Source organism: Lampetra planeri, chromosome 45 (assembly GCF_965212315.1).
Source record: "Lampetra planeri chromosome 45, kcLamPlan1.2.h2, whole genome shotgun sequence".
Classification (NCBI taxonomy): domain Eukaryota; kingdom Metazoa; phylum Chordata; class Hyperoartia; order Petromyzontiformes; family Petromyzontidae; genus Lampetra; species Lampetra planeri.
This window is the reverse complement of record NC_136151.1, coordinates 7230721-7302809: the sequence shown is the minus strand read 5'-3', so window position 1 is coordinate 7302809 and position 72089 is coordinate 7230721. Positions and strand designations below refer to the sequence as shown.

General features: G+C 45.3%; 3 protein-coding genes across 3 annotated transcripts in view; all 3 read left to right on the top strand.

Moving 5' to 3' along the window:
• The first annotated feature begins 13638 nt into the window (after positions 1-13638).
• Positions 13639-28758, top strand: LOC144733221 (E3 ubiquitin/ISG15 ligase TRIM25-like). Its single transcript, XM_078615016.1, has 6 exons — positions 13639-14196; positions 14643-14738; positions 20193-20426; positions 21290-21312; positions 21637-21740; positions 28055-28758. Exons 1-6 carry the CDS (start codon positions 13639-13641, stop codon positions 28600-28602), a joined length of 1563 nt encoding a protein of 520 aa, XP_078471142.1. The 3' UTR covers positions 28603-28758.
• Positions 28759-39631: 10873 nt separating this feature from the next.
• Positions 39632-52744, top strand: LOC144733206 (E3 ubiquitin-protein ligase TRIM11-like). Its single transcript, XM_078614999.1, has 6 exons — positions 39632-40364; positions 40951-41046; positions 44075-44308; positions 46081-46103; positions 46473-46576; positions 52034-52744. The coding sequence occupies exons 1-6, from the start codon at positions 39789-39791 to the stop codon at positions 52579-52581; spliced, it is 1581 nt and encodes a 526-aa protein (XP_078471125.1). The 5' UTR covers positions 39632-39788; the 3' UTR covers positions 52582-52744.
• A 14951-nt stretch (positions 52745-67695) lies between these two features.
• Positions 67696-72089, top strand: part of LOC144733209 (E3 ubiquitin-protein ligase TRIM11-like) — a 24545-nt gene continuing 20151 nt past the window's right edge. Inside the window, exons 1-2 of the mRNA XM_078615003.1 lie at positions 67696-68601; positions 69064-69159. Coding sequence (XP_078471129.1) covers positions 68044-68601; positions 69064-69159 — 654 coding nt within the window. The 5' untranslated portion in view covers positions 67696-68043. The remainder of the gene's footprint in view (positions 68602-69063; positions 69160-72089) is intronic.

Below are 72089 nucleotides of genomic sequence, written 5' to 3'. Positions count from 1 at the left end.
ACACATACGAGTGTACATCACTACACTATCACACACACACAGTGTACATCACTACACCATAACACACACAGTGTACATCATTACACTATCACACACACGAGTGTACATCACTACACTATCACACACACACGAGTGTACATCACTACACTATCACACACACACGAGTGTACATCACTACACTATCACACACACACGAGTGTACATCACACGAGTGTACACCACTACACTATCACACACACACACGAGTGTACACCACTACACTATCACACACACACACACACGAGTGTACATCACTACACTATCACACACACACGAGTGTACATCACACGAGTGTTCATCACTACACTATCACACACACACACGAGTGTACATCACTACACTATCACACACACACACACGAGTGTACATCACTACACTATCACACACACACGAGTGTACATCACTACACTATCACACACACACGAGTGTACATCACTACACTATCACACACACACACGAGTGTACATCACTACACTATCACACACACACGAGTGTACATCACTACACTATCACACACACACAAGAGTGTACATCACTACACTATCACACACACACACGAGTGTACATCACTACACTATCACACACACACACACGAGTGTACATCACTACACTATCACACACACACACACGAGTGTACACCACTACACTATCACACACACACACACACGAGTGTACATCACTACACTATCACACACACACACACGAGTGTACATCACTACACTATCACACACACACACACACACGAGTGTACACCACTACACTATCACACACACACACACACGAGTGTACATCACTACACTATCACACACACACACGAGTGTACATCACTACACTATCACACACACACAGTACATCACTACACTATCGCACACACACACACACGAGTGTACATCACTACACTATCACACCCACCTCGTGTGCCGTGCCGGCCTTCACAGGTGCTCACCAACACCACTTGCCCCTACAGTCTGTGAAAGGTGACACACGGGAGATGTTTGTGTTTGTTGTACACACACAGAGACGCTGCGGCGGTGTTGATATCCACGCTGCCGCTGCTGCTGTGATCCACTGCCTCCCACGGGCACTTCCGCACAGTGGGGCTGAACGATGAATCGATTCCAAATCGAAGTCGCAATTTGAAACAATGCGATTAGCAAATCGCAAAGGCTGCGATTTTTTTGCGATTTGAAAAGTCCTATTACTTTCTTATTGGAGTTGTTTATTTGTTTGTTATTAATATTACTTTATTTATTTAACTTAACAATTGCTCTATGTTTGATCGTTCTATTTCAATAAATTTGTTTAAATAAATACATGTTGGAAGCAATTCATATCTGTTAAGTTCTCATCCTTGCATTAGAATAGATAGAGCAGTTCACATTTTGATGGTATCATCACATGTTGTACATCTATTACACAGTGAATATTGAACTGAAGCTCGACTTTTAAAAATGTAGATGGCGGGGCAGACAAACGCACCGCTGTACTGTACTTCTGTGCTCTCGCCAGCTGCGCCGCCTGCCTTCGCCAACACGCGGTGACCGGCGTGGTGAAGTATGGTCAAATGTCCCCCGCGACCCCCACGGCGTAAGGAGGCCCTCATCCAGCAGTGGATTGACAAAGTGCCTGTCACATGTCATCACACCGATAGCTACGCATTACAACGTTGTATAACAATGCTCATTATGAATTGCTCTATTGCAGTGCACGTGCGTGTTAGTGCACGAGTGCTGTTGTTATAGTGGTGCTGTTGTTACACGGCTACTGTGATTATCGTTACTGCAGACGGACGCTCACCGACTGTCGACACAAACTCGGCCCACAACATCCTCCAGATTTCCTCGGACCTCAGGACGGTGACGCGGACCGCTGTCTCCCAGGGTCGCCCCGATCACCCGCACCGCTTTGATGCCAGGCTACAAGCCCTGTGCTCCGAGAGCTTCTCGTCGGGTCAGCACTACTGGGAGGTGGACGTGGAGGGTGCGGCGGGGCGCTGTGTAGTTGGAGTCACGTACGGGACGATCGCACGGAAAGGGCTTGGTGACGAGTGCGGGCTGGGACAGAACGACTCATCCTGGGTTTTATATAAAAATAACAACAGCTGCTCAGTGTGGCATGGTGGTGTGAAGACCTCAGTGCCGGTGAGGGATCCTCCCCGGAGAGTCGGGTGTCACCTGCACTGGGAGGCGGGGCTGCTGTCGTTCTACCGCGCCGACTCCATGGAGCTGCTGCACTCCGTCCACCACTCGTTTAGTCAACCGCTCTACCCCGCACTGTATGTGGGTGGTGTTGGTAACTCAGTGAGGATTCTGGATCTGAGTCGTGCGTGCTGAGAGCACGGAGTGTGAGCAGCGCAGAGAAACGGGCACAACGCACAGACTCGCGCACACAAAGACACAGATCCCCCGTGTAGCCTTCACAGGCTGTTGGGGCAAGTGCTGTTAGCGAGCACCTATGGGGCCGTCCATAAATGACGTCACGCACCTGGGGGGAGGGGTTAGACATTTGTGACGATGGGTGGGGGGTGGGGGTTGAGAAATGTGACGTCACGTCAAAATGCGCAACTTAATTAAATATAGACAACACGTTCTACTTAATTAAATAGACTTATTTTTATAAATGTTTTATCCTACAACATCAGAGTGCAGTGCCGCATTAAATACACACTACAATGACAATAGTTTAAAGCGATTTGAAGCATGTTTTTGGGGGGGGGGGGGGGCAGAGCTTTGTGACGTCATATTTGAGGGGGGGTCTGACTTGTAACGCCGTGTGACGAAGGGTGGGGGGTCAAAAATCGCGTGACGTCATTTATGGACGGCCCCTATGAAGGCCGGCACAGCACACTAGGGGGTGGGTGGCTAACACCACGCCCGGCCGCCTTTGTCTCCCCAGTGGTGATGTTTACACACCGTACCAGGAACTCATTTTTCAGGCTGAGTCGACCTAGGGGAGGCCCATGACCGGTTCACCAACACCAGTGATGATTATCGGAATCAGTCCAGGCTCTCCCCTAGGTCGACTGAGCCTCAAATGAGTACCTGCTGCGATGTGTAAACATCGCCACTGGGGAGACAAAGGCGGGTCGGGCGTGGTGCTGGTCACCGACCCCCTCATGTGCCACAGTGCCGGACTTCATAGGTGCTACTAGCAAACAGCACTTGCCTCTACAGTCTGTTAAGGCTACACGGGGATAATTTTCTTTGGGTTAGTTTTTTGGTCTGTACGCCTTTGTCTGTGTGTCTTTGTTACTGTGTCTTTGTGTCTTTGTTATTGTATCTTTGTGTATTTGTGTGTCTTTGTTACTGTGTCCGTGTGTGTCTGTTTGTGTGTATTTTTGTTTTGGTGCTGGCCACCCACCCCCTCGTGTGCGAGAGTGACAGCCTTCACACGCTCTGCTACTTGCTACGAACAGCCCTTTCCCCAACAGTCTGTTAAGACTACACAGACACACACAGATAGACACACTCACACACATACAAACACACAGACACACAAACAGATAGACACACGTACATACACACAGATACATACACACAGATACATACATACAGACACTCTCACACACAGACACACACTCACACAGACACATACAAACACAGATAGATACACACAGATATACAAAGACAAAGATCCCCCGTATAGCCTAACAGACTGTTGGGGCAAGTGCTGTTAGCGAGCACCTATAAAGGCCGGAACGGTACACGAGGGGGTGGGTGGCCAACACAAAGCCCGACCGCCTTTGTCTCCCCAGTGGCGATGTTTACACACCGCACCGGGTACTCATTTGAGGCTGAGTCGACCTAGGGGAGGCCCATGACCGGTTTACAAACAACATTGATAGCGATTATATAAATCGGTCTTGGGTCTCCCCTAGGTCGACTCAGCCTCAAATTACTACCTGGTGCAATGAGTAAACATTACCCTTGGAAATCCAAAGGCGGGTCACTCCCAGGCTGGCCTTCATAGGTGAAACTCACTAACAGCACTTAACTCACATTATTTTAAAGCTATACGGAGGATTTTTGTCTTCGGGTAAGTGGGTTGGTGTGTATGCCTTTGTGTGTCTTTGTTATTGTGTTTGTCTTTGTTACTGTGTCTGTGCGTGTCTTTGTCTTTGCGTGTGTCTTTGTTATTGTGTTTATGTCTTTGTTACTGTGTCTGTGCGTGTCTTTGTGTGTCTTTGTTATTGTTGTGTCTTTGTTACTGTCTGTGCATGTCTTTGTCTTTGTGTGTTTTTGTTATTGTGGTTGTCTTTGTTACTGTGTCTGTGCGTGTCTTTGTGTTTGTGTATTTCTGGGCGTGGTGCTGCCTACCCACTCCCTCGTGTGTCACAGTGCCGGCCTTCATAGTTGCTACTCGCTCCTAACAGCACTTGCCCCAACAGTCTGTTAAGGCTACACGGGGGATCTTTGTCTTTAGCGTATAGAGAGCCATGTGCGTAGTGTGGGGTGGAGCGGTGGTGCAGTGATTAGCGCACTGGTGGGGGAGGGCGGGGGGAGCCAAGCTTCTCTCTGACGTCACCGTCCCTCGCACCGCGTGGCGCTCAACGCCCAGAGGGCGGAGCTCCACCGCGGGCGTGCTGGGAACACGCGTCACGTGACGCTGCGGGGTGACGCGCGCCGTCCCCCTCGCGATCACTCGCTCGTTGGGCGATTAATGGGATGGCATCACTAGGGGGGGACTACTCGTGGTGTGTGCTGAGCGTCGCTGGGATAAAAAAAAATTTTATAACCCCCCCCACCCAAACTAGTTTTATTTTACAGGGCATAGAGAGAGAGAAGCCATTTAACACATAGTAGTAGTAGGAGGGCTTTCGCCACCAATATTATTCGTAAAGTTTTGATTAATATTTTAATTATTTGCTGCTAGATTTTTGGACCTGAAGCCACAACCTTCGATTCATGGGATAACGCTTCTGCTGACAACAATGGGAACTGTGTTTTGACTTTGAAGTGGGTTAAAGATATTAAGCGCCTGATATATATATCTAGAGTGAGGATCTACCTTACAATACGACACGACTAACATTGTCTCAACACGCATTAATAACACAAAACACTGTGTGTTATTACAGGGATAGAGACAACACAAACTCCAAATTTCCAGCAACTGTCAGGGTCGGAATCCAACCAATGACCTCCTGCATACCAGGCGAGGGAGTTAACATATCCTAGCCACAACGGCGTCCCTCCTTAACGTGAGACACCAATCCGGTGTGAACCCAACCTCGAGTCTCAGGGTGTCTAGCAACACGTAGATTATTTGTAACGCATTGATTATATCGTACCAGTTGTGTACTTGTGTGAACGCTAATCGCATTGTGTTCTGGGCTGTGGGTGAGATTTATATTTGCTTCATTGCTGGCATGATTTTGGCTTGTTTTGCTTTTTTCATTTTTGTGACCCAGGTCACTCTTGTCAATGAGACTCATCCTGATCTCCTGAGTTCTCACCTCGTTAAATTTAACTCGACTCGATCATCAGCAGAAGTATCATCAGCAGCAGAATTAATAACAGGAGCAACAGCATCAACGGCAGTAGCTCCATCATAATCATCATCAGCATCAGGAGTAGAACAAGTAACATCAATAATAATGGAATCATTATCAGCAGTAACAGAATCATCATCAGCAGCAGAACCAGCATCATTATCATCACTTTTGCAACCGAGACTCATCCTGGTCTCTTGAGTTCTCACCTGGTTAAACAAATCGACTTTAACACGTAGGCTTTCGCGACCAATATTATCAATGATAAAGGTTTATTGGGTTAGATCGTGTACTACATAGACTTGATTGTGTTCTGGGTTACCTGTGAATTGTAATCACATTGTATTGTGGGTCAAGGGTCAATGTGTTCTCGGTGAATAAAAAATAAAATCTGAAAATCTATTGTTAAGATTGTCATCCAGGCTGTGAATGTGAATCTCTCATAGCTGAGACTGACTTGTGTAAACATGTATTTTTTTGGGATGGTTACTGTTGTTTTGTTTGTATAGATGTCATTAACGGATATTAAACCCTGGCACAGTTAGTAAATCTACAGCTTACGCCTTCACAGGTAAGTGCTGTCTGTAGCCTTGGGCCACATTCCATGGCACATCTCGTGTTATTTTTTGCTGCACTCTGTCAGTTTGCTTGTTCCTCGTCATCATGGGCTATGATGATTAATGGATCCTGACTGATGGATGATGATGAAGAGCAAGATGATGATGATAATGACTACACTTGGTAATGATGACCACCACCCACTCACCTGCACCCAACACTCTCCTCGCCGACACCTGCCACTCCCTAACCTACTACCCCCCAGCCGTCTACAGAGACCCTCCCACCTGCCCACACTCACACCTGCTCGGCCATACACCTGCCCATCCTGCCACCCTCCCAGCTGCCCACCTCATGCATTTTCAAGCGCCCATTCCCGGCTGATCTCCCTCCCACCTGATCACCTGCAAACCCGCTCACTCACCCACCCGCACAAAGGCAAAGATCGCCCGAATAGTCTGAACATACTGTTGGGCAAGTCCTGTTAGCGAGCATCTATGAAGGTCGGCATTGCACACGAGTGGGTGGATGGCCAGCACAAAGCCCGGCCGCCTTTGTCTCCCGAGTGGTGATATTTATACTCCACACCAGGTACTCATTTGAGGCTGAATCGACCTAAGGGAGGCTCATGACCAGTTCAGACAATGGTCATTGGTGTTGGTGGCTATGAGTGGGAATTGAACTTTGATCGGCAGGTTCGTAGCACAGCACACAACCACTGCACCACCAATCTCCACCTACACACACACACATGCTCAACCACTCACACGATCACCCTCCTACCCTCCCACCTGATCCCCCACTCATTTACACTTGAAGTTGGGAGATAATTTGTCAAACAATTAACAATATAAAGTTTAATATTTTTAAAGACAATTTTAACTATCATGCTCAAATAAATCATGAACAAATAAATGGCAATCTTGATTTGAAATAAATGGCAATGATAGAGACGACATACTTTTTAAAAACTAACCTTCAATAGGAATGTGTTACAAGATACAGTTTGGTGCAGAAACGCACAGCCTCACCATAGCCAATGACATCAGTCCAAAGGACAAACCATCACCGTTTGCCTGGCCACTCTGGGTTTTGTAAAAATCGCGACCCGCAAACCCCAACACCGCGGTGTGAATGCAACGATCCTGTCTACGCAGGTGAGAGTCGATTCGTGTCTTGGTTCGTCGCCGCCGTGTGCGCTCCAGGGACAGCGTCTCTCAGCCACAGCGAGCGGCTCTCGGTGAGAAGCCACTGAGAGTCGTGGCGAGCGCAGCTCCCACTGAGACCTGGCTCCCGTCTGGAAGTGGTCAAAGCCGACCGTGTAACGTGTCTCACGGTGCGTCTAGACAGCTGCGTGCGATACGAAGCTCGTGTCTGTGACCTTGATTATCTGAAAACACATTTCCACGGAGTGTCTCGTGAGGTTTGTAACCTCGTGCTAAGTAATGTTGGCTTCCTTGTTCATCTCCGATGTTGTGCAGCCCCCAGGATGTTGATGGTTAAAATATTATGATGGGAAAGTCCCTCGATTGAACTTATCATTCGCATGGGTGTCCAAAGTATCAAGTGACGCATGCCTTTAAACTTCGACAAAACGATTTACTACGTGTGAATTTGCACGTATGTTTGTGTGCATTTCGGTTTCTTCGTGTGTCTATGAGAGTGTAACTTACACCACTGAGTAGCTATGCCAGTGTGTTTATATTTACTACCCAGACCCAAGCGATGAGGTTGTCTATAACATGACACATCACACCATCTACTGTGTACAGCTCAGATATAGTACACGTGTGTGTGTAATGTTGTTACATATCCTCACCATGTACTGAGTTATATACAGTGCATAGTGTGCTGTATAGTGTGATGTGTAATGTTGCTACATACCCTCACCATGGACTACAGCTGAGTTGTAGACAGTGCATAGTGTGCTGTATGGTGTGATGTGCAATGTTGTTACATACCCTCACCATGTACTATAGCTGAGTTATAGACAGTGCATAGTGTGCTGTATAGTGTGATGAGTAATGCTGTTACATACCCTCACCATGTACTCTAGCTGAGTTATAGACAGTGCATAGTGTGCTGTATAGTGTGATGTGCAATGTTGTTACATACCCTCACCATGTACTATAGCTGAGTTATAGACAGTGCATAGTGTGCTGTATAGTGTGATGTGTAATGTTGTTACATACCCTCACCATGTACTATAGCTGAGTTACATACAGTGCATAGTGTGCTGTATAGTGTGATGAGTAATGCTGTTACATACCCTCACCATGTACTATAGCGGAGTTACATACAGTGCACAGTGTGCTGTATAGTGTTATGTGTAATGTTGTTACATACCCTCACCATGTACTATAGCTGAGTTATAGACAGTGCATAGTGTGCTGTATAGTGTGATGAGTAATGCTGTTACATACCCTCACCATGTACTATAGCTGAGTTATAGACAGTGCATAGTATGCTGTATAGTGTGATGTGTAATGTTGTTACATACCCTCACCATGTACTATAGCTGAGTTACATACAGTGCATAGTGTTCTGTATAGTGTGATGTGTAATGTTGTTACATACCCTCACCATGTACTATAGCTGAGTTATAGACAGTGCATAGTGTGCTGCATAGTGTGATGTGTAATGTTGTTACATACCCTCACCATGTACTATAGCTGAGTTATAGACAGTGCATAGTGTGCTGTATAGTGTGATGTGTAATGCTGTCACATACCCTCACCATGTACTATAGCTGAGTTACAGACAGTGCATAGTGTGATGTGTAATGCTGTTTCATACCCAAACCTGTCAACCCATACGGGTGTACCCGTATTCCTGTACAGGGAAATTGAGTAAAAACATTGTGTTTGTCTATTTGTTTGTGTTTCTCCCTTGTGATGGGGACTTTGTAGCATGAACGCTGAGGTTTATAAGGGACACGGGGTGACCGATCACGTCTGGATTGGTCCGTAACAAAGTAGGGCGCTGACAAGGGGTTGACAGCTCTGCATACCCACACCACGTGCTAGATCTGAGCTGTAAACAGTCAACGGCGAGGTTATTCTTTTTGGTTTTTTCGGTAAAGTCACGTAGAATGGAAATAATAAAATAATAAAAAATAAAACATAATAAAATAATTCTCACGACGTTTCGGCCACAACGCACGCAGCCGTCCTCAGGTGGAGAACAGGTCTGTCGAGGAGACAGACCTGACCAAGAAGATGAATCCCTGCAGTCACGAAAGCTTTAAGGCGAGGTTATTGTGAGAAAATTATGAGAAGTAAACTCCTCGGTTCTATCGGTAAAAGTCACGTAGATATTTTTACCGAAACAATCAAAGAGTATGGATGCCTGCAGTCACGAAAGCTTCAAATCAAGAATTACGTCGTCAAAGTAAAAAAGTCACATCGGCGATTAAAACACGCGTAGTGAATTGAAAGAGACATTGATGAGGCGTCAAACATTAATGTTGTACAACAACAACAACAGCAGCAGCTGTTGTTGTTGTTGTTCTTTCGGTAAAGTTACGTGACTTTACCGAAAGAACCAATAAATTAAATGGACTTGCTCCTTCCTACATTCATGATCTCCTTCAGCCACGAATATTCCATCAAGATCGTCAAGATCCTCAGCTTGTGCATTCCTCACCGTCCCACCGTCTCCAGGCTACACACGTGGAGGTTCGTTGGCAATTATGGCACCTACACTCTGGAACTCGTTGCCCTTCGAGTCAAGAGGACTTCCGATGCACTGCTCAACTTCACATCTCCACTAAAGCCGTCTCTGTTTAAAATGGCTTTCTCCCTTTAGTGATGTTCAAATATCCTTCTCACTTCTTTCATTGGGTGATGTTTACTATTTTCTGACTTACCACGCATAGCACCCCGGGAGCGATTGTTTAACGGCGCTTTGTAAATGTTAATTATTATATTACCATTACTGAATGATTATGTAATCAGTAGAAATGTATTATTTTATTATAAAAATACTATTGTTGCATTATTATCGTCAAAGTATTATAGCACAACCATTTATTTTTTATTTAATTATTGTTTAGGTGTCAGTATTTCAGTTATTTAATTATAATTAAATTAATAATACATAAAAAAATAGCTGAATCGTCATTTTATTATTATCTATTTCAAATTAAGTAATAATTTAATTATTATTATAACATTATACTAATGAAAGTATTATTACTTGACGGTCACGCCAGTTGGTTCAGGGCACGGGGTCGGCAACCTGCAGCTCCGTAGCGGCGTGCGGCTCTTTGAGGGACGGCTGCTTCGTGAGACGTTTTTATTTATCACGCACCACCACCACCGTCTCTCGTACTCACACCACATTCTTATTTATGAAGGACCACCACCACCACGGTCTCTCGTACTCACACCACGTTCTTATTTATCAAGGACCACCACCTTCTCTCGTACACACACCACGTTGTATTGCGGCTCTTGAAATAATGAGTTGTTTGGTTTCTCTTTTACTTACCGAATTGTAAAAAATAAGAAAAAATGTCTCTCCTTGTTTTGGTTTCTGAACCCCCTGGTTTAGGGGAATCTTTTTTTGTTAAACCTTGAATACAAACTGACAGCTGTGTGGTTTGCTGGGCAAAACGCACAGCCTCACCCTAGCCGGAATGTTTTTATTAGTATTATTACACGCTTTTATTTAACTCACTGTTGTTGTTGTCGTATCCTCAAATCTTTTAACTAAATTTTAACCCACATCCCAATGTGGTATCGACTGCAAACTTGGTATACTTACGTCATACTGATGACAATACTATACTCTATAAGAAATTAAACAAGTATTTTTAAACAATCTTTTTTACATGTTATGTTTCGGCCTGGGTTTAATTGTCCATGCTCAACTGACGTTGGCTGTAAATCACCACGGTCCCTTACGTTGTGGCAAGCTTCGGGGCCACTTCCTGGAGTCGTCGAGTTCTGCCATTACGAGTATGGTACAATTTCGATTTAAAGCTTTCGTGTCTGCAGGGATTCATCTTCTTGGTTCTTTCGGTATAGTCACGTAGAAGGGAAGTAATAAAATAATAAAAATGAAACATAATAAAAAAATGAAACATACTAAAATAATAAAATTAAAACATAATAAAATAATAAAAATAAAACATAATAAAATAATAAAAATAAAATAATAAAAATAAAACATAATAAAATAATAAAAATAAAACATAAAATAATAAAAATAAAACATTATAACATTTCGATTTAAAGCTTTCGTGACTGCAGGGATTCATCTTCTTGGTTCTTTCGGTAAAGTCACGTAGAAGGGAAGTAATAAAATAATAAAAATGAAACATAATAAAATACAGTTCTCACGACGTTTCGGCCACAACGCAAGCAGCCGAGGCAACAGTGTCTGACGCTGTCGCCTCGGCTGCTTGTGTTGTGGCCGAAACGTCGTGAGAATTATTTTGTTATGTTTTATTTTTATTATTTTATTACTTCCCTTCTACGTGACTTTACCGAAAGAACCAAGAAGAGTATGGTACATTTCATTAAAGCGTGTTTAAAAAAAATATTTTTTAAATATTACTTATTTTGTTTACGTGACAATCCTTACTCATTGGTTGTGTCGGGTGGTGGCGGGTTTAACGACACTTATATTTACGCGATCTACCCCAAAAACACGTTTTATAGATAATATTGGTCGCGATAGCCTACTTATAATTTTAAATCTTTAATACAAATTTACACGGTGAGGTTTACAGTGGAAAAACACAGCCTCAGCCAAGCGGGTGTAACCAGTCTATAGGACAAACCATCACCGTTTTCATGGTTACCGTGGGGTTTTTGTAAAAATATATCAATTGCGACTCTTTAACCTTGACACTGTGTGTGAATGTGACGCCACGTCTACACAGGTGAGTGCGGGCTGCCGCGTGCAACATTCCAGGGCGCGTCTCGCGGTATTTATAATTTAGCTGCAGGTGAAGTCAGCTCGTTTCCTTGTTCGTTGTCGCTGCTCTGTGCTTTTTTTACATCTCGCTGCGGTAGCTGGAAGATGTTAACTACCTCGCCTGGTATACAGGAGGTCGTGGGTTCGATCCCGACCCTGACGTCTGTACATGTATTTGTCTCTCTCCCCGTAGTCGCGTGAATTTGTCTCCGGTCCTCCAATTTTTCCCTCCACACCTAGAAACATGCGTTTAGAGTGTTTGGCTGCTAGAACTGTCCACGTAATAAGCTACGTCGTTGAGCTATCAATTGTGGCCAGGTCGCTTCTGAAAAGAGCTATAAACCTCCGTGGGCCTTACCTGGTAAAATAAAAATAGGTTTATAGAATCGTCCAAACTCAGCGATTCCAGGATGTCAAATCTTAACATTAACAATAGGTGATGAATATATATGGTTTAGGTTATGAAGATTTAAATCCTTGATTTTTTTACGCATAATAGGAAAATAGACGGTGAAAGTCATACAGATAATAAGCTTAAATGAACCACGATGTTTGTTTAGCCAGGGGCTGTTCGCTGTGGTAATGCGTGAGGCCACCCACCCAGTAACCCAACCACTCAACCGCACGCCCCTCCCAGCCACCCTTCCTCCAGCCCTCTCTCACCGCCTGCTCGCCCACCCTCACGCCATCCTCCTGCTCATCTGTCTCCCCTCTCACCAAATAACCCCCCCCCCTTACTCATTCAAACTCCACCACCCACTCACCCGCACCTTCGATTAGCACGAGTGGCTACGTACGCTACGACATAAGTTCAACATACATACTCACCCACACACCCACTCACCCACTCACCCAACCGCTTACCCACACACTAAACCAATCACCACCTACACACTCACCCACACACCTTCGTTTAGCACGGTTGACTACGTACGGTGAAAAAAAAGTTCAACATACATACAACCGCTGTCCACTCAGAATAAAACGGTGTCATAGGAATAAATAAACAAAAAAATAATTGACAGATGAACAGAGGATGCATGAAGCCAGTAGTTAAATATTAGTTGATAAAGGTGGAAGACGATTACAGACTGTGAAGCTTAAACAAACAGGCCTTGCAAGAAAACAATTAATAAAGACACAGATGGGGAAAAAACAAGTTAACCTTTACATCAGAATGTTTGCACAAGGTGCGGTTCCATAGTGAAATGCACACAGCCTGACCCTTGCCCGTCAATCAGCCTGTGGGACAAACCATTATCGCTGTGTCCCGGGTTGCTGCTGCTGGATTTTGTTTGTACAAATATATCAATTGAGACCGGTCAAAGCTATGTATGTATGTTGAAGTTCTTCCACACCAACTGTGCTAATCAGAAGTGCAGGGGAAGGACAACAAACTAAACACAAAAATCAGTTTTAGCTCACACAGTGCGTGACTGTACCGCCACGTCTACACAGGTGAGCCCAGCCGCCGTGTGGAACATTCCAGGGCGAAGTATTTATAACTTCACTGCAGGTGAAGTCAGTTCATTTCCTTATTCGTCTCCGCTGTGTGAGCTGCTGCTTCTGCGATCGCTCCTCTGTGAGCCGCGGCGAGCGACTGAGTCCGAGTGAAGCCATGGGCCATGGCGAGCGCGTCTCCCAGTGATTGTGTCGACAGTGAGCTGAGCTGCCCCATCTGCCTGGGCACGTTTGACTGTCCCTCCACGCTGAGCTGCGGACACTCGTTCTGCCTCCGGTGTCTGGACGGTATCTGGGAGAGAGCGAGCAGCTTCAGCTGCCCGCAGTGCCGAGCGGCCTTCCCTGAGCGACCCCAGTTGAAGAGGAACGTGGCGCTCGCCAACCTGGTGGAGCAGCTCAGAGTTGGAGAGAGGATGGCTGCGGTTGTCTTCTGTGACACCTGTGATGATGGGGAGACTCCTGCAGTGAAGACCTGCCTCAGGTGTGAGATGTCCCTGTGTGAGACCCACCTGAAGCCTCATCTGAAAAACCCCAAGTTGATGGACCACGTCCTGGTGGCTCCCATTGTCAGCCTGGAGGAAAGAAGATGCAAGAAGCACAAAGAGGAGCTCAAATTCTACTGCAAGCAGGACGCGAGCCTGGTGTGCATGACCTGTACCATTATCGGAGAACATAGAGGGCATGATGCCGTCACACTGGAGGATGAGCATGAGACACGGAAGGTGAGTACCTCACGGTGTGAGAATGGGATCGCTTCAGTTCAAGGTAGCCATTCGGTGTTGGCAGGGAAAGGAAGGGACAGGAGTTTGAGTGCAGGGAGGAGGAGGGTGGGTCGAGGCTTTTTGAGTGAGCCGTTGCTCGTGAAGTGAAGAGCCATTGTGTTGAACGATCATGTCCCTGTCCCCTGCTGTGGCCTCTACAACACCTGGACACGAGCTGACAAATTCGCAACTTCCACATGGCATTAAAGAAAACATGAGGAAGTTATTATTCTCTCTTCACTGTGCCTTCTTGCTTGCAGACTGTTAAGTCAGTCCAGGCTGACTTCCTTGGCACTCTTCTGGTGGGCAATTATAGAGCTGTCACTGTGGAGGGCTCTGTGTGGAGTGGGGCTGAGAGGGAGCCGCTCAAGGAGTGGAGTCTCCTCTGGTGACTTCGTCTTTTACAGAGTAGAGTCGGAGAAGAGACGCGAGCGGTGGATGAGAAGAGGAAGAAAGCGGAGGCATCTGTGGGACAGATGAAGGCCACTCGCAAAGACGTGCAGGTACGACCTGTGGGCTCTGGTAATCTCGTGGCCTCCACCCTGCGTAAAGTCTGTGACTGTCTCTATGAGGACAACTCCGTAGATTCAAGTGAGCCTTCAGTATCATTGGAAATAGCAATACATTATTTATATTGCTGCTTGAATGTGGATTTTAAAATGCAACGTTTATAACAAACAAGTTTATTTTTAGTACCACTGCAAAGCTGTATATGGGATGAATTGAATTACTTTCTATGGGTTTGATAATATAAAAGTGCATTGGATTAAAAACTAACACTTAAAAGAAGTAAAGATTGTGATAAAATTTCATAGAAAATCTTAGCTCTTTAATTCTAGAACACAAGAGTTGACTTGATATATGACAGGGAACGCAGGGAAAACTGTTTCATCACACACCCAAGTATACAATAGACAATTCATACGTAATGGAATGTTAATACTTGTTTTACTTGCATTTCAGTTTGCATTCATTGTGATGTATTAATGACTGAATCTTGGTGTTGTGCATATAAGGCAGGGTGGGGAACGTCCGGCCCGCGGGCCGCATAAAACTCGCGAAATCATTTGGCAGTTGCAGCCATCACATTAGGGGTGAGTTAATTAAATGTTTTGACCAAATATAACGGGATAATCTTTAAGTTGATACTTTTGCATGGCCGGCGAATGATGTTATAAATGTCCAATGGCCCTTGGCAGAAAACATGTTCCCCACTCCTGGTATAAGGCATCCGATAATGATGCAATTGCGTATACTTTTAACATTTCTGCAAGGAATGGGTTTGAGCCTATTTGTTATCAACTGCATGGATTTACATTCTAACTAAATATATGTCCTAGAATAGGGCGTATCCTCATATAGAGAACTGGACGCCTTTGACCAGTGTTGCTTGCGACGGAGACTTCACATTCACTCTGCGAATGTATCTCAAATACCGGAGTCCATCGATGAACAGCATGACAGTTGCTGTCTGAAGCAGTCACAGCCAGAAGGATCTGGCTCTGTGGACACATTGCAGGGCTGACGCATTGGATGATCCCACCAGAGCACTGTGTCTTGTCAATATGCTCTAGTAGTGCCACATCTTTCTGGTACCAATCTTTAATGTCAATCCATTCTCTGTGAGGTCTAACTCTCTTTCCGGTTCCTTCCATATTTCTGAACAACAAAATAGTTTTCATTTGCCTGTTGTTTTCCATACTACATATGTGTAGTGCCAGTTTCCTTATTGCTTAGATGCAGTATCCTTCTATAGCAATACATTTCGAGTACCAATATCTTATGTCTGTCAGTATTTCTTAATGTCCAAGTCTCGCAAGCATACAAAGCTGTATTGAACACACATGTTCTTATGATGTTCAGTTTGTTCTTGTAGCTGATTTTCTTGCTTCTCCAGATGTTATTAAATCCTGCCATTAATCATTTTGCCTTTGCGATTCTCGCTCTTATTGCATCTTTAGTGTAGTCATTGTCCCATGTCAATAGATGTCCCGAGGAATACAAGTTCCTTTATATTCACAATCTTGCTGCTTTGTATTATTGCTTCTTTCTGAATGTATCCCTTCAGAACACTATTGTCTTTGCCTTTTCTTTTCCACGTTAATCCTCAGTCTTGCATCCTTTCCTAACTTATTGAGCGTATGAACACTTTCCTGCAGGACTATGCATCTTATTTTCCATTAGATCTATGTCGTCCACGAATCTTTATTCTGTCTCCTTGCATATATATATATTACCCGTGCTATTGTCCTGAATGGCATCTATCACTCTTTCGAAGTGTAGTGTCATAGGTCTCTTCTTCCTTCTTGTTGGAAGCTTGTGTGTGTGTGCGGGTGGCGTGCGTCGCACACACTCAGTCAGAGACGGGGTAGTCGCAGGAGGCACCATCCTCCCCTTTTATTGGTGTTGTGTGCACGCCACCAACTCTGGCTCCCTCTCTCACGACCATGCTGCCGCACGACCCAGCCCAGACACGACCCTGCCGCATTGCACCGATGGCGTCGATCAAGACAGCAAACTACTGTCCGGCCGCGCAATGCCCAGGTGAAGGCGGTAGCGACGACGAAGAGACGAGTCCACTCCCAGAACCGGCAGCCTGGAGCTCTCGCTCTCTGCTGCTTATATTCCCATCAGCGCGGCTTGGCTCCGCCCTAGCCACGCCTCCCTTCTCGAACCCACCAGAGGGTTCTTGGGGCTTCCCCACGAGGTCTACCGTGACCCTTGCCCCAGTTCCTCCACCCTACCGTCACACATGCATATATGCTCAACGGCGTGTGTGCTAATGGCCCACCTACAGTTGCAGCTGCTGTACAAGAGTCAGCACTATGTCACTCTACTATTAGAGGTAAAGGGGATATAGCAACACCAGTTACGTCAACAGGAATACCAGCAAAACTATTAGCTGGAGGCTGATCTGCTCATTCAGTCTCTAAAATCCCTTTGAAAATAACTGCAACATTGACTTGCAATATAAAGCTAAACACGAAGCCACAAATATATTCCAATCGAAACTAATTGTCTGGGATGAAGCACACACGTATGCCAGGCTGTTGATAGCTTATTGGGTTATCGAACAGTTAAATGTAAACAATTTGGAGGCAAGTCCTACTGGTTACTTTACGTGGATCACGGCCTCTTGTATAAAGAAGCATCGTTTCTGGGGAGAATTACAGGTGCTGAAGCTGAAACAGAATTTGCGAGCTCTGGAAAGTGAAACGGAACTTGTGGAATAGCTCCTGGACGATGTTGATGGAAAAACAGACGATACAGCAACATTACACTCACACTGCTATCGAGAAAATCAAGATACATTTGCGCAACTATACGGTGACATTTACTTTTCTACGATTACTCCTGAACAGCTTAAATGAAGCGCAATACTGAATGTTACAAATGCAGACTTTTTTTTATCTCAACAATGGAGCTGAGTGCTTTTCTAGTGCGTGGATACTATTGTGAGTGATGATACTGCTGATCAACTTGCAATCCCGGAAGAATTGTTAAAGTATTACTCCAACCGGAATGCCTTCTCATGAACTGAAACTTAAAGTAGGAGCCGTTATCATGCTCCTTAGAAACCTAATGTCATTGTGAGGACTACTTAATGGTACAAGACTTACTTTTACTCAAATACAAACTTGCATAATCGAAGCAAAAATTATCGATGGAGCAACCTCCGACAGGGTACTTATTCTATTAGATATTAATTTAACATTCAGTTTCATACGCTAACAATTCCCCATACGATTGGCTTTTTCTATTTACAATCAATAAGTCACAATGTCAAACGTTTGATGAAAAATGCATTAACTTACCTAAGTCTGTTTTTAGTCAAGGACAATTATATCTTTTCTAGATTTGAAGTTTTCGTGACTGAAAGGGTCCATACTCTTTGGTTTTTTTCGGTAAAGTCACGTAGGTAAAAAATTAAATAAAAATAAATTAAATCACGATGTTTCAGAGGCAACACAAGCTTCCGTCTTCAGGTGGCACCGTCACAGCAAAATTACTGTATCAAGTGAAGTGATACAGTAATTTTGCTGTGACGTTGCCACCTGAAGACGGAAGCTTGTGTTGCCTCCGAAACGTCGTGATTTAATTTATTTTTATTTTATTTTTTACCTACGTGACTTTACCGAAAAAACCAAAGAGTATACAATTATATCTAGCTCGATCAAGAGTCATATCGTGTGATTCACTTAATCTAGTGTCGGAAAAAAACCCAGAATATGGCAATTGTGTATTTATATCAATCTTTGTTGAAAAATATGAGTAACAAAAATGCGTGAATGTTTAATTAAGATCTGCTAGATCAGTGAATGTTTCACCAGGTACAGCTAGTCTCGTATAAAGCCCTTACGAGTGGGAACACGCAGCAGTGCTGGCTTAGGAAACGTACCCACCCCTAATCATTCGCTCAGCCAATGAGAGTGACGCACGCTGAGCCAACCAGACCCCACCCCCCAAGATTCTATTATCACGATTTTTATTAAAAAAAAATTAAAACAATCCATTTTTTTTATGTTAGCGAGGTGAGAACTCACTCGACCAGGATAGAGTTCCAGGCTCCATCTAAAAGATACCTCGTCACAGAAATGTAGACTGAGGGCACTGCTAAGTTCACAGAGGTCCTGGAGCTCTTCTCTGAGAATGACCCCAGACTGGGAGTGCAGCAGCTGCTCCACCCTCGTCTCCCACTGCTGCCATGGTAGCAGGAGTACAGTATTATGCACAGCATGTCATACTTAATATGGTTATTATAATTATTTTTTATTCATTAAATGTTTACCATCTGTATTTTTGGTGCTTTTACCTATACGCCAATGAAGCCCTCATATATTGGTCATCCGAAAGCAATAACGCTGACGGGAACACATCCTGATATATACAACAGTATAATGACCCATTTTTGCGCTGATTCGATAAGCACTCACTTCAGGAAGCATACTGAGCGTTTAGCGAGGTCTGCCAGTACTGATAAAATAATTCAGTCCCAAAAGGCCATGGGGCAAATAGATTGTGTACAAAATAGTTTAATGATGAATCTATGCAGAAGGTGAATCATGTGCTTATCTTTACCGAAAGAACCAAGAACATGTGCCTATCTGTTTTGGTAAATAATTTACAGATCCTCACCAATACACTTCTGGACGAAGGTTCCACAACATCGTGTTGATCATTGAGGCTAGTTGGCCATACTTAGTTGCGTGGGTCAGTGCAGGTTTGTGAAGGTAGAGTCCAGCACTGGTTCATATCTCAATCATTACGCAGCCCTCTAATCGTGTTGGAAGCAGGGGAGGGAGCCCAGCCTAGGCTGAGGCAAGGACACGCCAGTAACGTGGGGTAGTAACAGCAGCGTGGAAGGACGCGTCACAAAACCTAGTTTTAATTTCTGGTAATTTTACAGAGAACAGGGAGGTACTTATTGAGGTTGCGACTGGGAATTTGCAGAGTTAGGAGGTCCTTACATACTTGGCGGATTTGTTTTAAAGGAATATTAGGATGAAGACAGCCCTGTGGTGGTCTCTAAACATATCCAGGGGAGATAAATTGGAGGTGATACAGAGGTTGCAATAATGTGTTGATATGGAGGCATCAAGGTCAAAGTGGGCAGCCAGGTGGTATAATGGAACAAGAGGCTAGGCGGTCAATGATTTCACAGGAGTCAACGATGGGGAGGATGGCAGCTTGGACTACATGAAGATGGAGCCGAGGTGAGACAATGTCTATTTATATAGAGGATTTTGTTTATTAAATCTTACTGGCGATGTTATCAATGTGACGGGCAAGATAGCACCTAGATACCTGAAGTTATCGACCTGTTCAATGAGATGCGAGTCCAAAGACATAATGTGGCAGCAGGGAAAAATAGGTTTCGAGAAACTGGAAAACAATGTGACTTTGGTCTTAGCAGCATGGAATATTAATTTATAGAATCCATCACACGCCCTTTGCAGGATTCCATGCTCCAGACCAAGGCTGGCATCTCAGGCGAGTTCACCCGCATGAGGATGATGCTGGATGAGGACGAGAGGGCGGCTCTGGATCACGTGGATGTGAAGGGGCACGAGCTGCTGTCCCAGATCGAGGAGAACATCGCTCATTACGAGCGTGAGATCAGCGAGCTCCAGGCAGCAGCCACGCGCCTGCGCGCTCTGCAGGAGGAGAGGGACTCGCTCACGTTCCTGCAGGTAGAGCACTCACGGAGCCATGGCGAGTGCCCCAGTTCACGTATATTCGTTGCGTTTGTAAACTTGGCAGATGCGTTGCAACACAAAACACAAGATAACGCCACTTCCATTGTCAAGACAACATATAGCCCATGGGTTCTGAAAGTAAATGTAGAGTCAAGTTCACCAACTTGGATTTGTATATTGTAATAAAAATATGAACTACCGCTGAATTTCAAAAGAATAAATATACGATTAACACACAAATCCCTTGAGTTAATTGGTTGGTAATCTATGCAGGCATTGGCATAAAAAATTGTAACCTCATCAACCTCTAATTTACATCAGATTGAGGCCACTTGACACTAAATTGAAATGATACATTTTACCAAATGTATACCAAGCATTAGTAATGCTGATAACGGAAAGGGATTTTAACATCAGGAAAGCCAGAAGGAGTTATATTTCAGCACTGACATCTTATGAGTCTTAGAAAGTTTAAACCAATCCCGAAATTGCCTGCCTCAACAAATGTTAACCCTGCTAAACTATGGACTTTGGCAACGTAACACTCTAGGTGTAATTCACTCTCGCAGTGGATCATTATTTTAAATGTTGGTTCACAATCACTGCAACTCGATGTCAAGTGCCACAGACACCTTGCCATAATATCGGACACCAAGTGGCAACAATTTTAGAGGCCACACCTTGCTGATGAGAATAATTGAGTCATAACGAGTCCATGGCTTTGTCTTGATTACAACCAACGACACTGGGATATGCAAATGGTTAGCGCAGCCCAGCTCATCGCGTCTACCAATCATCGTGTGGTTAACGTGGCTGGAGGTGAACTGACTCGCGCCCCCTGTGTCTGACTCCTGCAGGTTCACCTGGAAGAGACAAACCGGTATGGACTCATGAACTCGCACAAATAAACACACGGAGTGACGCCTTGTGTGGAATATGGGCTGTGTGATGATAATGTGTGATGATGATGATGTATGATGATCATGCTGTGTGATGATGTTGTGTTATGTTGTGTGATGATGTGTGGCATGATGCTGTGTGAAATGATGCTGTGTAAGACAAGGGTTGTGTGCTGTGATGCTGTGCGCAATGTTGCCGTGTGTGATGATGCCGTGCGTGATGATGCTGTGAATGATGATGCTGTGTGTAATGATGCTGTGTAAGACACGGGCTGTGTGTGTCACTGCTGGTTCTGGTCTCACAGGAGAGACGCTCAAAAGGGAGCTCCACCCTCATTTCTCGACGAAGAAGACATCGCCACGATCAGCGCCCTGCAGGGAGCTGTGGTCAACCTGCTGGCATTCATGTGTGAGTTCCACGGACTCTTGACAAGTGTGCATGTCTGTTATTGTACGTGTAATTGTGTCTTGTGTGTATGTTGCGGAGCGGTGGCATAGGGGTTAGCATGCTACAATATGAACCTAGCGACACAAATTCCATTCCCGTTCACAGCCCACACCAGTGACGATTTTCTAAACCGGTCATGGTCCTCCCCTAGCTCGACTCAGCCTCATATGACTACCTGGTGTAGTGTGTTAAAACCGCCACTAGGGAGACAAAGGCGGCCTGACGTGGTGCTGGCCACCCACCCCCTCGTGTGCCATACCGGCCTTAAAGTGCCACTCGCTAACAATACTTGCCCCTCCAGCCTGTTTGTCTGTTTGTGTGCGAATGTCTACATGAGCGAGAGTGAGTATGGATGTGCAATGATGATGGGATGCTCTGAGCACTGAGCTACAAACATGGTCACCTACACGTGACTCACGGCCATGGCTGTCATCAATGGTGAGTGGATTCAGAACCAATTCTGACCCTCTCCGAGATGAACCCTTGGCTTAAACGAGTACCAGGTACGTTCTGTAACCATCAGCACTGCGGACACAAAATCGGCCTGCAGAATTCATATGGTGAAATAGATTTTATAACTACATCAATATAAATTTCAATAATGTTGTGGCTTGGCTCTCCAACACACCGGCGTGCTGTACTAGTGACGAATTGGCACGTTCTGTTTACGTGACAACCCTTACTAGTTGTCTGTGTCGGGTGGTGGCGGGTTTTAACGACACATTTATATATTTACGCGATCTAACCACGAAAAAACCTCTTATGGATTATTTAAACTTAGGGTTGATTGATAATGCCCAAGGATTATACATCCAGACTAAGACACGTTGAAGATTTTTAGGCTTCATGTCAACAGCTTGATGCTCAGTCAAACTAAGGCATTTTTAGGATTCTTATGTTCCCCAGTTCATGGCTGAGGCTCACAGAGCGAGACTAAGGCATAATCTTGGTCCACCTTGTCTATCACTACACCGCACGTGCAAACATCAACATTACGACTGTAATGTATTCAATAGACAATAATATATAGCACACACACACGAGTGTATTTCACTATTACATAAGCTCCATTGATATTACACGCGTGCATTATCCAGTAAGGATGCTGTTGGCCAAAGTAACAATTCTAGCAGATGAAACTACGAGTATAAGTCTTCTCTGTAATGGATGTCATCATCAGACTCGAGCCAGACTACATCACCGTAGTGATGCGCAGGATTTCATTGTTAATGATGTAGGCTCATATCCAGACTAAGGCAGCCTAAGGATTCTCATTGTTCATTCATAATGTGCTTGAGGCTGCTATATCCCTACTAAGGCATCTTAAGGATTATTGGGGTTCAATGCTAATACCTGAGGCTCACAGAGCCAGACTGGGCTATCGCTGTGGCTGACCACGTGTATCACTGTGCAAACAGATACATTGCTATTGCCCATGTATTGCAATACCTCTAAGCTCACATACAGCACACACACGAGTGTAAAGGAGTATTACATGAGCTATATTAACCCTACACGTGTGTATAATTGAGTGAGGATGCTGTTGCTATTCTGCGTGAGTGTTTTACACAGAGACACTATGGCTGATATTCTTAGGATTCATTTTTAGTGCTTGAGGCAGCGTGATACAGACTCAGACACAGTTAGGATTCTTAGGGTTCTGTGTTAAAGTCTGAAGTTCTCAGCATCAACGGCACTGAGTCTTTGACACAAACAGGCTGTGGCTGATATTATTAAGATTCATTACACTGTGTAATAAATAAAAATTGTCCCTGGGTAGTAAGTGTTATTTTAGAATTGCTTATGCCTCAAATGTACACAAAATAGCTATTACCACAAACTTTGCTTTTGTGACCAGGACAGTGATATTTTGAAATTTACAAATTTTCAATGGGAATTCCAGATAGATTCAGTGCTGAGTAGTAACTTGTAGTAACTTCTAGAACATTCAAGAACTTTCCAGTAATAAAAAAAGTAGTATAAATACAGGACCCTTAAGCCCACCAGTTCAGTTTACAGTGGTACCTCGGTATGCGTCGTTAATTCGTTCCAGAAGGAAGGACTTATACCAAAAATGACGTATACCAAACTAATTTTTCCTATAAGAAATAAAGGAAGAGAAAATAATCCGTTCCAGAGTATAAGAAATTATATTTAATATGGCATAATATACATTAATGGGGTTGTATAAAATAAGAATTAGACTTAACGTATTACTAAAATGCATACATAAATTCAAATAAATGCACACACGAGTGTACATCACTACACCATCACACACACAAGTGTACATCACTACACTATCACACACACAAGTGTACATCACTACACTATCACACACACACACACACGAGTGTACATCACTACACTATCTCACACACACGAGTGTACATCACTACACTATCACACACACATAGTGTACATCACTACACTATCACACACACAGAGTGTACATCACTACACGATCACACACAAACACACGAGTGTACATCACTACACTATCACACACACACGAGTGTACATCACTACACTATCACACACACACACGAGTGTACATCACTACACTATCACACACACGAGTGTACATCACTACACTATCACACACACACACATACGAGTGTACAGTACATCACTACACTATCACACACACACACAGTGTACATCACTACACTATCACACACACACAGAGTGTACATCTCTACACTATCACACACACACACGAGTGTACATCACTACACTATCACACACACACGAGAGTACATCACTACACTATCACACACACACACACGAGTGTACATCACTACACTATCACACACATACACGAGTGTACATCACTACACTATCACACACACGAGTGTACATCACTACACTATCACACACACACACACATACATACGAGTGTACAGTACATCACTACACTATCACACACACACACAGTGTACATCACGACACTATCACACACACACACAGTGTACATCACTACACTATCACACACACTCACACGAGTGTACATCACTACACTATTACAAACACACACACGAGTGTACATCACTACACTATCACACACACACGAGTGTACATCACTACACTATCTCACACACACACACACACGAGTGTGCATCACTACACTATCACACACACTCACGAGTGTACATCACTACACTCACACACACACGAGTGTACATCACTACACTATCACACACACACACACGAGTGTACATCACTACACTATCACACACACACACGAGTGTACATCACTACACTATCTCACACACACACACACGAGTGTGCATCACTACACTATCACACACACTCACGAGTGAACATCACTACACTCACACACACACGAGTGTACATCACTACACTATCACACACACACGAGTGTACATCACTACACTATCACACACACACACACGAGTGTACATCACTACACTATCACACACACACACGAGTGTACATCACTACACTATCACACACACACACACGAGTGTACATCACTACACTCACACACACACACACGAGTGTACATCACTACACTATCACACACTCACGAGTGTACATCACTACACTATCACACACACACACACACACGAGTGTACATCACTACACTATCACACACACACACGAGTGTACATCACTACACTATCACACACACACACGAGTGTACATCACTACACTATCACACACACACGAGTGTACATCACTACACTATCACACACACACACAAGTGTACATCACTACACTATCACACACACAGTGTACATCACTACACTATCACACACACACACGAGTGTACATCACTACACTATCACACACACACACGAGTGTACATCACTACACTATCACACACACAGTGTACATCACTACACTATCACACACACACAGTGTACATCACTACACCATAACACACACAGTGTACATCATTACACTATCACACACACGAGTGTACATCACTACACTATCACACACACGAGTGTACATCACTACACTATCACACACACGAGTGTACATCACTACACTATCACACACACACACACACACGAGTGTACATCACTACATTATCACACACACACGAGTGTACATCACTACACTATCACACACACACACGAGTGTACATCACTACACTATCACACACACACACGAGTGTACATCACTACACTATCACACACACACACGAGTGTACATCACTACACTATCACACACACACACGAGTGTACATCACTACACTATCACACACACACAGTGTACATCACTACACTATCACACACACACGAGTGTACATCACTACACTATCACACACACAGTGTACATAACTACACTATCACACACACACGAGTGTACATCACAACACTATCACACACACACACACGAGTGTACATCACTACACTATCACACACACGAGTGTACATCACTACACTATCACACACACGAGTGTACATCACTACACTATCACACACACACACGAGTGTACATCACTACACTATCACACACACACGAGTGTACATCACTACACTATCACACACACACAGTGTACATCACTACACTATCACACACACACAGTGTACATCACTACACTATCACACACACACAGTGTACATCACTACACTATCACACACACACACACACACGAGTGTTCATCACTACACTATCACACACACACAGTGTACATCACTACACTATCACACACACACGAGTGTACACCACTACACTATCACACACACACACACGAGTGTACACCACTACACTATCACACACACACACACGAGTGTACATCACTACACTATCACACACACACGAGTGTACATCACTACACTATCACACACACACACAGTGCACATCACTACACTATCACACACACACGAGTGTTCATCACTACACTATCACACACACACGAGTGTACATCACTACACTATCACACACACAGTGTACATCACTACACTATCACACACACACACACGAGTGTACATCACTACACTATCACACACACACGAGTGTACATCACTACACTATCACACACACACGAGTGTACATCACTACACTATCACACACACACGAGTGTACATCACTACACTAACACACACACACTAGTGTACATCACTACACTATCACACACACACAAGAGTGTACATTACTACACTATCACACACACACACACGAGTGTACATCACTACACTATCACACACACACACACGAGTGTACATCACTACACTATCACACACACACACACGAGTGTACATCACTACACTATCACACACACACACACGAGTGTACATCACTACACTATCACACAAACACACACGAGTGTACATCACTACACTATCACACACACACACACGAGTGTACATCACTACACTATCACACACACACACACACGAGTGTACATCACTACACTATCACACCCATCTCGTTTGCCGTGCCGGCCTTCACAGGTGCTTACCAACACCACTTGCCCCTACAGTCTGTGAAAGGTGACACGCGAGAGATGTTTGTGTTTGTTGTACACACACAGAGACGCTGCGGCGGTGTTGATATCCACGCTGCTGCTGCTGCTGTGATCCACTGCCTCCCACGGACACTTCCGCACAGTGGGGCTGAATGATGAATCGATTTCAAATCGAAGTCGCAATTTGAGACAATGCGATTAGCAAATCGCAAAGGCTGCGATTTTTTTGCGATTTGAAAAGTCCTATTACTTTCTTATTGGAGTTGTTTATTTGTTTGTTATTAATATTACTTTATTTATTTAACTTAACAATTGCTCTATGTTTGATCGTTCTATTTCAATAAATTTGTTTAAATAAATACATGTTGGAAGCAATTCATATCTGTTAAGTTCTCATCCTTGCATTAGAATAGATAGAGCAGTTCACATTTTGATGGTATCATCACATGTTTTACATCTACTACACAGTGAATATTGAACTGAAGCGGGACTTTTAAAAATGTAGATGACGGGGCAAACAAACGCACCGCTGTACTGTACTTCTGTGCTCTCGCCAGCTGCGCCGCCTGCCTTCGCCAACGCGCGGTGACCGGCGTGGTGAAGTATGGTCAAATATCCCCGCAACCTGCACGGTGTGGGGAGGCCCTCATCCAGCAGTGGATTGACAAAGTGCCCGTTACATGTCATCACACCGATCGCTACGCATTACAACGGTGTATAACAATGCTCATTATGAATTGCTCTATTGCAGTGTACGTGCGTGTTAGTGCACGAGTGCTGTTGTTATAGTGGTGCTGTTGTTACACGGCTACTGTGATTATCGTTACTGCAAACGGACGCTCACCGACTGTGGACACAAACTCGGCCCACAACTACCTCCAGATTTCCTCGGACCTCAGGACGGTGACGCTGACCGCTGTCTCCCAGGGTCGCCCCGATCACCCGCACCGCTTTGATGTCTGGCAACAAGCCCTGTGCTCCGAGAGCTTCTCGTCGGGTCAGCACTACTGGGAGGTGGACGTGGGGGGTGCGGGGTTCTGTGAGGTTGGAGTCGCGTACGGGACGATCGCACGGAAAGGGGGTGGTAGCGAGTGCGAGCTGGGAAGGAACGACTCATCCTGGGTTTTATGTAAACATAACAACAGCTGCTCAGTGTGGCATGGTGGTGTCTGGACCTCAGTGCCGGTGAGGGATCCTCCCCGGAGAGTCGGGTGTCACCTGCACTGGGAGGCGGGGCTGCTGTCGTTCTACCGCGCTGACTCCATGGAGCTGCTGCACTCCGTCCACCACTCGTTTAGTCAACCGCTCTACCCCGCACTGAGTGTGTGGGGTGATGATGGTAACTCAGTGAGGATTCTGGATCTGAGTCGTGCGTGCTGAGAGCACGGAGTGTGAGCAGCGCAGAGAAACGGGCACAACGCACAGACTCACGCACACAAAGACACAGATCCCCCGTGTAGCCTTCACAGGCTGTTGGGGCAAGTGCTGTTAGCGAGCACCTATGGGGCCGTCCATAAATGACGTCACGCACCTGGGGGGGGGGCAAATATTTGTGACGATGGGGGGGGGGGTTGAGAAATGTGACGTCACGTCAAAATGCGCAAATTTAAATACATTTCGACAACACGTTCTACTTAATTAAATGTACTTTTTTTATAAATGTTTTCTCCTACAACATCAGAGTGCAGCGCCACATTAAATATTCACTACAATGACAATAGTTTAAAGCGATTTGAAGCATGTTTTATTTTCTTGGGGGGGGGGCAGAGCTTTGTGACGTCATATTTGAGGGGGGGGTCTGACTTTTTCTGACGCCGTGTGACGAAGGGGGGGGGGGGTCAAAAATCGCGTGACGTCATTTATGGACGGCCACTATGAAGGCCGGCACAGCACACTAGGGGGTGGGTGGCTAACACCACGCCCGGCCGCCTTTGTCTCCCCAGTGGTGATGTTTACACACCGTACCAGGAACTCATTTTTCAGGCTGAGTCGACCTAGGGGAGGCCCATGACCGGTTCACCAACACCAGTGACGATTATCGGAATCGGTCCAGGCTCTCCCCTAGGTCGACTGAGCCTCAAATGAGTACCTGCTGCGATGTGTAAACATCGCCACTGGGGAGACAAAGGCGGGTCGGGCGTGATGCTGGTCACCGACCCCCTTGTGTGCCACAGTGTCGGCCTTCATAGGTGCTACTAGCAAACAGCACTTGCCCCTACAGTCTGTGAAGGCTACACGGCGTATCTTTGTCTTTAGTGTATAGAGGGGCATGTGGGTAGTGTGGAGTGGAGTGGTGGTGCAGTGGTTAGCGCACTGGTGGGGGAGGGCGGTGGGAGCCAAGCTTCTCTCTGACGTCATCGTCCCTAGCACCGCGCGCCGCGTGGCGCTCAACGCCGAGAGGGCGGAGCTCCACCGCGGGCGTGCTGGGAACACGCGTCACGTGACGCTGCGGGGTGACGCGCGCCGTCCCCCTCGCAGTCACTCGCTCGTTGGGCGATTAACCCGGGGTGGGAATGGGATGGCATCACTAGGGGGGGACTACTCGTGGTGTGTGCCGAGTGTCGCTGGGCCAGAACATTGTTGTTATAACCTGGGGTCGAGTGACCCCCTACTCTCCCCACCCAAACTAGTTTTATTTTACAGGGCATAGAGAGAGATATAAGCCATTTTAATACCTAGTAGTAGTAGGAGGTCTTTCACCACCAATATTCGTAAAGATTTGTTTTGATTAATATTTTATTTATCTGCTCTAAGACTTGGGCCTGAAGCCACAACCTTCAATTCATGGGATAACGCTTCTGATGACAATAGAAACTGCGTTTTGACTTTGAAGTGGGTTAAAGTTATTAAGCGCCTGATATATATCTAGAGTGAGGATCTACCTTACAATACGACACGACTAACATTGTCTCAACACGCATTAACACAAAGACACTGTGTGTTATTACAGGGATAGAGACAACACAAACTCCAAATTTCCAGCAACTGTCAGGGTCGGAATCCAACCAATGACCTCTTGCATACCAGGCGAGGGAGTTAACATATCCTAGCCACAACGGCGTCCCTCCTTAACGTGAGACACCAATCCGGTGTGAACCCAACCTCGAGTCTCAGGGTGTCTAGCAACGCGTAGATTATTTGTAACGCATTGATTATATCGTACCAGTTGTGTACTTGTGTGAACGCTAATCGCATTGTGTTCTGGGCTGTGGGTGAGATTTAGATTTGCTTCATTGCTGGCATGGGTTTGGCTTGTTTTGCTTTTTTCATTTTTGTGACCCAGGTGACTCTTGTCAATGAGACTCATCCTGGTCTCCTGAGTTCTCACCTCGTTAAATTAAAATTCAACTCGACTCGATCATCAGCAGAAGCAGAAGTATCATCAGCAGAAGAATTAGTAACAGGGGCAACAGCATCAACAGCAGTAGCTCCATCATAATCATCATCAGCATCAGGGGTAGAACCAGTAACATCAATAATAATAGAATCATTATCAGCAGTAACAGAATCATCATCAGCAACAGAACCAGCATCATCATTACTCTTGCAACCGAGACTCATCCTGGTCTCTTGAGTTCTCACCTGGTTAAACAAATCGACTTTAACACGTAGGCTTTCGCGACCAATATTATCAATGATAAAGGTTTTTTGGGTTAGATCGCATAAATATACATAGACTTGATTGTGTTCTGGGTTACCTGTGAATTGTAATCACATTGTATTGTGGGTCAAGGGTCAATGTGTTCTGGGTGAATAAAAAATAAAATCTGAAAATCTATTGTCAAGATTGTCATCTAGGCTGTGAATGTGACTCTCTCATAGCTGAGACTGACTTGTGTAAACATGTATTTTTTTGGGATGGTTGCTGTTGTTTTGTTTGTTTAGATGTCATTAACGGATATTAAACCCTGGCACAGTTTGTAAATCTACAGCTTACGCCTTCACAGGTAAGTGCTGTCTGTAGCCTTGGGCCACATTCCATGGCGCATCTCGTGTTATTTTTTGCTGCACTCTGTCAGTTTGCTTGTTCCTCGTCATCATGAGCTATGATGATGAATGGATCCTGACTGATAGATGATGATGAAGAGCACGATGATGATAATGACTACACATCGTAATGATGACCACCACCCACTCACCTGCACCCAACACTCTCCTCCCCGACACCTGCTACTCCCGAACCTAATACCCCCTCAGCCGTCTACAGAGACCCTCCCTCCCACCTGCCCTCACTCACACCTGCTCGGCCATACACCTGCCCATCCTGCCACCCTCCCACCTGCCAACCTCATTCTTTTTAAAGCGCCCATTTCCGTCTGATTTCTCTCCCACCTGATCACCTGCACACCCGCTCACTCACCCACCCGCACAAAGGCAAAGATCCCCCGTATAGCCTGAACATACTGTTGGGCAAGTCCTGTTAGCGAGCATCTATGAAGGCCGGCATGGCACACGAGTTGGTGGGCGGCCAGCACAAAGCCCGGCCGCCTTTGTCTCCCGAGTGGTGATATTTATACTCCGCACCAGGTACTCATTTGAGGCTGAATCGACCTAAGGGAGGCCCATGACCGGTTCAGACAATGATCATTGGTGTTGGTGGTCATGAGTGGGAATTTAACTTGGATCGGCAGGTTCATAGCACAGTGCACTAACCACTTCAAGACCAATCTCCACCTACACACACACCTGCTCAACCACCCACACGATCACCCTCCGACCTTCCCACCTGATCCCCCACTCATTTACACGTGAAGTGAGATGATTTGTCAAAAAATTAACAATATTAATGGTTACTATTTTTAAAGACAATTTTAAACAGTTATGCTAAAACAGAACAAATACATGTCAATGATAGAGACGACATACTTTTTTTTTAACCTTTAATAATATTTTTTTACAAGGTACGGTTTGGTGCAGAAACCCACAAAGCCTCGCGACATCAGTCCAAGGGACAAACCATCACCGTTTGCCTGGCCACTGTGGGTTTTGTAAAAATCGCGACCCGTAAACCCCAACCCCGCGGTGTGAATGCAACGCTCCTGTCTACGCAGGTGAGAGTCGATTCGTGTCTTGGTTCGTCGCCGCCGTGTGCGCCCCAGGGACAGCGTCTCTCAGCCACAGCGAGCGGCTATCGGTGAGAAGCCACAGAGTCGTGGCGAGCGCAGCTCCCACTGAGAGCGTAGCGAGTGGACCTGGCTCCCGTCTGGAAGTGGTCAAAGCCGACCGTGTAACGTGTCTCACGGTGCGTCTAGACAGCTGCGTGCGATACGAAGCTCGTGTCTGTGACCTTGACCACCTGAGCACATTTCCACGGAGTGTCTCGTGAGGTTTGTAACCTCGTGCTAAGTAATGTTGGCTGAGATTTATAAGGGACGCGGGGTGACCGATCACGTCTGGATTGGTCCGTAACAAAGTAGGGCGCTGACAAGGGGTTGACAGCTCTGCATGCCCACACCATGTGCTAGATCTGAGCTGTAAACAGTCAACGGCGAGGTTATTGTGAGAAAATGATGAGAAGTAAACTCTTTGGTTCTTTCGGTAAAGTCACGTAGAATGGAAATAATACAAATAAAAGAGAATAAAATAATTCTCACGACGTTTCAGCCACAACGCAGGCAGCCGTCCTCAGGTGGAGAACAGGTCTGTCGAGGAGACAGACCTGACCAAGAAGTCACGAAAGCTTTAAGGCGAGGTTATTGTGAGAAAATGATGAGAAGTAAACTCCTCGGTTCTTTCGGTAAAGTCACGGAGATATTTTTCACCGAAACAACCAAAGAGTATGGATTGCTGCAGTCACGAAAGCGTCAAATCAAGAATGATATCGTCAAATAAAAGTCACATCGGCGATAAATCGCGCGAAGTGAATTGAAAGAGACATTGATGAGGCGTCAACCATTAATGTTGTACACAGAGCCGGCCCAGCCACTAAGCGACCCTTGCAATTGCAAAGGGCCCCGTGGCCAGCAGAGGGTCCCCTAAAGTCACTGCTAGCTAGTGGGTGTAAAAAATCATACATCAAAGGGGCCTCCAACCAAATTTTGCTTAGGGCCCCCAAAGGTCTAGGGCCGGTTCTGGTTGTACAACAACAACAACAGCAGCAGCTGCTGTGCGTCAACAAGCTGCACCACTCGCACGCCGTTCGCCACAACGCGCTACAGACGCAGTCCATGGCGACACGGAGCCAAGGCGAAGTCGTCGCTGCACTCCGACAACAAAGAAAGCGGTGGATAAAGCAAAGCACTTTGTGGCAATCGCCCGCATGTCAACAAGACGCAGGGAACTACTAACTTTTATATATATACTGTAGATGTCCATAATGCAGGTTGTCTGGGTTAGATGGTCAACCCCCGATAAAACTGTATAATGGATATTGGTCGCGAAAGCTTTACGTGTTAAACTACTGTTAGGTGTTCTAGATTTGAAGCTTTCGTGACTGCAAGGATTCATATTCTTAGGTTTTTTCGGTAAAGTCACGTAGGTAAAAAATTATAAGTAATAAAAGTAAAATAAAATAAAAATCACGACGTTTCGGAGGCAAGACGGAAGCTTGTGTTGCCTCCGAAACGTCGTGATTTTTATTTAATTTTTATTTTACTTTTATTAATTTTTATTTAGAATTTTTACCTACGTGACTTTACCGAAAAAACTAAGAATACAGTTAGGTGTGTTATGGTGATGTGTTAACTTTCCTTGTACTTGCGCTACTATCATGTTTGTGTACTGTTTGTTGTTGTAACGTTCTTACCCCGTGCCCCTACTGGACATCTGTTACAAAGAGCTTTACAGGTCATCGGATTCCTCCTGCAGTATAAATATTCCGATTCTGATGTACAGTACGTCAGTGCAAAGATGCCAAATTAATATCTGTGATAATAAATCGCCTTACCGGCAGCTGCTTTGATCCACATTGCTCACCGTAGCTGTTGGGCTGTTCGGAATGTACCACTCACTCAGTGTGTGGGGGGGGTAGCAACAATTTTGCATTAACTTTTACTTTAAAACATAAACATACAAAGCAAGATACAGCATTATAAAATCACTGTAACTGTTATTGAATCGACTGAATATGGTAAAGTTTAAGTCGTAACATTGTGAAATAATGGAATAGAATCACCCCTGTGGTTGATAATGGTTTCTCTCTCCGTGGGTCATTGCAAGACAAATTAATGTAAGTCAGTATGATAAAATCACTGTAACTTTCGATTTAAAGCTTTCGTGACTGCAGGGATTCATCTTCTTGGTTCTTTCGGTAAAGTCACGTAGAAGGGAAGTAATAAAATAATAAAAATAAAACATAATTATTTTATTATGTTTAATTTTTATTATTTTATTACTTTCGTGACTGCAGGGATTCACCTTCTTGGTTCTTTCGGTAAAGTCACGTAGAAGGGAAGTAATAAAATAATAAAAAATAAAACATAATAAAATAATTGTTTTATTTTTATTATTTTTTGGTTCTTTCGGTAAAGTTACGTGACTTTACCGAAAGAACCAATAAATTAAATGGACTTGCTCCTTCCTACATTCATGATCTCCTTCAGCCACGAATATTCTATCAAGATCGTCAAGATCCTCAGCTTGTGCATTCTTCACTGTCCCACCGTCTCCAGGCTACACACGTGGAGGTGCGTTGGCAATTATGGCACCTACACTCTGCAACTCGTTGCCCTTCGAGGTCAAGGGGACTTCCGAGGCACTGCTCAACTTCACATCTCCACTAAAGCCGTCTCTGTTTAAAATGGCTTTCTCCCTTTAGTGATGTTCAAATGTCCTTCTCACTTCTTTCCTTGGGTGATGTTCACTATTTTCTGCTTTACCATGCATAGCACCCCGAGAGCGATTGTTTATGGGCGCTTTGTAAATGTTAATTATTATTATTTTACCATTACTGAATGATTATGTAATCAGTAGAAATGTATTATTTAATTGTTAAAATACTATTCTTGCATTATTAGCGTCAAAGTATTATAGCACAGCCATTTATTTATTTAGTTATTGTTTAGGTGTCAGTATTAAACAGTTATTATAATTAAGTTATTAATACATGAAAAAAACGCCAAATCATTTTATTATTATCCATTTCCAATTACATAATAATTAAATTATTATAATAACATAATAAAACTATACTACTTAAATTATTATTATTACTTGACGGTCACGCCAGTTGGTTCAGGGCACGGGGTCTGCAACCTGCGGCTTCGTGGCGGCGTGCGGCTCTCAGGGACGGCTGCTTCGTGAGACGTTCTTATTTATCACGCACCACCACCACCACCATCTCTTGTACTCATACCACGTTCTTATTTATCGAGGACCACCACCACCGTCTCTCATACTCACACTACGTTCGTATTTATCACGAACCACCACCAACACCGTCTCTCGTACTCACACCACGTTCTTATTTATCAAGGACCACCACCACCGTCTCTCATACTCACACTACGTTCGTATTTATCACGAACCACCACCAACACCGTCTCTCGTACTCACACCACGTTCTTATTTATCAAGGAGCACCAGCACAGTCTCTCGTACCCACACCACGTTCTTATTTATCAAGGACCACCAGCACAGTCTCTCGTACCCACACCACGTTCTTATTTATCAAGCACCACCACCACCACCACCGTCTCTCGTACTCACACCACGTTTTTATTTATCACGGACCACTACCAGCACCACCGTCTCTCGTACTCACACCACGTTCTTATTTATCAAGCACCAGCACCATTGTCTCTCGTACTCACACCACGTTCTTAATTATCAAGGACCACCACCACCGTCTCTCGTACTCACACCACGTTCTTATTTATCAAGGACCACCACCACCGTCTCTCGTACTCACACCACGTTCTTATTTATCAAGGACCACCAGCACTGTCTCTCGTACTCGCACCACGTTCTTAGTTATCAAGGACCACCACCACCACGGTCTCTCGTACTCACACCACATTCTTATTTATCACGCACCACTACCACCACCGTCTCTCGTACTCACACCACATTCTTATTTATCACGCACCACTACCACCACCGTCTCTCGTACTCACACCACATTCTTATTTATCAAGGACCACCACCATCTCTCGTACTCACACCACGTTCTTATTTATCAAGGACCAGCACCGTCTCTCGTACTCACACCACGTTCTTATTTATCAAGGACCAGCACCGTTTCTCGTACGCACACCACGTTTTTATTTATCAAGGACCACCACCACCACCGTCTCTCGTACTCACACCACGTTGCATTGCGGCTCTTGAAATAATAACTTACCGAATTGTAAAAAATAAGAAAAAATGTCTCTCCTTGTTTTTTTGGTTTCTGAACCCCTTGGTATAGGGCAGGGGTCGGCAACCAAAATAACAAGAAGAGCCATTTCTTTCCAATTTGGTACAAAATTCAGTATTTCAAGAGCCGCAATGCATCTGAATACATACTGTACATACGTACATATCGTCAAGAAGCAGCCCGTAAAGAGCCGCATGCGGCTCCGGAGCCGTAGGTTGCCGACCCCTGGTATAGGGGAATCTTTTTTTGTTAAACCTTGAATACGAACTGACAGCTGTGTGGTTTGCTGAGCAAAACGCACAGCCTCACCCTAGCAGGAATGTTTTTATTATTATTACACGCTTTTATTGAACTCACTGTCTGTTGTCGTATCCTCAAATCTTTTAACTAAATTTTAACCCACTTCCCAATGTGGTATCGACTGCAAACTTGGTATACTTACGTCATACTGATGACAATACTATACTCTATAAAAACAAGTATTTTTAAACATAAATTTTTACATGTTATGTTTCGGCTTGGGTCTAATTGTCCACGCTCAACTAACGTTGGCTGTAAATCACCACGGTCCCTTACGTTGTGGCAAGCTTCGGGGCCACTTCCTGGAGTCGTCGAGTTCTGCCATTACGAGTATGGTACAATTTCGATTTAAAGCTTTCGTGACTGCAGGGATTCATCTTCTTGGTTCTTTCGGTAAAGTCACGTAGAAGGGAAATAATAAAATAATAACAATGAAACATAATAAAATAATAAAAATAAAACATAATAAAATAATAAAAATAAAACATTATAAAATAATACAAATAAAACATTATAAAATAATAAAAATAAAACATAATAAAATAATAAAAATAAAACATAAAATAATAAAAATAAAACATAACATTTCGATTTAAAGCTTTCGTGACTGCAGGGATTCATCTTCTTGGTTCTTTCGGTAAAGTCACGTAGAAGGGAAGTAATAAAATAATAAAAATGAAACATAATAAAATACAGTTCTCACGACGTTTCGGCCACAACGCAAGCAGCCGAGGCGACAGTGTCTGACGCTGTCGCCTCGGCTGCTTGCGTTGTGGCCGAAACGTCGTGAGAATTATTTTGTTATGTTTTATTTTTATTATTTTATTACTTCCCTTCTACGTGACTTTACCGAAAGAACCAAGAAGAGTATGGTACATTTCATTAAAGCGTGTTTAAAAAAAATATTTTTTTAATATTACTTATTTTGTTTACGTGACAATCCTTACTCATTGGTTGTGTCGGGTGGTGGCGGGTTTAACGACACTTATATTTACGCGATCTACCCCAAAAACACGTTTTATAGATAATATTGGTCGCGATAGCCTACTTATAATTTTAAATCTTTAATACAAATTTACACGGTGAGGTTTACAGTGGAAAAACACAGCCTCAGCCAAGCGGGTGTAACCAGTCTATAGGACAAACCATCACCGTTTTCATGGTTACCGTGGGGTTTTTGTAAAAAATATATCAATTGCGACTCTTTAACCTTGACACTGTGTGTGAATGTGATGCCACGTCTACACAGGTGAGTGCGGGCTGCCGCGTGCATCATTCCAGGGCGCGTCTCGTGGTGTTTAAAATTTAGCTGCAGGTGAAGTCAGCACGTTTCCTTGTTCGTTGTCGCTGCTCTGTGATTTTTTTACATCTCGCTGCGGTGGCTGGAAGATGTTAACTACTTCGCCCGGTGTACAGGAGGTCGTGGGATCGATCCAGGCCCTGACGCCTATACGTGTACTTGGAGTTCGCTTGTCTCTCCCTGTAGTCGCGTGAATTTGTCTCTTGGTACTCCAATTTTTCCCTCCACACTTAGAAACTTGCGTTTAGAGTGTTTGACTGCTAGAAATGTCCACGTAATAAGCCACGTCGTTGAGCTATCAATTGTGGCCAGGTCGCTTCTGAAAAGAGCTATAAACCTCAGTGGGTCTTACCCGGTAAAATATAATTAAATATTTTTGATAGAATGGGCCAAACTCAGCGATTCCAGGATGTAAAATATTCACATTAACAATAGGTGACGAATAAATATTGATTTGAAACCTCATTTTTTTTACACATAATAGGACAATGTACAGTGAAAGTCATATAGTTAATGAGCTTAAATGAACCACGATGTTTGTTTAGCCAGGGGCTGTTATCTGTTGTAATGCGTGAGGCCACCCACCCAGTGACCCAACCACTCAACCGCACGCCCCTCCCAGCCACCCTTCCTCCAGCCCTCCCTCACCGCCTGCTCGCCCACCCTTCACGCCATCCTCCTGCTCATCTGTCTCCCCTCACACCAAATAACCCCCCCCCCACTCACTCAACCACCACCACCCACTCACTCGCACCTTCGATTGGCTACTTACACTGCGAAATAAGTTCAACATACATACTCTCCCACTTACCCACACACCCACTCACCCAACCGCTTACCCACACACTAAACCAATCACCACCTACACACTCACCCACACACCTTCGATTAGCACGGTTGACTACGTACGGTGAAAAAGAAGTTCAACATACATACAACCACCGTCCACTCAGCATAATACGGTGTAGTCAGAATAAAAAAAAACAATTATTGACAGATGAACAGAGGGTGCATGAAGCCAGTAGTTAAAATATTAGTTGATAAAGGTGGAAGACGATTACAGACTGTGAAGTTTAAACAAACAGGCCTTGCAATAAAAAATATTGAATGAAAACACAGATGGGAAAAAAAAGTTAACCTTTACCATCAGAATGTTTGTACAAGGTGCGGTTCCACTGTGGCAATGCACACAGCCTGACCGAGCCGGTCAATCAGCCTGTGGGACAAACCATTATTGCTGTGTCCCGGGTTGCTGCTGCTGGGTTTTGTTTGTACAAATATATCAATTGAGACCGGTCAAAGCTATGTATGTATGTTGAACTTCTTCCACACCGTACGTAGCCAACCGTGCTAATCGGAGGTGCAGGGGAAGGACAAACTAAACACAAAAAGCAGTTTTAGCTATTACACAGTGCGTGACTGTACCGCCACGTCTACACAGGTGAGCTCAGCCGCCGTATGGGACATTCCAGGGCGTGTCTCGAGGTATTTATAACTCAACTGCAGGTGAAGTCAGTTCATTTCCTTGTTCGTCTCCGATGTGTGAGCTGCGCACAGAACAACTCGTCAATTATATTCAACATCTCACGATGTTATAAACATAAAGTATTTTTGTTGAAATAGATTCTCTTAAGGCACAGTGAGGAACTATTTTGGGTGCATCCTCGGGTCATGGCGAGCGCAGCTCCCGCTGAAAACGTGGACCGTGAGTTGACCTGCTCCATCTGCCTGGACACGTTTGACTGCCCCTCCACGCTGAGCTGCGGCCACTCGTTCTGCCTCCAGTGCGTGGAGGACGCCTGGAAGGAGACAGACTCCTACTGCTGCCCGCAGTGCCGCAAGACCTTCCCTCGACGACCCCAGCTGACTAGGAACGTGACGATCGCCAACCTCATAGAGCAGCTGCGAGTGACTGAGACCATGGTTGCTGCTGCTGCTGCTGGCGGTGTTGTTTTCTGTGACAACTGCCCAAAAGGCAAGACTCTTGCAGTGAAAACCTGCCTCAGGTGTGAGATGTCCTTCTGCAGGAAGCACCTCGCGCCTCACCTGGAGAGAGCGAAGTTGAAGGACCACGTCCTGGTTTCACCAGATGTGAACCCTGAAGAACGCAAGTGCAAGAGGCACAAACAGGAGCTCATATTCTACTGCAAGCAGGATGTGAGCCTCGTGTGCACAGTCTGCGCTTTCACTGGAGAACATCGAGGGCATGATGTTGACACGCTGGAGAACGAGCATAAGACTCGGAAGGTGAGGCCCGCATGCCAACAGCGAAAACCACTGAGGTGCAGAAAAAAACATGCATTGAGATTATTTGGCAGCTCGACATTTCCCCATGATAAACCACTTTGATGAGTTATCATTTGTGGCCAGGTCGCTTCTAAAAAAATGATCGATACCTCGGTGGGCTTTGCCTGGTAGGATGGGAATGGCTTAGTTGTATGTTATTGGGTGATTGTTTATCTTTCTTGTACTTTGCACTACTATCTGGGTTTTGTATAGTTTGTTGTTTTAACGTTTTTACCCACCCCTACAGGACATTTGTGAAAAAAAGCTTTATAGCTCATCGGATTCCTCCAGTATAAATACACATACTGATTATGATACCTCTACATGAGCTGATAAAAACAAACTGTCCCCTGGGTATAATAGAAACATCTCATACAACAAACATCGCCGTGGGTTGATTCTCTGTCCACAGGTCCTTTGCCTATTAGACTTTTTCAGTCAGTTCAGGATGACTTCTTCACCACGCTTCTGGTGGGCAATTCAGAACTGTCACTGTGGGGGGCTCCAGATGGAGTGGAGTCTCCTCTGATGATTTCATCTCTTGCAGGGTAGAGTCGGTGAGGAAATGCGAGCAGTGGAGAAAGACAGGAAAAAGGCGGAGGCGTCCGTGGGACAGATGAAGGCCACTCGCAAGGACGTGCAGGTACCGCGCGTGGCCTCTGTGGCCCTGTGACCTCCACCTTGGGTGGAGTCTGTGACTCTCCCCTTGAGGATAACTCCGCAGATTCAAGTGAACTCTGGTAGGCTTGAATCAGTCTGTAATAACTGTGCAGGACATTGCATTATTATAGTTATGGGCGATTGAAACGGAATTTTTTTTATGCAACGTTTTACACAAAACAAGTGTATTTCTCGTGAGACTTCAAAGCACGTCGCAAGATAACTCGAATGACTTGCAATGGATCAGATAATATAAAGCAGTATGGAGCAACGATTGTATTCAATTATAAACCAGACATTACACAAGTGAAGATGACGATAAAATCCGACATAAATTGGCTGTTGAATGCTAGATTAAACAAAAGAGATGCGGCTATAAAGAGAGTGCAATGGAATGCCAGAAAACACTTTTGCTCTCATGACACGCACCTACCTCTAAAGCAGCACAACGTAGAGACAATTATTATTTTAAACGTTTTACATTGAATATGCACGAATCAAGATGTATTAGTATTACATATTTTGATGTAATACATTTTAATGATTCAGATAATTACGTAATTGAATCTACTTTTGATATGTCTTCCAATATATTGATATGAGCCTGTTTGCGTTGTCGCATGCATGAGTTTGTTAATTCATTCGTTTCTCAATACACTTGTCCTGGTGAGGGTCGCGGTGGCAGAATGTTGAGTAGGGCGGTACAGACCTCCCTTTCCCTGGTGACAGACTCTAGCACTTTCTGGGGAATTCCCAGGTGTTCCCAGGTCAGCCGAGTGACATAGTCCCGCCAGCGTGTCCTGGGTCGGCCCCGGGGTCTTCGCCCAGTGGAACGTTCCCAGGAGAGTTCCAGGGGAAGTCTACAGAGGGGCATCCTTACCAGGTGCCCAATCCACCTCAAATGGCTCATTTCGATCCAGTTGAACAGCAGACCCACTCTGAGGCTTTCCGGATTACTGAGCTCCTCACCCGATCATCGAGAGTGAGCCCGGCAACCCTGCGGAGAAACCTCATTTTGGTTCCTTGTACCCGCGATCTCATCCTTTTGGTCATCAGACAAAGCTAATGAAAATAGGTGAAGGTGGGAACGTAGATTGACCTGTAAAGCAAGAGCTTTGTTCGAGAACTCATCTTCCATTTCACTACCATGGAACGGTACAGTGCCTGCAACACTGCGGATGCCGCACCGATCCACCATACAATCTCCTGCTCCCATTTACCATCACTTGGGATATAAACCCCGAGTAACTTTAACTTCTTCACAAAGGGCAACTACGAAGTCAATCATTGTCTTTCGGCCTATGGTGCACTGGTACCAAGTACACATATTAGCATCCTCATGTTCGAAAATGGTGTTTGTTATTGACATTCCGTTACTATCGCAGAATTCCAGTTAAATCCAGTTAAATATCATAGTTCGGGCTCAGATCAGGGGGGACATTCCCTCTAATCATGCCTCTCCAGGTTTCTCCATATTTTCCCACGTGAGCATTGACATCGCCCAGTAAGACTATGGAGTCGGTAGGCGGCACGATCGAGCACTGCACCCACCGTCTCCAAGAGGGCTGAAAACTCTGAACTGATGTTGGTACATATGCACAGACAACAGTCAGAGTTGTCCTTTCTGAGACCCGACGTCTCATTGAGGCGAACCCTCTCATCCACTGGGACAAACTCCAACTGAACAGCACCCAGCTGGGATTTCGAATATCCCCACACTCACCCGGGGCCACTCACCAGGGGTTTCTCCAGAATAGGAGAGACCACCCCGGATTGAGAAGTTTGCTTCCAGTGCCAATGCTGTGTGTAGAGATGAGACCAACTATATTTAGTCGGTACCTTTCCACCTCCTCCACCAGTGCCGACTCCTTCACCCCCCCCCCCCCCAGTGAAGTGACATTCCACGTCCTAATAGCTAGTACCCATTTCTAAGGTTCAGTCCGTCTGAGGCCATCCCACTACCTGCAATACTGGCATCGCACCCGCCCCTCACTTTTCATCCTGCAGATGGTGGGCCCAGAGCATGGCGCCATGTAGCCATTTTGGGCAGGGCTCAACCGGGTTATGTGGTCACCTGGCCACCAGGAGCTTCTCGGCGAACACCACCCCCAGGCCTGGCTCCATGTGGTTGTCCTGGTATACCTTGTCTGAGTCAGGTTGTCTGATTTTAGTATTTTTTAACCATTCATAAAGGGATGTTTTTTTGGACCATTATTTGTCTGGAACTTCTGGCCAAACCTGTCAACCAAGAGAGATCCTACCAGGAATACAAGACTCCAGACGACATAGCTCTGAGGGTCATTGGAACACAAAAACCCCACCACCACGAAAATGTTACGAGTATCCAAAGTATCCAATGTCATGCAAATCCTGCTGTAAAAGTGGACATCAAGTCAGCTAGTGATAATAATTCACACAACATCTCCATGCTGTGGAGAATATTAGTAATACAACCAGAAAAGCAGATCATTGGTCTCCATCAAATATCTGAGCTCGGAGTGATTTGAAACGGTAGAGGGAGGGGAGAGATCCCAGCCTATGCTTAGAGGAATGGACATTCCAATAACGTGAGGTAGTTTAAATAACAGATAATTTTAATAAGTTATTAGTCGTTAATTTTCTCCATATTTGTGCATAAAATATCTCAGTTGTATTGACAGATATTTTTTGTATGCTTGTTTTAGGTGCGTACATTTGTTTTAGGAAGGCATCTTAGGTCAAATTATGGGACCGTATGGAAAATTATGTTTCGATTTACAATTTAATGTTTCACTTTATGATGTGTTTATTTCCGCAGAAGAATACAATTTTTTCATTTTATCTTACTAACCAAATTATAGATGTGAACGTCCTAGATTCTTAACCAGTTATCGACCAGTTCACTGAGATGTGAGTGCAGAGACATAATGTGGAGGCAGGGCAAACTAGGTTTGGAGTAGCCAGAAAAAATGTGACTTTGGTATGTATAGCATTGAATGTGAAATGATAGCATCCATCGTACACCCTTGCAGGATTGCATGGTACAGACCAAGGCTCGCATCTCAGGCGAGTTCACCCGCATGAGGGCGATGCTGGATGAGGACGAGAGGACAACTTTGTATCGCGTGGACATGAAGGGGCGCGAGCTGCTGTCCCAGATCGAGGAGAACATCGCTCATTACGAGCACGAGATCAGCGAGCTCCAGGCAGCAGCCACGCGCCTGCACGCTCTGCAGGAGGAGAGGGACTCGCTCGCGTTCCTGCAGGTAGAGTGAGTAGGCATCACGCCACCTGGCCACCATTGACCACTGTTGCCTCCACAGTGGCGATGTTTACACACAAGCTGAGTCGACCTTGGGGAGGCCTAGGATCCATTCAGATTATCGTCACTGGTGTTGGTCGTGAGCAGGAATCGAACTCGTGTCGCCGGGTTGGTAACGCAGTGCGCTTACCATTGCACTACCACTCCCCCCACACTAACTTATACGCGCACACACATACGAGCGCAGGTGCACACATGCACAAACACTCACTGCCAGCACGAGGCTGACTCATTACATCTCGCGAAGGATCGCTCCACTGAAAAAACATTGTTCCGTGATTAAGTTCGCGTTTTACGTCGAAAACTGCCCGTACATTTAGAAAGGTGGCACATGCAAGGTATCACAAAGAACATAATAACGCAACTTGCATTGTCAATACAATCTATCGGCCATATATTTTATTGAAACAAGTCCACCAACGTGAATTTGTATGTTCTAGTAAAAATATAACTTACTACTGAATTTCCAAATAATGAATAAACGATTAACATTTTGACTTTAAACTTTCGTGACTGCAGGAATTCATATTCTTTGGTTCTGTCGGTAAAGTCACGTAGATAGAAAAATCAAAATGAAGTGTTTTGTTTATTATTATTTTATTTTTATTCTTTTTATTTTCATTAACTTTATTTTTATTATTATACTTCTATCTACGAAACTATTAACACACAAATCCATCGAGTTAATAAACGGTTGGTAATTTATACAGACGTTGGCACTACAACATCTAACCACATGGTCCTGTAACATACAGATTTAAGTTACTTACCGCTAGATTTAGTTAATTCATTTATCCAAATGTCGATCAACCAAGAGTAATGCTGAAAAGAGAAGAGCTTTTAACATCACGAAAGCCACAGGCATTTATTATTTGATCAGTCTCGGAAAGTTTAAACCAATCCGAAGATTGTCTGCTTCAACAAGTGTTCACCCTAGATAGAAGTTTTTTTTATTAGATCGCTTAAATATAAAGGTGTTGTTAAACACGCCACCACCCGATACAACCAATTAGATTTGTCACGTACATATAAAATGCCAATAAGTTACTAGTTCAGCACACCATTGTGTTGGAGAATAAACAAATAACATTTACAATTGGAGTACAACTTTTTCCAGTAATTACAACCAGCCTCATCAGGTGACCGTCAAAATTGTGGAGAAATTCTCCTGTTTTGGAGAATTTCTCCACAATTGGAGGAATAAATGTGATGTCATCACCCTGAGCCAATCAGGTGCGAAGCCCAGAGTGGGAAAGGTGAGTTAATGTATGCATATACATGACAATGGATCTCGATTATTAGTTGGGTTATTCATAGTTAATCAATATGTAAGTACGTTACGTATGTACATTACCGACTTTTGGGCCCAAAATTGTATCAAAAGTGGGCTTCTGAGGGTTTTGGGCCCAAAAAATTCCCCAAAAATTCTAAACTTCTCACAAAGGTAGCACGATGCAGTGGAAAATTATTTCCAATCACTGCCACTCAATGTCGAGTGACACGTATGCCTATTGCCCGTGACAATGGTTTGAGAGGCCACACCTTGCTGATGAGAACCATCGAGTCCAAACGAGTCCACGGCTTTGTCTTGATTACAACCAACAACACTGGGATACGCGAATGGTTGAGTGCAGCCTCATCGCCTCTACCAATCACCGTGTGGTTAATGTGGCTGGAGGTAAACTGATTCGCGCCCCCTGTGTCTGACTCCTGCAGGTTCACCTGAAGGAGACAAACCGGTAAGGACTCATGAACTTGCACAGATTAACACACGGGGTGATGCCTTGTGTGGGACATGGACTGCATGACGATGATGATGAGTGTAATGATGCTGTGTACCACGATCTGTGATGCTGTGTTACTTTGTGTGTGATGATGCTTTGTAAGACACTGGCTGTGTGTGATGATGCTGCACGTGATGATGCGATGTGTGATGATTGTGAGCGATGAAGCTGTGTGTGATGATGATGCTGCGAGTGGTGATGCGGTGTGTGATGATGCAGTGTAAGACACGGGCTATGTGTGATCGTGCTGTGAGTGGTGATGCTGTGTGTTGATGCAGTGTAAGACATGGGCTGTGTGAGTCACTGCTGGTTCTGGTGTCATAGGAGAGACGCTCAGAAGGAAGCTCCACACTCATCTCTCAGCAAAAAAGACATCGCCGTGATCGGTGCCCTGCAGGGAGCTGGGGTCAACCTGCTGGCATTCATGTGTGAGTTCCACGGACTCTTACCACCTGTGCGTGTGTGTTATTGTGCGTGTAATTGTGCTTGTTGTGGAGCGGTAGTGCAGTGGTTAGCACTATGCGCTATGAACCTGGTGTCCTGGGTGTGATTCCTGCTCAAGGACAAAACCAGTGATGGATCATCTGAACCTGTCCTGGGCCTCCCCGAGGTCGACGCAGCCTCAAATGAGTACCTAGTGCAGTGTGTAAACATCACATCACCACTGGGGAGACAAAGGCGGCCTGACGTGGTGCTGACCCCCTCGTGTGCCATGTGGGCCTTCATAGGTGCTTACTAACAGCACTTGCCCCAAACGTCTGAGGATATACGGGGGTATCTTTGTCTTTGTAAAAGTGTATAGATCTACATTGAACTTCTTTTACACCAACCATGCTAATCGGAGGTGTCTGGGTGTATGTGTAGAGGTGTAATTGTGTATGGGAGCGGATGGACAACAAACACAAGGGGCGTGGTTAGGGCCGTACACATAGGAGGTGCTCACACCGACATCCGCACCTGCATCCCCCACGGGCCCCTCCCGGGGGCCGAGTACTATAAAAGGTGGTGAGCCGGAGGGCTCGAGGTCGGGGGTATCAGCTTTAACCAGCGAAGACGGAAGACCAGCTAGCATAGGCCCCGGAGCTCCCCTGGCTCGCTGTCCTTATCAGGGCCGACCAGGGCAAGCCGGTGGCGTGGCCCCGAGAGCCCAGACTGACAAGCCGGTCTGGAGACTCAGGGTGCCGGGATCCCAGCTTGACCAGGGCTGGGATAGTTAGCCTCCCCTAGCTCCGTAGTGGAGGACTTGGGCGTAGGTTAGCGGGGTTAGAAGTTGTGTATCCCTGTAGCCGAGTGAAGGGGACGATACCCCCTTAAGTATTGTGTGTACCCATTACTGTGCACAAGTTGGTGTCAATAAATAAGTGTGCCTCCGACCCTGTCATCAAGCCTCCTGATACTTACTACATATGGATGAGCGAGAGTGAGTACGGATATCCAGTGAAGATTGGATGTATTGTGCACTGAGCTACAAACATCATCACCAACAGGTTATTCATGGCTAACATCAGTGGTGAGTTGATTTAGATCCAATTTTGGATCCCTCCTAGGTCTACTCAGCCTTAATGAGTACCTAGTACGTCTTGTAAAGTTCACCACTGCAGACACAAAGGCTGCCTGTAGGATTTGTACGATTCAATGATAAAGACTATAGATTGTAGAACAAGGAATCTTATCGTTGATTGTTAATACCCAAGGATCACACATCCAGACGAAGACATAGGAGTCTTAGGCTTCATGTTAACAGTTTGATGCACAGAGAGTCAAACTAAGGCACCTTTACAATTTTTAGCTTCCCCAGTTAATGGCTGAGCCTCACAGAGCCAGACTAAGGCATAACCTTGGTTAATATTGCCTATCATCGCACTGCACGTGCAAAGATAAACATTACGACTGTAATGTATTCATTGGACAATAATATATAGCACACACACGAGTGTATTTCACTATTACATGAGCTCCATTGATATTACACGTGTGTATTATCCAGTGAGGATGCTGTTAGCCAAAGCAACCATTGTAGCAGATGAATATATGACAATAAGTCTTCCCTGTAATGGATATCATCATCAGACTCGAGAAAGACCACATCACCATTGTGATGCGTAAGGTTCATTGTTAATGCTGTAGCCTAATAACCAAACTAAGGCAGCCTACAGATTCGCATTATTCAGTCATAATGCTTGAAGCTGCTTTATCCCTTCTAAGGCACAGTAAGGATTTTGGGGTTCAAGGTTAATACCCGAGGCTCACAGAGCCATACTGGGCAATCACTGTGGCTGACCATGTGTATCAATGTGCATATGTAGTGTTGTAAAGGACGGACTTCTAAACTTCTTTATGGCACACACTGTTTATTGTCTTAATACACAGTCCCTATCACACAAAGGGGTATACGGTCCCCTCACCCGTTACCCTGAGGAGGTACAGCCTCCGGACCTTGTACAGCTCCACACTCACGCTTACCTCCTATTCTAAGGAGGTACAGCCTCCGGACCTTGCAAGATATCTAATCTCCCTGCTATCCTAGCGTCCTCTGGATGGACCTAGGGGAGGCACACTGACCCACCGCTGGCCCGGCGGGTCCCCGACCTCTGGTCGCTCAGGGCCTTCGCCCTCACAAGGGCAGGAAGGCTGGGAGACAGGGTCCTAGCTATCTAGGACCTAATCTCTCCCCGACCACTGGTTACACTGAGCCCTAGCCCTGATAAGGGCTGGAGGGCTTGGTCCAGGGTCCTAGATGTCTTCGGCCAACTTGGGTCTTCGTGAAGCAGAACTGGCCCAGAGCTTCTCAGCGCTCTGGCTTTTATACCATTTCGTGGGCGGGTTGTCAAATCCCCGGCCACCTTGTGGAACCTGCCGATTGGTCCTTCCCAATCTGGCGTTTGGATCCCACCTTACCCTATTTAACCCTGACCGTTCTAACGAGCGGGAAACCCCTGTTTATGATCCGCTCTCTCACAGCTTGCAAACAGCGAGTAGTTATCACCACTACATATACATACACACACATTACGATAGCCCTTGTATTGCAATACCTCTACATTAATATACAGCACACACACGAGTGCAAAGGAGTTTTACATGAGCTCTATTAACACTACTCTTTTGTATTATTGAATGAGGATGCTGTTGCTATGCTGTCTCTGTGAGTGTTTACCACAGAGACGCTGTGGCTGAGATTCTGAGGATTCATAATTAGTACTTGAGGCAGCGTGATACAGATTCAGACACAGTTAGGATTCTTAGGGTTCAGTGTTAATGTGTAAAGCTCTCAGAATCAAAGGCACCTTGAGAATTATTTGTGAATATTCAGAGGTTTATCAGCTAGCCAGCCAGCCAAGGGCTTCACCCTGGTTGACCGTGTAAATCACTACATAGTGACGACACTACACGATCACACACACGAGTGTACATCACTACACTATCAAACACACACACACAAGTGTACATCACTACACTATCACACACACACACACACGAGTGTACATCACTACACTATCACACACACGAGTGTACATCACTACACTATCACACACACACACACACGAGTGTACATCACTACACTATCACACACACACACGAGTGTACATCACTACACTATCACACACACACACGAGTGTACAACTACACTATCACACACACACGAGTGTACATCACTACACTATCACACACACGAGTAGACATCACTACACTATCACACACACGAGTAGACATCACTACACTATCACACACACGAGTAGACATCACTACACTATCACACACACGAGTGTACATCACTACACTATCACACACACGAGTGTACATCACTACACTATCACACACACGAGTGTACATCACTACACTATCACACACACACACGAGTGTACATCACTACACTATCACACACACGAGTGTACATCACTACACTATCACACACACGAGTGTACATCACTACACTATCACACACACGAGTGTACATCACTACACTATCACACACACACACGAGTGTACATTACTACACTATCACACACACACACGAGAGTACATCACTACACTATCACACACACACACACGAGTGTACATCACTACACTATCACATACACACACGAGTGTACATCACTACACTATCACACACACACGAGTGTACATCACTACACTATCACACACACACGAGTGTACATCACTACACTATCACACACACACGAGTGTACATCACTACACTATCACACACATACGAGTGTACATCACTACACTATCACACACACACACACACGAGTGTACATCACTACACTATCACATACGCACACGAGTGTACATCACTACACTATCACACACACACAGTGTACATCACTACACTATCACACACACACACGAGTGTACATCACTACACTATCTCACACACACACACACGAGTGTACATCACTACACTATCACACACACACAGTGTACATCACTACACTATCACACACACACACGATTGTACATCACTACACTATCACACACACACACAGAGTGTACATCACTACACTATCACACGAGTGAGCAGCTGGTGCGCTGTGTAAACGTCACCACATGGGAGACAAAGGCGGCCGGGCGTGGTGTTGGCCAACCCCGATCCACTGCCCCACCTCCTGGCACCTCGCAAAGCCCCGCAGGGGCTGGGCCAGGGCAGGGCTCGCACGGGCGGCCACCACCCTGCCTCTGAGGTGCTACAGGCCACGTGGCCACGTGGTGGGGCAGCCACCACCCTGCCTAGCAGGTGCTACAGGCTGCGGGGCAGCAGATGGCGGGGCAGCAGATGGCGGGGCAGCAGATGGCGGGGCAGCAGATGGCGGGGCAGCAGATGGCGGGGCAGCAGATGGCGGGGCAGCAGATGGCGGGGCAGCAGATGGCGGGGCAGCAGATGGCGGGGCAGCAGATGGCGGGGCAGCAGATGGCGGGGCAGCAGATGGCGGGGCAGCAGATGGCGGGGCAGCAGATGGCGGGGCAGCAGATGGCGGGGCAGCAGATGGCGGGGCAGCAGATGGCGGGGCAGCAGATGGCGGGGCAGCAGATGGCGGGGCAGCAGATGGCGGGGCAGCAGATGGCGGGGCAGCAGATGGCGGGGCAGCAGATGGCGGGGCAGCAGATGGCGGGGCAGCAGATGGCGGGGCAGCAGATGGCGGGGCAGCAGATGGCGGGGCAGCAGATGGCGGGGCAGCAGATGGCGGGGCAGCAGATGGCGGGGCAGCAGATGGCGGGGCAGCAGATGGCGGGGCAGCAGATGGCGGGGCAGCAGATGGCGGGGCAGCAGATGGCGGGGCAGCAGATGGCGGGGCAGCAGATGGCGGGGCAGCAGATGGCGGGGCAGCAGATGGCGGGGCAGCAGATGGCGGGGCAGCAGATGGCGGGGCAGCAGATGGCGGGGCAGCAGATGGCGGGGCAGCAGATGGCGGGGCAGCAGATGGCGGGGCAGCAGATGGCGGGGCAGCAGATGGCGGGGCAGCAGATGGCGGGGCAGCAGATGGCGGGGCAGCAGATGGCGGGGCAGCAGATGGCGGGGCAGCAGATGGCGGGGCAGCAGATGGCGGGGCAGCAGATGGCGGGGCAGACAAACGCACCGCTGTACTGTACTTCTGTGCTCTCGCCAGCTGCGCCGCCTGCCTTCACCAACGCGCGGTGACCGGCGTGGTGAAGTATGGTCAAATGTCCCCCGCGACCTGCACGGTGTAGGGAGGCCCTCATCCAGCAGTGGATTGACAAAGTGCCCGTTACATGTCATCACACCGATAGCTACGCATTACAACGTTGCATAACAATGCTCATTTTGAATTGCTCTATTGTAGTGCACGTGCGTGTTAGTGCACGAGTGCTGTTGTTATAGTGGTGCTGTTGTTACACGGCTACTGTGATTGTCGTTACTGCAGACGGACGCTCACCGACTGTGGACCCAAACTCGGCCTACCACAAACTCCAGATTTCCTCGGACCTCAGGACGGTGACGTGGACCGATGTCTCCCAGGGTCGCCCCGATCACCCGCACCGCTTTGATGCCTGGCCACAAGCCCTGTGCTCCGAGAGCTTCTCGTCGGGTCAGCACTACTGGGAGGTGGACGTGGTGGGTGCGGCGTGGGGCTGTGAGGTTGGAGTCGCGTACGGGACGATCGCACGCAAAGGGCGTGGTAAAGAGTGCAGCCTGGGAAGGAACGACTCATCCTGGGTTTTATATGAAAATAACAACAGCTGCTTCGTGCTTCATGGTGGTGTGAAGACCTCAGTGCCGGTGAGGGATCCTCCCCGGAGAGTCGGGTGTCACCTGCACTGGGAGGCGGGGCTGCTGTCGTTTTACCGCGCCGACTCAATGGAGCTGCTGCACACCGTCCACCACTCGTTTAGTCAACCGCTCTACCCCGCACTGTATGTGGGTGGTGTTGGTAGCTCAGTGAGGATTTTGGATCTGAGTCGTGCGTGCTGAGAGCACGGAGTGTGAACAGCGCCGAGAAACGGGCACAACGCACAGACTCGCGCACACAAAGACACAGATCCCCCGTGTAGCCTTCACAGGCTGTTGGGGCAAGTGCTGTTAGCGAGCACCTATGGGGCCGTCCATAAATGACGTCACGCACCTGGGGGGAGGGGGGCAGACATTTGTGACGATGGGGGGGGGGTGAAAAATGTGACGTCACGTCAAAATGCGCAACTTAAATAAATATAGACAACACGTTCTACTTAATTAAATAGACTTTTTAATAAATGTTTTCTCCTACAACATAAGAGTGCAGTGCCACATTAAATACGCACTACAAGCGATTTGAAGCATGTTTTTGGGGGGGGGGGGCAGAGCTTTGTGACGTCATATTTGAGGGGGGGGTCTGACTTGTAACGCCGTGTGACGAAGGGTGGGGGGTCAAAAATCGCGTGACGTCATTTATGGACGGCCCCTATGAAGGCCGGCACAGCACACTAGGGGGTGGGTGGCTAACACCACGCCCGGCCGCCTTTGTCTCCCCAGTGGTGATGTTTACACACCGTACCAGAAACTCATTTTTCAGGCTGAGTCGACCTAGGGGAGGCCCATGACCGGTTCACCAACACCAGTGACGATTATCGGAATCGGTCCAGGCTCTCCCCTAGGTCGACTGAGCCTCAAATGAGTACCTGCTGCGATGTGTAAACATCGCCACTGGGGAGACAAAGGCGGGTCGGGCGTGATGCTGGTCACCGACCCCCTTGTGTGCCACAGTGTCGGCCTTCATAGGTGCTACTAGCAAACAGCACTTGCCCCTACAGTCTGTGAAGGCTACACGGGGGATCTTTGTCTTTAGCGTATAGAGAGCCATGTGCGTAGTGTGGGGTGGAGCGGTGGTGCAGTGATTAGCGCACTGGTGGGGGAGGGCGGGGGGAGCCAAGCTTCTCTCTGACGTCACCGTCCCTCGCACCGCGCGCCGCGTGGCGCTCAACGTCGAGAGGGCGGAGCTCCACCGCGGGCATGCTGGGAACACGCGTCACGTGACGCTGCGGGGTGACGCGCGCCATCCCCCTCGTGGTCACTCGCTCGTTGGGTGATAAACCCGGGGTGGGAATGGGATGGCATCACTAGGGGGGGACTACTCGTGGTGTGTGCTGAGCGTCGCTGGGCTAAAACATTTTTGTTTTAACGAGGGGTCGAGTGACCCCCTCCTCCCCCCACCCAAACTAGTTTTATTTTACAGGGCATAGAGAAAGAGAGAAGCCATTTTAATACCTAGTAGTAGTAGGACGTCTTTCGCCACCAATATTATTCGTAAAGGTTTGTTTTGATTAATATTTTAATTATCTGCTGTCAGACTTTTGGACCTGAAGCCACAACCTTCGATTCATGGGATAACGCTTCTGCTGACAACAATGGGAACTGTGTTTTGACTTTGAAGTGGGTTAAAGATATTAAGCACCTGATATATATCTAGAGTGAGGATCTACCTTACACTACAACACGACTAATATTGTCTCAACACGCATTAATAACACAAAGACACTGTGTGTTATTACAGGGATAGAGACAACACAAACTCCAAATTTCCAGAAACTGTCAGGGTCGGAATCCAACCAATGACCTCCTGCATACCAGGCGAGGGAGTTAACATATCCTAGCCACAACGGCGTCCCTCCTTAACGTGAGACACCAATACGGTGTGAACCCAACTTCGAGTCTCAGGGTGTCTAGCAACGCGTAGATTATTTGTAACGCATTGATTATATCGTACCAGTTGTGTACTTGTGTGAACGCTAATCGCATTGTGTTCTGGGCTGTGGGTGAGATTTCTATTTGCTTCATTGCTGGCATGGGTTTGACTTGTTTTGCTTTTTTCATTTTTGTGACCCAGGTCACTCTTGTCAATGAGACTCATCCTGGTCTCCTGAGTTCTCACCTCGTTAAATTAAAATTCAACTCGACTCGATCATCAGCATCAGCAGAAGTATCATCAGCAGAAGAATTAGTAACAGGGGCAACAGCATCAACAGCAGTAGCTCCATAATTATCATCAGCATCAGGAGTAGAACAAGTAACATCAATAATAATGGAATCATTATCAGCAGTAACAGAATCATCAGCAGCAGCAGAACCAGCATCATTATCATCACTCTTGCAACCGAGACTCATCCTGGTTTCTTGAGTTCTCACCTGGTTAAACAAATCGACTTTAACACGGAGGCTTTCGCGACCAATATTATCAATGATAAAGGTTTATTGGGTTAGATCGCGTAAATATACATAGACTTGATTGTGTTCTGGGTTACCTGTGAATTGTAATGACATTATTCTTTGGTTCTTTTCGGTTAAGTCACGTCTAAAAATAAAATAATAAATTAAAATAACATTACGATGTTTCGATTGCAACACAAGCAATCATCATTAGGTATAAAAGAAATAGCAACAAAAAATCTAACTAGAAAACTATAGACAGACATACAAGCAGACAGACATCACAACGGCACACAGAGAGAGGACACACATCGGCACAAAGAGAGGGGTTGTCTCTATGACGGTCCCTTAAATATAGAGAGGGGGGGCGAGAACGGAGAGAGGGAGGGGGCAGAGAGAATTAGCATATCAATGAGTGTACGCCAACGTACTGCTGCTGCTGCTTCAATTTTGCGTGCGCGTTCCACATTGTCATCTTACTTGCAGCAGCAGCAGTACGTTGGCGTACACTCATTGATATGCTAATTCTCTCTGCCCCCTCCCTCTCTCCGTTCTCGCCCCCCCTCTCTATATTTAAGGGACCGTCATAGAGACAACCCCTCTCTTTGTGCCGATGTGTGTCCTCTCTCTGTGTGCCGTTGTGATGTCTGTCTGCTTGTATGTCTGTCTATAGTTTTCTAGTTAGATTTTTTGTTGCTATTTCTTTTATACCTGATGATGATTGCTTTGTGTTGCAATCGAAACGTCGTAATATGTTATTTTAATTTATTATTTTATTTTTAGACGTGACTTAACCGAAAAGAACCAAAGAATAATTCCTGCAGTCACGAAAGCTCCTAAATTAAGATTGTAATGACATTGTATTGTGGGTCAAGGGTCAATGTGTTCTCGGTGAATAAAAAATAAAATCTGAAAATCTATTGTTAAGATTGTCATCCAGGCTGTGAATGTGAATCTCTCATAGCTGAGACTGACTTGTGTAAACATGTATTTTTTTGGGATGGTTACTGTTGTTTTGTTTGTATAGATGTTATAGTATTGGAGATTAAACCCGGGCACGGTTTGTAAATCTTCAGCTTACGCCTTCACAGGTAAGTGCTGTCTGTAGCCTTGGGCCAGATTCCATGGCGCATCTCGTGGTATTTATAGCTGCACTCTCAGTCAGTTTGCTTGTTCCTCGTCACCATGAGCTATGATGATGAATGGATCCTGACTGATGGATGATGATGAAGAGCACGATGATGAAGAGCACGATGATGATGACTTCGCTTGGTAATGATGACCACCACCAACTCACCTGCACCAAACACTCTCCTCCCCGACACCTGCCACACCCTAACCTACTACCCCCCCCAGCCGTCTACAGAGACCCTCCCTCCCACCTGCCCACACTCACACCTGCTCGGCCATAGACCTGCCCATCCTGCCACCCTCCCACCTGCCCACCTCATGCAGTTTCAAGCGCTCATTTCCGTCTGATCTCTCTCCCACCTGATCACCTGCACACCCGCTCACTCACCCACCCGCACAAAGGCAAAGATCCCCCGTATAGCCTGAACATACTGTTGGGCAAGTCCTGTTAGCGAGCATCTATGAAGGCCGGCATTGCACACGAGTTGGTGGGCGGCCAGCACAAAGCCCGGCCGCCTTTGTCTCCCGAGCGGTGATATTTATACTCCGCACCAGGTACTCATTTGAGGCTGAATCGACCTAAGGGAGGCCCATGACCGGTTCAGACAATGATCATTGGTGTTGGTGGTCATGAGTGGGAATTTAACTTGGATCGGCAGGTTCATAGCACAGCGCACTAACCACTACAACACCAATCTCCACCGACACACACACACCTGCTCAACCACCCACACGATCACCCTCCTACCCTCCCACCTGATCCCCCACTCATTTACACGTGAAGTTGTGAGATGATTTGTCAAAAAAATTTACAATTTAATGTTTACTATTTTTTAAAGACAATTTTAAACAGTTATGCTAACATAAATCCAGAACAAATAAATATCAATGATAGAGACGACATACCTTTTTTTTTATAAACCCTTTAATAAGAATGTTTTACAAGGTACGGCTTGGTGCAGAAACCCACAGAGCCTCACCATAGGCGACGAAATCAGTCCAAGGGACAAACCATCACCGTTTGCCTGGCCACTCTGGGTTTTGTAAAAATCGTGACCTCTAAACCCGAACACCGCGGTGTGAATGCAACGCTCCTGTCTAAGCAGTTGAGTCGAGTCGTGTCTTGGTTAGTCACATTTCCACGGAGTGTTTCGTGATGTTTGTAACCTCGTGCGAAGTAATGTTGGTTTCCTTGTTCATCTCCGATGTTGTGAGTCCCCAGGATGTTGATGGTTAAAATATTTTACCTGGAAAGTCGCTCGATTTAACTTCTAATTCGCAAGGGTGTCCAAGGTGTCAAGTGACAAATGCGTAAAAACTTCAATAAAACGATTTACTACGGACTATATTTTGTTATATTTTATCAGGTAAGGCACACTGAGCAATGTAGCTCTTTTTCATAAACGATCTGGCCATCACAGATGATAGCTCAACGAAGTGGCTTATAATCACGTGGAAATGTATAGCAGAAGCTTAATACTCTAAACGCGTGATGTTGATTCTAAATGTGGAGGGAGTAAACGACCCCAGTGAGAGAGACACGCTAACTCCTAATATGCAGCAGGCGTCGGGGTCGGGATCGAATCCACGACCTCCTGCAGACCAGGCGAGGGAGTTAACATCTAATCACTCCAAATAAAAACGTTACAATCTACATCTTACACGGTTTACGTTTATAAACAACGTGAAACACATTGATACAGAGCCAAGAACAGAGGCAAGGCAAAACACCCACGAGCATCAGAGGGCAGTCAAACGCACGAAAGCGCGGTGCGCACTGACGGTTCATGTGGGACGTTCTCTCGCTGTCACAAAGTAACTCAACGCGTTCGTAAAACACTGCGTGGAGCTTAAAAGTAACATTAAACGACGTTTCAGGCAACGGACCTATTCATAGGACATCATTGAGAGTTAAAGGAGGAGGGCGATTCTGAATGAGTGCGTGCGTGCTTGGGGTTTGTACTCTGATGATCGTTGCTTGAGTGAATGTAAGGGTTTGGAATTGGTTCCCACGCACGCGTTTCTCTCTGTGTGCACGTGGCAGAGTTAAGCGGATCAACAGCGAATTAATAAATAAATAACAACGGCAGCCTCTGTAGCGCCGAAGCATGGCGAGCCGTTCTCCAATCACCAAAATGTTTTGGTGACGCTACGTTTGGCAGTGGCGCACAAATAACAACAACAAACAATCTCAGCACATTCGTAGAGTCGCTCTACCTCTCGTGCTGTGAAGAGGGGCCTTTGCTCGAAACGTCGCCTGTTGTATACAGTACTGCCTTTTAAGGCCACAGAGTGTCATGAATAAACGTGAGTTTTTATTGTTAAAAATACGTGTGTATTTGCACGTGTACATATATATTTTTGTGCATTTCAGTTTCTACGTGTCTTTGAGAGTGCAACTCACACCACTGAGTAGCTATGCTAGTGTGTGTTAATATTTACTACCCAGATTCAAGCGATGAGGTTGTCCATAACATGACACATCACACTATCTACTGTGTACAGCTCAGATACAGTATACCTGTGTGTAATGTTGTTACATACCCTCACCATGTACTATAGCTGAGTTACATACAGTGCATAGTGTGCTGTATAGTGTGATGTGTAATGCTGTTACATACCCTCACCATGTACTATAGCTGAGTTATAGACAGTGCATAGTGTGCTGTATAGTGTGATGTGTAATGTTGTTACATACCCTCACCATGTACTACAGCTGAGTTATAGACAGTGCATAGTGTGCTGTATAGTGTGATGTGTAATGTTGTTACATACCCTCACCATGTACTATAGCTGAGTTATAGACAGTGCATAGTGTGCTGTATAGTGTGATGTGTAATGCTGTTACATACCCTCACCATGTACTATAGCTGAGTTATAGACAGTGCATAGTGTGCTGTATAGTGTGATGTGTAATGTTGTTACATACCCTCACCATGTACTATAGCTGAGTTACATACAGTGCACAGTGTGCTGTATAGTGTGATGTGTAATGTTGTTACATATCCTCACCATGTACTATAGCTGAGTTACATACAGTGCATAGTGTGCTGTATAGTGTGATGTGTAATGTTGTTACATACCCTCACCATGTACTATAGCTGAGTTATAGACAGTGCATAGTGTGCTGTATAGTGTGATGTGTAATGCTGTTACATACCCTCACCATGTACTATAGCTGAGTTATAGACAGTGCATAGTGTGCTGTATAGTGTGATGTGTAATGTTGTTACATACCCTCACCGTGTACTATTGCTGAGTTATAGACAGTACATAGTGTTCTGTATAGTGTGATGTGCAATGTTGTTACATACCCTCACCATGTACTATAGCTGAGTTATAGACAGTGCACAGTGTGCTGTATAGTGTGATGTGTAATGTTGTTACTTACCCTCACCATGTACTATAGCTGAGTTATAGACAGTGCATAGTGTGCTGTATAGTGTGATGTGTAATGCTGTTACATACCCTCACCATGTACTATAGCTGAGTTATAGACAGTGCATAGTGTGCTGTATAGTGTGATGTGTAATGTTGTTACATACCCTCACCATGTACTATAGCTGAGTTATAGACAGTGCATAGTGTGCTGTATAGTGTGATGTGTAATGCTGTTACATACCCTCACCATGTACTATAGCTGAGTTATAGACAGTGCATAGTGTGCTGTATAGTGTGATGTGTAATGTTGTTACATACCCTCACCATGTACTATAGCTGAGTTATAGACAGTGCATAGTGTGCTGTATAGTGTGATGTGTAATGTTGTTACATACCCTCACCATGTACTATAGCTGAGTTATAGACAGTGCATAGTGTGCTGTATAGTGTGATGTGTAATGCTGTTACATACCCTCACCATGTACTATAGCTGAGTTATAGACAGTGCATAGTGTGCTGTATAGTGTGATGTGTAATGTTGTTACATACCCTCACCATGTACTATAGCTGAGTTATAGACAGTGCATAGTGTGCTGTATAGTGTGATGTGTAATGTTGTTACATACCCTCACCATGTACTATAGCTGAGTTATAGACAGTGCATAGTGTGCTGTATAGTGTGATGTGTAATGTTGTTACATACCCATACCTGTCAACCCATACGGGTTTACCCGTATTCTTGTACAGGGAAATTGAGTAAATTAACATTTTGTTTCTAGATTTGAAGCTTTCGTGACTGCAAGGATTCATACTCTTAGGTTTTTTCGTTAAAGTCACGTAGGTAAAAAAAGATAAATTAATAAAAGTAAAATAAAACAAATAAAAAAATTCACGACGTTTCGGAAGCAACACAAGCCTCCGTCTTCAGGTGGAACCGTCACAGCCACGACAGCTGTATCAAGTAAACATTGTGTTTGTCTATTTGTTTGTGTTTCTCCCTTGTGATGGGGACTTTGTAGGATGAACTCTGAGGTTTATAAGGGACACGGGGTGACCGATCACGTCTGGATTGGTCCGTAACAAAGTAGGGCGCTGATAAGGGGTTGACAGCTCTGCATACCCACACCACGTGCTAGATCTGAGCTGTAAACAGTCAACGGCGAGGTTATTCTTCTTGGTTCTTTCGGTTAAAGTCACGTAGAATGGAAATAATAAAAAAAAATAAAACATAAAATAATTCTCACGACGTTTCGGCCACAACGCAAGGAGCCGTCCTCAGATGGAGAACAGGTCTGTCGAGGAGACAGACCTGACCAAGAAGATGAATCCCTGCAGTCACGAAAGCATTAAGGCGAGGTTATTGTGAGAAAATTATGAGAAGTAAACTCCTTGCTTCTTTCGGTAAAATCACTTAGATATGTTTTACCGAAACAACCAAAGAGTATGGATGCCTGCAGCCACGAAAGCTTCAAATCAAGAATTACGTCGTCAAAGTAAAAAGTCACATCGGCGATTAAAACACGCGTCGTGAATTGAAAGAGACATTGATGAGGCGTCAACCATTAATGTTGTACAACAACAGCAGCAGCTGCTGCTGTTGTGCGTCAACAAGCTGCACCACCCGCACCCCGTTCGCCACAACGCGCTACAGACGCAGTCCATGGCGACACGAAGCCAAGGCGAAGTCGTCGCTGCACTCCGACAACAAAGAAAGCGGTGGATAAAGCAAAGCACTTTGTGGCAATCGCCCGAATGTCAACAAGACGCAGGGAACTACTAACTTTTATATTTATATATATACTGTGGATGTCCATAATGCAGGTTGATTGGGTTAGATGGTTAACCCCAGATAAAACTGTATAATGGTTATTGGTCGCGAAAGCTTTACGTGTTTAAACTACTGTTAGGTGTTCGAGATTTGAAGCTTTCGTGACTGCAAGGATTCATATTCTTAGGTTTTTTCGGTAAAGTCACGTAGGTAAAAAATTATAAGTAATAAAAGTAAAATAAAAAATAAAATAAAAATCACGACGTTTCGGAGGCAAGACGGAAGCTTGCGTTGCCTCCGAAACGTCGTGATTTTTATTTTATTTTTATTTTATTAATTTTTATTTAGAATTTTTACCTACGTGACTTTACCGAAAAAACTAAGAATACAGTTAGGTGTGTTATGGTGTTAAAATACTGTGGATGTGTTATGGTGATGTGTTAACTTTCCTTGTACTTGCGCTACTATCATGTTTGTGTTCTGTTTGTTGTTGTAACGTTCTTACCCCGTGCTCCTACTGGACATCTGTTACAAAGAGCTTTACAGGTCATCGGATTCCTCGTGCAGTGTAAATATTCCGATTTTGATGTACGTCAGTTCAAAGATGCCAAATTAACATCTGTGATAATAACAAATCTCGTTACCGGTATCTGCTTTGATCCACATCGCTCACCGTAGCTGTTGGGCTGTTCGGGATGTACCACTCACTCAGCGGGTGGGGGGGGGGGGTAACAATAATTTTGCATTAACTTTTACTTTAAAACATAATCAACAAAGCAAGACAGAATTATAAAATCACTGTAAGTGTTATTGGATAATGTATAACAAATTACAATTTGAATTGACGGAATATGGTAAAGTTTTAGTCGTAACATTGTGAAGTAATGGAATAGAATCACCCCTGTGGTTCATAATGGTTTCTCTCACCGTGGGTCATAGCGGACAAATTATTTCATTCAATTGTAATTCAACTTTAAAGCATGTTTTAAACATGTTATTGTATTTAAACTTTTAAATACAGAAACACTCTAGTTTTTTCGTGTAAACATCCCCGATTGTAAATGTTGTTTTGGCCAATCAACAGGCGGGAAATAATGAGCGCTAGCGTGACACACGCTGGTACTTGTTAAAGCCAACGGCGCGAATCTACAGGTACATCTAGACAGGGTTGTATGTTTGTGTGATGCGGGGCTTGTTTTTACATTCCTTAAACATCTGAGCACATTCCATGGGGGTACCTCGTGAGGTTTGTAACCCCGTGTAAAGTAATTTTACATCCTTGTTTCTTGTCTGCGAGCACTGATACAAATACTCACCACTCACCATCTACACACGACAAACCAGCCGATACCCACAAACATTACTCACCATCTCATATGCACACACACACACTACTCACCACTCACCATACACACAAACTACTCACCATCCACACACACTACTCACCATCCACACACACTACTCACCACTCACCATCCACACACACTACTCACCATCCACACACACTACTCACCACTCACCATACAGACACATTACTCACCACTCACCATCCACACACACTATTCACCACTCACCATCCACACACCATCCACACACCACTCACCATCCACACACACTACTCACCAGCTCATAAGCACACACACTACTTACCACTCAACATCCACACACTACTCACCATCCACACACACTACTCACCATCCGCACACACTATTCACCACTCACCATCCATACACACTTCTCATCACTCAACATCCACACACTACTCACCATCCACACACACTACTCACCACTCACCATCCACACACACCACTCACCATCCGCACACACTACTCACCACTCAACATCCACACACTACTCACCATCCACACACACTACTCGCCACTCACCATCCACACACATTACTCACCACTCACCATCCACACACACTACTCACCACTCACCATCCACACACACTACTCGCCACTCACCATCCACACACATTACTCACCACTCACCATCCACACACACTACTCACCATACACACACACTACTCACCACTCACCATACACACACATTACTCACCACTCACCATCCACACACACTACTCGCCACTCACCATACACACACATTACTCACCACTCACCATCCACACACACTACTCACCATCCACACACACTACTCGCCACTCACCATCCACACACATTACTCACCACTCACCATCCACACACACTACTCACCACTCACCATACACACACACTACTCGCCACTCACCATCCACACACACTACTCGCCACTCACCATCCACACACACTACTCACCAGCCGCCATTAACCAGGGGGAGCATCTCCCCCAGGAATAAACCCGTTTCGCAGATATTCTGATGGAGATAATGAGACCAAGAAAGAACTGCAAAGTGTAAAAACAAATCCTTGCAGAAAGAAGAGGCAATGATAGCAACGAGAAAAAATTAACCCGTAAAAACAAAGTTTTTCACTATAAATCCTTTATATGCGTGGCATCGGAGCGGCTAGAGTCCTCTCGTCCTCTGGCTTGAGATGGCTGCCACCATTAAGAAATTGGTAATTAAATATTTAAAAAAAATTCCCTAAACAGTGTAAAATTTTGGAAAAAATTTTTCACGAAAATTAATTGTCACGCACAACGAGTCTGTGTGCAAAATGTCAGCACGATTGGATCACGGGAAGTGGGTTAAAAAACGACCGAAAGATTTGCACGGTCCTAAGCAAGCAAGCAAGTGAACCTAATATAAAGGATTTAAAAAGGCAGCTCCAACCAACTCGCCCTCGCCTTAAATTGACTTGCTCCTCCCTACATCCATGACCTCCTTCAGCCACGAATATTCCATCAAGATCATCAAGATCTTCAGCTTGTGCATTCCTCACTGTCCCACCGTCTCCAGGCTACACACGTGGAGGTGAGTTGGCAATTATGGCACCTACACTCTGCAACTCGTTGCCCTTCGAGGTCAAGGGGACTTCCGAGACACTGCTCATCTTCACATCTCCACTAAAGCCGTCTGTTTAAAATGACTTTCTCCCTTTAGTGATGTTCAAATATCCTTCTCACTTCTTTCATTGGGTGATGTTTACTATTTTCTGACTTACCACGCATAGCACCCCGGGAGCGATTGTTTAACGGCGCTTTGTAAATGTTAATTATTATATTACCATTACTGAATGATTATGTAATCAGTAGAAATGTATTATTTAAATATTAAAATACTATTCTTGCATTATTAGCGTCAAAGTATTATAGCACAACCATTTATTTATTATGTAATTATTGTTTAGGTGTCAGTATTAAACAGTTATTTAATTATAATTAAGTTAACAATACATACAAAATAGCTAAATCGTTATTTTATTATTATCCATTTCCAATTAAGTAACAATTTATTTATTATTATTACATTATACAGTACTAATGAAAGTATTATTACTTGACGGTCACGCCAGTTGGTTCAGGGCACGGGGTCGGCAACCTGCAGCTCCGTAGCGGCGTGCGGCTCTTTGAGGGACGGCTGCTTCGTGAGACGTTCTTATTTATCAAGGACCACCACCACGGTCTCTCGTACTCACACCACGTTCTTATTTATCAAGGACCACCACCACCACCGTCTCTCGTACTCACACCACGTTTTTATTTATCAAGGACCACCACCACCACCGTCTCTCGTACTCACACCACGTTCTTATTTATCAAGGACCACCACCACCACCGTCTCTCGTACTCACACCACGTTCTTATTTATCAAGGACCAGCACCGTCTCTCGTACTCACACCACGTTTTTATTTATCAACGACCACTACCGTGTCTCGTACTCACACCACGTTGCATTGCGGCTCTTGAAATAATGAGTTGTTTGGTTTCTATTTTACTTACTGAATTATAAAAAATAAGAAAAAATGTCTCTCCTTGTTGTTTTGGTTTCGGAACCCCCTGGTTTAGTGGAATATTTTCTTGTTAAATCTTGAATACGAACTGACAGCTGTGTGGTTTGCTGGGCAAAACGCACAGCCTCACCCTAGCCGGAATGTTTTTTTTCTTATTATTACACGCTTTTATTTAACTCACTCTGTTGTTGTCGTATCCTCAAATCTTGTAACTCAATTTTAACCCACTTCCCAATGTGATATCGACTGCAAACTTGGTATACTTACGTAATACTGATGACAACACTATATTCTATAAAAAAAGTATTTTTAAACGTAATTTTTTACATGTTATGTTTCGGCTTGGGTCTAATTGTCCACGCTCAACTGACGTTGGCTGTAAATCACCACGGTCCCTTACGTTGTGGCAAGCTTCGGGGCCACTTCGTGGAGTCGTCGAGTTCTGCCATTACGAGTATGGTACAATTTCGATGTACAGCTTTCGTGACTGCAGGGATTCATCTTCTTGGTTCTTTCGGTAAAGTCATCACGTAGAAGGGAAGTAATAAAATAATAAAAATGAAACATAATAAAAAAATTAAAATGAAACATAATAAAATTAAAACATAATTAAATAATAAAAATAAAACAATAAAATAATACAAATAAAACATAATAAAATAGTAACAATAAAACATAATAAAAAAATAAAAATATAACATAATAAAATAATAAAAATAAAGCATTATAACATTTCGATTTAAAGCTTTCGTGACTGCAGGGATTCATTTTCTTGGTTCTTTCGGTAAAGTCACGTAGAAGGGAAGTAATAAAATAATAAAAATGAAACATAATAAAATACAGTTCTCACGACGTTTCGGCCACAACGCAAGCAGCCGAGGCGACAGTGTCTGACGCTGTCGCCTCGGCTGCTTGCGTTGGTGGCCGAAACGTCGTGAGAATTATTTTGTAATGTTTTATTTTATTACTTCCCTTCTACGTGACTTTACCGAAAGAACCAAGAAGAGTATGGTACATTTCATTAAAGCGTGTTTAAAAAAAATATTTTTTAAATATTACTTATTTTGTTTACGTGACAAACCTTACTCATTGGTTGTGTCGGGTGGTGGCGAGTTTTACGACACTTATAATTACGCGATCTACCCCAAAAACACGTTTGATGGATAATATTTGTCGCGATAGCGTACTTATGATAATAAATCTGTAATAAAAATTTACACGGTGAGGTTTACAGTGAAAAAACACAGCCTCACCCAAGCGGGTGTAACCAGTCTATAGGCCAAACCATCACTGTTTTCATGGTTACCGTGGGGTTTATGTTCAATATATAAATTGCGACTCTTTAACCTTGACACTGTGTGTGTGAATGTGACGCCACGTCTACACAGGTGAGTACGGGCTGCCGCGTGCAACATTCCAGGGCACGTCTCGTGGTATTTATAATTTAGCTGCAGGTGAAGTCAGCTCGTTTCCTTGTTCGTTGTCGCTGCTCTGTGATTTTTTTACATCTCGCTGCGGTGGTGACTAGATGTTAACTACCTCGCCCGGTGTACAGGAGGTCGTGGGATCGATTCCGGCCATGACGCCTATACGTGTACTTGGAGTTCGCTTGTCTCTCTCCCTGTGGTCGCGTAAATTTTTCTCCGGATCCTCCGATTATTCCCTTCACACTTAGAAACATGCGTTTAGAGTGTTTGGCTACTAGAAATGTCCGCATAATAAGCCACGTCGTTGAGCTATTATTTGTGGCCAGGTCGCTTCTGAAAATAGCTATAAACCTCAGTCGGCCTTACCTGGTAAAATAATTTTTTTTATAGAATCGTCCAAACTCAGCGAGTCCAGGATGTAAAATATTAACATTAACAATAGTTGATGAATATATATCGTTTAGATTATGAAGATTTAAATCCTTGATTTTTTTACGCATAATAGGAAAATGGATGGTGAAAATCATTCAGATAATGAGCTTAAATGAACCACGATGTTTGTTTAGCCAGGGGCTGTTCGCTGTTGTAATGCGTGAGGCCACCCACCCAGTGACCCAACCACTCAACCGCACGCCCCTCCCAGCCACCCTTCCTCCAGCCCTCCCTCACCGCCTGCTCGCCCACCCTTCACGCCATCCTCCTGCTCATCTGTCTCCCCTCTCACCAAATAACCCCCCCCCCACTTACTCACTCAAACTCCACCACCCACTCACTCGCACCTTAGATTAGTACGAATGGCTACGTACGCTGCGAAATAAGTATAACATACATACTCACACACTCACTCACCCACACACCCACTCACCAACTCACCCAACCACTCACCCACCTACACACTCACCCACACACCTTCGATTAGCACGGTTGATTAAGTATGGTGTAAAAGAAGTTCAACATACATACAACCACCGTCCACTTAGCATAATACGGTGTAGTAAGAATAAAAAAACGAAACAATTATTGACAGATGAACAGAGGATGCATGAAGCCAGTAGTTAAATATTAGTTGATACAGATGGAAGACGATTACAGACTGTGAAGCTTAAACAAACAGGCCTTGCAAGAAAAAATAATGAATAAAGACACAGATGGGAAAAAAAACAAGTTAACCTTTACCATCAGAATGTTTGTACAAGGTGCGGTTCCACTGCGTGCAATGCACACAGCCTGACCTAGCCGGTCAATCAGCCTGTGGGACAAACCATTATCGCTGTGTCCCTAGCTGCTGCTGCTGCTGCTGGGTTTTTTTTTTACAAATATATCACTTGAAACCGGTCAAAGCTATGTATGTTTAACTTCTTCCACACTGCACGTAGCCAACAGTGCTAATTCGAAGTGCAGGGTAAGGACAACAAACTAAACACAAAAATCAGTTTTAGCTATTACACAGTGCGTGACTGTACCGCCACGTCAACACAGGTGAGCCCAGCCGCCGTGTGGAACATTCCAGGGCGTGTCTCGAGGTATTTATAACTTAACTGCAGGTGAAGTCAGTTCATATCCTTGTTCGTCTCCGCTGTGTGAGCTGCTGCTTCTGCGATCGCTCCTCCGTGTGCCGCGGCGAGCGACTGAGTCCGAGTGAAGCCATGGGCCATGGCGAGCGCGTCTCCCAGTGATTGTGTCGACAGTGAGCTGAGCTGCCCCATCTGCCTGGGTACATTTGACTGCCCCTCTACGCTGAGCTGCGGACACTCGTTCTGCCTCCGGTGTCTGGACGGTGCCTGGGAGAGAGCGAGCAGCTTCAGCTGCCCGCAGTGCCGAGCGGCCTTCCCTGAGCGGCCCCAGATGAAGAGGAACGTGGCGCTCGCCAACCTGGTGGACCAGCTCGGAGTTGGAAAGAGGATGGCCGGAGTTGTCTTCTGTGACACCTGTGATGATGGGGAGACTCCTGCAGTGAAGACCTGCATCAGGTGTGAGACTTCCTTCTGTGAGTCCCACCTGAAACCTCATCTGAAAAACCCCAAGTTGATGGACCACGTCCTGGTGGCTCCCATTGTCAGCTTGGAGGAAAGAAGATGCAAGAAGCACAAAGAGGAGCTCAAATTCTACTGCAAGCAGGACGCGAGCCTGGTGTGCATGACCTGTACCATTATCGGAGAACATAGAGGGCATGATGCCGTCACACTGGAGGATGAGCATGAGACACGGAAGGTGAGTACCTCACGGTGTGAGAATGGGATCGCTTCAGTTCAAGGTAGCCATTCGGTTTTGGCAGGGAAAGGAAGGGACAGGAGTTTGAGTGCAGGAGGAGGAGGGTTGGTCGAGGCTTTTTGAGTGAGCCGTGCTGGAGGAAGGCCGTGTTTGGGCGTTGCTCGTGAAGAGACATTGTGTTGAACGATCATGTCCCTGTCCCTGCTGTGGCCTCTACAACACCTGGACACGAGCTGACAAATTCGCAACTTCCACATCGCATTAAAGAAAACATGAAGTTATTATTCTCTCTGCATTGTGCCTTCTTGCTTACATACTGTTAAGTCAGTCCAGGCTGACTTCCGTGGCACTCTTCTGGTGGGCAATTATAGAGCTGTCACTGTGGAGGGCTCTGTGTGGAGTGGGGCTGAGAGGGAGCCGCTCAAGGAGTGGAGTCTCCTCTGGTGACTTCGTCTTTTACAGAGTAGAGTCGGAGAAGAGACGCGAGCGGTGGATGAGAAGAGGAAGAAAGCGGAGGCATCTGTGGGACAGATGAAGGCCACTCGCAAAGACGTGCAGGTACGACCTGTGGGCTCTGGTAATCTCGTGGCCTCCACCCTGCGTAAAGTCTGTGACTCTCTCTATGAGGACAACTCCGTAGATTCAAGTGAGCCTTCAGTATCATTGGAAATAGCAATACATTATTTATATTGCTGCTTGAATGTGGATTTTAAAATGCAACGTTTATAACAAACAAGTTAATTTTTAGTACCACTGCAAAGCTGTATATGGGATGAATTGAATTACTTTCTATGGGTTTGATAATATAAAAGTGCATTGGATTAAAAACTAACACTTAAAAGAAGTAAAGATTGTGATAAAATTTCATAGAAAATCTTAGCTCTTTAATTCTAGAACACAAGAGTTGACTTGATATATGACAGGGAACGCAGGGAAAACTGTTTCATCACACACCCAAGTATACAATAGACAATTCATACGTAATGGAATGTTAAAACTTGTTTTACTTGCATTTCAGTTTGCATTCATTGTGATGTATTAATGACTGAATCTTGGTGTTGTGCATATAAGGCAGGGGTGGGGAACGTCCGGCCTGCGGGCCGCATAAAACTCGCGAAATTATTTGGCAGTTCCAGCCATCACATTAGGGGTGAGTTAATTAAATGTTTTGACCAAATATAACGGGATCATCTTTAAGTTGATACTTTTGCATGGCCGGCGAATGATGTTATAAATGTCCAATGGCCCTTGGCAGAAAACATGTTCCCCACTCCTGGTATAAGGCATCCGATAATGATGCAATTGCGTATACTTTTAACATTTCTGCAAGGAATGGGTTTGAGCCTATTTGTTATCAACTGCATGGATTTACATTCTAACTAAATATATGACCTAGAATAGGGCGTATCCTCATATAGAGAACTGGACGCCTTTGACCAGTGTTGCTTGCGACGGAGACTTCACATTCACTCTGCGAATGTATCTCAAATACCGGAGTCCATCGATGAACAGCATGCCAGTTGCTGTCTGAAGCAGTCACAGCCAGGAGGATCTGGCTCTGTGGACACATTGCAGGGCTGACGCATGGGATGATCCCACCAGAGCACTGTGTGCAATCATTGATGGCCTTACTCAGGATTGGAGGTGGCCCAGGGGCAGGCCGAGGCTGACCTGAACGCGCACGATTGAGGCCGATCTCAGGCATCGTAATCTAGGCGGCCTGCACTCAGCATGGTGTGTAACCCAGGACAGAGTTGCCTGGCAATGTGTCATGAGCATTGCTACACCCCGGCCTGCTAAAGATTGATTTATATCCTCCATCAAGTCACCTTGTGATGGTAAAAATAATTTACACCAGGTTAACACTTAGGCTTTTGCGACTATTATTATCCAAATTAGAGTTTTTTTTGGAGTTAGATCGTGACAATATGAATGTGTCATTAAACCCACCACCACCCAACACAGCCAATTGGTAAGGTTTGTCACATAAACAAAACATGCCAATTAGATATTACTAGTTCAGCAAACCGGTGTGTTGGAGAAGAAACCCACAACATGTACAATTTGAGTATAACATTTCACTGGTAATTGCAACCAGCTTCATCAGGCCACAGCCAGAATTGTTCTTAAATAAAGAAATAAATGCGATGTCATCACTTGTGAGCCAATCAGGTTCGGAGACCAGGGGATGGGGAGGGGTTCGTGTATTTATATAAATTACAATTGATATCTACTATTGGTTGGGTTATTCACCGTTAATCAACACACAAGATATATATCATGTATGTACATTCTCCATTTGTAGTTTCAATGATTCGGAGACAAGGTTCGTAGGAGGCACCTTTTGTTTATCAACTTCCACAGTTTTGTCCACACACTCTCCACATTTGCTTAGCCTAGCCTGTACACAACACTAACGGTCAAACACTGACCATGCCGACTGAGCCAACAACTTTAAGCAGCGCAATATCTAGTGAAGACGGCAGTGATGACAGCAACGAATTGACAGCAACAACGAGACAAGTCCACTCCCAGAACCGGCAGCCCCGAGACCCCACTCTCGGCTCCTTTTATGCTCCCAGAGCGGCCTGGCTCCGCCCTGACCGCACATCCCTTCTCAAACCTGCTAGCAGGTTCCAGGGGCGTCCAGATGGGGTCCTCCATGACCCTTGCCCGAGTTCCTCCTCTCTGCCAACACACCGTGCACACCCTCATCGGCGTGTGTCCTGTTTGTCCACCACAGTTTCCGCCGCTGTCCACCAGCCGGCACTATTACACTACACATGTGAAGTATTGGAAATGACGGCAGGAAACTCCTTGACGGGTAACACACTTTTTATTAAATCTTGACTTGTCACGATACAACGTGTGGTCTCTATTCTTCTGACTACTGCCACGATACAACGATACAACGTGTGACCTCTATTCCTCTGACTGCACACTTCACTTAGCTCGTGTAGACTCTATGCCTCTGGCTACACACTTCACTTAGCTCGTGTAGACTCTATGCCTCTGGCTACACACTTCACTTAGCTCGTGTAGACTCTATGCCTCTGGCTACACGCGCATCACTCGTCTCGTGTAGACCCTATGCCTCTGGCTACACTACTGCATGCTCACACTGCATGCTCACCCTACACTCCGCCTCTGGGTTACACAGAGTCCCGGTCCCTACAGGACAGCGGGACTGGGTACCACAGGGCCCTATCTCTTCCTCTCCGTCTTCAGTCTTCGCTGGTTACACTCTCCCCGTGTGCCTGTGTGCATCACCTTATATAGTCCCTGCTCACGGGAGACGGAGCGGATGCGGACCTCGACGTGAGCATCGCTCCTTAGTTAACCAATCACGACGCGCTATTTCTACGATCCATTTTCCCCCAGCGCGTGTTTCCACTACCCAACCAATCACGCCGCGCTGCCACCCGATCACTCCCTCTCACGCGCGTCACCGGCACACAGCCAATCAGCACCACATAACCCACGACCCC

What these genes read in the sequence shown, in the direction of transcription:
- LOC144733221 (XM_078615016.1), top strand. Translation starts at nt 13,639, where the DNA reads ATGGCGAGCGCGTCTCCCAGTGATTGTGTCGACAGTGAGCTGAGCTGC. An exon ending in ATGAGCATGAGACACGGAAG is followed by an intron (nt 14,197 to 14,642) that starts GTGAGTACCTCA and finishes CGTCTTTTACAG; the next exon opens with AGTAGAGTCGGAGAAGAGAC. An exon ending in CCACTCGCAAAGACGTGCAG is followed by an intron (nt 14,739 to 20,192) that starts GTACGACCTGTG and finishes CGCCCTTTGCAG; the next exon opens with GATTCCATGCTCCAGACCAA.
- LOC144733206 (XM_078614999.1), top strand. Translation starts at nt 39,789, where the DNA reads ATGGCGAGCGCAGCTCCCGCTGAAAACGTGGACCGTGAGTTGACCTGC. An exon ending in CACCTGAAGGAGACAAACCG is followed by an intron (nt 46,104 to 46,472) that starts GTAAGGACTCAT and finishes CTGGTGTCATAG; the next exon opens with GAGAGACGCTCAGAAGGAAG. An exon ending in CAACCTGCTGGCATTCATGT is followed by an intron (nt 46,577 to 52,033) that starts GTGAGTTCCACG and finishes TCGTTACTGCAG; the next exon opens with ACGGACGCTCACCGACTGTG.